The following is a 72,089-nucleotide window of genomic DNA, read 5'->3' on the forward strand; positions in this document are numbered from 1 at the left end:
GTTTCTGTGTGTATTACATTATAACGTTGTGTCGTTTGTTTTCTCTTATTTTTGAGTGTAAATTCACATTGCGATAAGACGTGTCACGGTACTTGTCTATCCCAAATTCATGTATTTGGTTTTGATGTTATATATATATATGTTATATTTGTTATTCTCGTGGGATTTTGTCTATGTGTGTTACATTTTAGTGTTATGTCGTTGTTGTCCTCTTATCTTTAATGCGTTTCCCTCGGTTTTAGTTTGTTATCCCGATTTTGTTTTTTGTCCATGGATTTATGAGTTTTGAACAGCGGTATACTACTGTTGCCTTTATTTAACAGTTTCAAACATTATTTAGAAAGTTACTTTAAAAAAAGTTGACTTTCCAAACAGTTTTCTTTATGTATATTGTTGAATTTTTGTTGTTGTTGTTTGATTCGTCTATATTAAAATGTTTTTCTTCTCTGTTGAGGCATATCATAGAAAGATTTCATATCGAATGTACTAAATTTGGGGTCCAACGTCCGTGAACTTTCAGTCTTTGAACTTCTTTTTTGGAACCACGTTAAAGGATCAATATATGAATTCTAATTTTCTCCATTGTTGAAGCATATGATAAAAAGATCATAACATGTCATTTTTCATTTCGCATGTTTTATCAGCCCTCGATCAACATCAATCCTCAAGCCATGCGGCTCTTGGGCTGATATTGAACCTAGGGCTGATAATACATGCGATATGAAAAATGCCATGTAATAATCTGATAACATGAATTGATTGATACCTGCAGAGAAATTACGTATCTTTAAAAAACAGACAATTTTAAACTTTAAAAATTTTGTTCTCCATTTCTTACTTTGACAATTAAGACAGGATGGTACAATATATAAATGAAACATGTAAAGACATCTGAAGGGTCTCGTTGTTTATGTGAACATCTTCCAAAACATCCATGTTTTCAAAAAAACTCCCAACAGAATTTTCTATGACGGTAACAATATATCATGAAATACTACTAAGCGTTTTTCATCCGGAGAGATTGTAAACGATTTCACTTTTACAAACTAATAAAATTGCAATCACAGACTCTCTGACTTTTTGCAAACTATAAAAACAAGAGCATGCATAGTTTAAAAAGTAAATAGCATGAAAGGGAGGAATTAATTGAATTATTTGAACAAAATTTGTCATTTGTTGCAAGACAGTATTTATTGATTCTCAAACGAGTATATGTGTGTTACAGTTATATATATATATTTATACATATATTTACTGTGTTACATATATATAAAGTGCCTAGAAAATCAACCTAACGATGTTAGAGTAGATTTGATTCGTAACTTCCTCCCCGGCGCCGGGGCTGGAACCTGTACTTTATTTTCTAACTTCTACGACAACACCGCCTAGCATTGCTCAGAGACCTTATCCCCTCCTCTAACTCTAGCTTATAGTTAGAGGAGGGGATTAGGATCTAGTTATATATATAACTATGGGTAATGTATATCCTTGACATTTCTAGGGGCTATGCCTAATCACTGGTAGCTTTAGTAATTATAAAAAACTATAAAAACACTTTAAATCATCTTTAGAAACAGGAATATTTAAAAATGCTAAGTACTTTACTCTGATAGGAACATTTATTTTCACAAACTGATTCATTGAAACACGTGAAGCAAATAAGGTCATCGAAATTAACTTTGAATCTGCAATTTCTTGTTAAAATTTAAGCATTTTTAAAATGTTTCTTTTTACTGTAGATCAAAATGAAATACCAACTTATCACTATAGCAGTTTTGATAGTTTTGGTGGACATAATTATTTGTTCAGGCGGCCATGTAGGAGGAGGAGGGAGAGGGAGCGATGGAGGAGGCGGAGGAGGAAGTGGAGGTGGCGGAGGAGGAGGTGGTGGCGGAGGTCAACAGGACACTTATTATTAATTGAGGAGGAGGCAACAGACGAGGCGGCGGAAGACAGTGGGGCGGCGGAAGACAATGGGGCGGCGAAAAACAATTTAATGGTGGTCGAAAATTTGGCGGCGGTCAACGAAATTTCATAGGTGGCCGACGAAATTTCGGAGGTGGACGAGGTGGAGGAAGTCATAGAAGATGGTAAACACAAAGTTTTGGTCAAACCGTCATTTGTGATGATGGTAAGTTTTTGATAACACTGTTAATTTGATCTGTCATTTAGTGTTTGTTATGGGCGGTGTTTTGCCATCTTAAATCATTTATCATAATGGTAATCATGTATTTCTCTTAATTACAGAAAGAAATTAACGGCTATAAATCATAACCTATTAAACTGAGGAGATGTGGTATGATTGCATAAGAGGCAATTATCCACCAATGTTCAAATTATGGGTAACTTTATGGCCTTCAACAATTTTTAGATTCAATATAATCGACTATAATAGTTATCAAAGGTACCTGGACGCGCCAGACGCGCGTTTCGTCTACATAAGACTCATATAAAACGCCCCTACATAAAAATATAAAACAATTCAATTTACAAATTATATATTATGAATTTAATTTTGATTTTCAATATAAATGTAACCTTATTTAAGGGAAAAAACATCTTTACATATTGTTTTACCAATGAAATCACTAAATAAAGTTTGGAATACATTATTTCGTTTTAGATGGAAACAACATTACCGACTCAGCTGGTAGATCAGCTGGTAGATGAAAACAACCAACTTACCATTAATCATTTTAAGTGTACTTAATAAAGTCAACAATAGTTTACCGCTATGCAAAAGTTATAAATCGATCGATAGAAAACAAATCCTGGTTATAAACTAAAACCGTGAGCAACACATCAACTATAACAGGAAAACAACGAAGCAACATCAAACGACATTGAAACATACATATAGAAACGAACTATAAGATAACAACTGCCATATCCCTGAATTCGTATAGGACATTTTAGATTTTCGCGCTTGATGGTAATGTAATATACCGCTAATATATCAACATTATAGGAATTCAGCACAAACAGATGCATGAACACTCATGACAGAGAAATACATAAATAAATACTATAATAGTTATTACTTTCAGTTCAATATCTATTAACTAAATTCTTATGATAAGTTTTAACTGCTTATCAGGAACTACTCTCCAATATGCTGTCGAAACATTAAACAAATCACTGGAACTTTTTCAGTTGAAGGGATTGTTTTGTGAAACGGCTGCCAAATCTGCAGTTTGTCTGTCAATCGACGAAACACTACATGTGCATTGCACTTTGATAATGTAATAATAAAACACTAAACTGACCTTTATATTTAGGAAACAATATCAATTATGATTTTGCATATATGCCAAGTGCTGAGAGATTTGAATACGTGATAAAACATTGTTTCATCGTTGTCTCCCCTTATATTAGTTCTGGAATAATTACTTTGAATTTAAAAAAAAAAATCTATTGATGATTAAACATTGGTACGATTTGTCTATGTTTGTTCAGTTTGTTTTTAATCGAAATAAATTCTTATTTTCGATTCATGACGTTCTCGTGTTTTGGAGTTAAAAATCTATATTACAGAAACCTCTGATAATGTGTATAAACTTAAAATAAATCCTAATTGTTACGGAAATGTTGTTTACCGAAACAGGAAAGTTGGAAACGATCAGGGTAAACTTATCGATCCTTCAAGTACACTTATTGTAAAAGGTTACCAATTCAGCATTCAGTGTTGAAGGCGGAACGGTGACTTGTAGTTGTTCGTTCTGTGTCACTTGGTCTATTTTGGAGAGTGGTATCATTGGCAATCATACCAAATCTTCTCTTGTTTTTATTAATTAGACAGGAAATTGTTTTATTATAAATTGCAATTCCGCTAAGAAACATATTTGTTAATTAAAAAGGGTCACAGAAAAATGCCACTTGTATGATAGAAAAGAGAAGAAAGTTGGGTTGCGGATAGAATTTAGCCAAGAAAGCACCAAATTAACATGTAAACTCAGAGAGAAAAGATTATTTGGAATAGAATGAAAGAACAACGTTCAGTGTGTGTCCTACGTAAATATTGAACTCTGCAGAAACAAATGGTATCGGAAACATGGCAATAGAGCAGCGGTAGCATTACAATTGTCAGTGGAATCTATAGAGGAAAGCAACATCGGATAGCTATACTTTATTGCAGTTTTAACATGGGTTGACATTTTATTCGTGATTATTTTTGCCCGACCGATAGTGAGTGCTAAAATAACACGAATATAATGCCTACTCATGTTAAAACTACAATAAAATATAGCTTGCATCAATTATTTCTGAAATATTCCATGAAACTCCCTTTTCTGTTTGTAAACAAGCAAACGACTGACAATGCGATTTTTCAGAGGGAGGAGTTTGAACAGCTAGCATGAACGGTTGTCGTATCTATTACAAATATGTCAATTTCGAATTGCAACACATTACAGTCATAATAAATGAACAGCATGTGCATCATTTAAAGTCTTTTAAGTTAATGAAATATATATTAAATGCATGCCAATTTGATAAAATTTATTCTTCTTAGGTTGTTTAAATACACATATGCAAACAAATGTTATTGGATTTAGAGCATTTTTTTCTCACAAAGCGAAAGAAGCACGTCACCTTAGAACTGTTTGTTTTTATAGTAATTCAGATTATAACACAATGTTGACTACTGTACCCCTATTTTTGACATTTTTACCTGTCTTTATAAAAAAGAATATGTATAATCAATATTCTGATCAATACGCTTTTTTAGTATATAATAGATACATGAAGATGTGGTATGATTGTCAATGAGGCAACTCTCTACAAGAGACCGAATGACACAGAAATTATCAACTTAAGGTCACCGTATGACCTTCAACAATAAGCAAAGCCCATACTGCATAGTCAGCTATGAAAGGCCCCGAAATGACAAATGCAAAACAATCAAACGAGAAAACTAACGGCCTTCTTCATGTACAAGAAATGAGCGAACAACAAATATATAACACACGAAACCCACTGAATTACTATCCTTTTGACTTGATATAGGCACACACATACAGAATGTGGCTGGGTTAAGCCTGTTAGCTGGATCCGACCCTCCCTTAACCTGGAACAGTGGTGTAACATTATAACAAACTATAAAAATCATTTGAAATATCTATTTGTTTTGTTCACGCATCGTTGTCAATATAATGGAATTTGATACGACTTTCGTACAAGTGAGAGGTTCAGTTAACGATAAGATCAGGTTCAATATATCGTTTTCTACATAAGTAAATGTCTGCACCAAGTCAGGAATAAAATGCGGTAATTTGTATAAATTCCCTGTTTACAAAACTTTGAATTTTTCGAAAAAAAAAGGATTTTCTTATCCACGGGATTGATTACATAAGCCGTATTTGGCCCAACCTTTTTGAAATTTTGGATCTCAATGCTCTCCAACTTTGTACTTGTTTGGCTTTATAAATATTTTGATATAAGCGTCACTGGTGAGTCTTATGTAGACGAAACGCGCGTCTGGCGTACTAAATTATAATCCTGACTTTGATAACTATTTACACCACTGGGTCGATGCCACTGCTGGTGGACGTTAAGTCCCCGAGGGAATCACAACTCCATTAGTCAACACTTCTGTGTTGACATGACGTGAATATCAATAATGTGGTCATTTTTATAAATTTCATATTTACAAAAAAAATGTAAAAAAAATGTAGACGAAACGCGCGTCTGGCGTACTAAATTATAATCCTGGTACCATTGATAACTATATGACAGTTAATATCCATTCGTTTGCTGAGTTTGACCTTCTAATTTTGCCATTTGATTAGGGACTTTCTGTTTAAATTTTCCTCGAAGTTCGGTAGTTTTGTCATTTTAATTTTGATGGAGAGTTTTCTCATTATCACTCATACCACATCTTCATATCTTTTATACATTAAAAATGCGTATTTGATCAGCATATTGATTTCCTTTAACAGAATGTATAACCTTTTGGCGAAAGCCTCCTATAAATATCCTATGTCTTAAACTTTCCTGGGTTGATTTATTGGAACTTGCAAACATATCTATTCTATTCATAAAGTGTACCGATTGGTTTTGGAACGTTTGGAATATTTATGTGTTAGGGATAACAGCTTAAAATAATCAAACAAACTAAAGCTATGCAAATCTAAGGAAACTGAGGTTACCATGTGAAATGTGGATTTAGATGACAGCATTCTCAAAACAACATCACATCATTATCATTAAATATTTGACATGGTCATTATTATATTTATACAAAACAAAACTATATAGAACCTGTTGAGTCCGGATTCATTTGTTGTTATTATCTGGATTAATGTAATGTGTCCAAAATGACATCCTTTAATATTTGTCATGGTCAAAATTATAGCAAAATGTCGTACGGTGAACTTTATTTGTTAATTTCGGTATTTTTTTGTTGCCTGTGGAGAGTTGTGTCATTGACAATCATTCCACATCTTATTCCTTTATTTATTGTATTTGTTTCGAAGATCAATTATAATATATGATACATAGTTGCATTAGCTATAAATTTAAACATTTTCATTCTTATACTGTTTTATATGAAATAAGAAGGGATTTATACTTGGTGTAGAAAAAAGTTTGAGTATTTAATAATAATCGAATTGTTTGATGGACAGAAGCTTTATTCTCTCAATTTCATATATATCTATTTTTCATTATACCTTTTTTATCAATTATAAGTTGTTTTCTCCCTACAGTTGGAATTATTTGTAAGAAAATCATTTAGCAATGTTCAGTTATTTGATTGAAAGCTTTAAATGTGGTGTCCATGAGGGATAACAAGGAGTTGCTCTCACTGACTGTTTATAACATCAGAAATAATAGATATTGGGTATACGTCAATGTGACAGCAACATAATGACACTAAATACAAAAAGGTATATAATGCTAAAATCGTCTACCATCAAAGACAAATATTAGTACAATATGCAAATCGCTTAATCGCCTCTAAATAAGAAAATAGAAAAAGTTGAACAGAGATTAACCAAGATGCCATGCATTTTCGAAAATTCCCGATGGACAAAAGCATGATGATGTTATTAGAGGAAACTATTGATGAGGTCCTATCAGCACATGCAAATACGTTGGGGCTAGACTACATAGTACTCCTTATATATAATTACCACATTTGCATGTCAAATTTCGAGTTTATATTTCGAATCTGGAATCTAATTCAAAGTTTTAAATCTCTAATGTCAAATTTCAAAGTTTTAATGACAATATTTTGCTTTCATGAACATTCGAGAGTTTTATCCATCAAGAACACATCAATCGATATATTTCGTTTTATTATTGTGTACAAAGCTGTGAATTGATAAAAAAATGTTTAAAAAATCATTACGTCTTATCCACAAAAAATAATTCATTTGGTAATTTTTGGTCTAAAACTTAGACTTCTAATTCACTTTCGGGTTTTGGTGTAAGTTTTTACTTATCCTGACCCTGATAAACAATTATCACACTGTCATAGAGAACGTGTAAAATAATTGGAATTAGTCGTTTATTTGTTTTTTTCAGAATTTGATACTATATTTTACCTCCCAGTTTGTTTTCGTTCACTTCCATCATGCACTGTGCTATTTTCGAATTTCTACCGAAAGTTGCATGGTTAAGGTTACTGCATATGTCAAAGCTGTTTAAAAAAATAGAATACGGGAAGATAATTATTCAATACCAGTATATTTCTGAAAATTGAGATAAAATAAGGAAAGTTTTCTTTCTTAATAAATCCGTGTACATGTGTTTTTTTATAAGTTAAACTTAGCCATTCAAGCATACAAAGCATGTTCATATTTTCTATTAAATTTAAAGGATTATAATGAATTGAATTGGATGACTGTAAAGGCAATTCAAATACCGATAACAGAGTGATGTACTGTTTTGGTAAGCACTGTTTGTGTCTTTTTTTAATTGGCTACAAGTTACTCTAGCTTTAACCATGACAATGTGTTTGAATTGAGTTAAAAAAAATCCACTGACGACACATTTATTTTGTTTAACGAAAATAAAATGATGGCTAGATGTTAGTTGTTGAGCGATGTCCATGAAAATTAAATGTATAAGCAAAACCTTAAATCACTCTCGTTTCTAAGTGGAATTCGTTTAGGTAAAACCCCGACCCGGTTCCAACGAAGGAATCAAACTTTTCATTAATTTCTCTTCCGGTTTTTATGAGAAAAATCACGGATAACTTGGGGATGGTAAAATTATGTGCACCTGTCCTAAGTAAAAACCAGTTGTTCAGTAGTTGTCTTTCGGATATGTGATTCATCAGTGTTTCTCGTTTTTTTATGTTTAAATATGAGACCGTTGGTTTCTTTTTTTTAGTTGTGTTACACTAGCCATTTTGGGACCTTTATAGCCAGCTGGCTATTCAATGTGAGACAAGGCTCCGTGATAAAGTTGTACTTTGACCTATTATAATTTATTGATTTTTATACATTGGGAGATTTGTCTCTTTGACACTCATACCACATATTCTTATTTATAATACTAATTAGTTATCAAAGGTACCAGGATTATAATTTAGTACGCCAGACGCGCGTTTCGTCTACATAAGACTCATCAGTGACGCTCATATCAAAATATTTATAAAGCCAAACAAGTACAAAGTTGGAGAGCATTGAGGATCCAAAATTCCAAAAAGTTGTGCCAAATACGGCTAAGGTAATCTATGCCTGGAAATAAGAAAATCCTTGGTTTTTCGAAAAATTCAAACTTTTGTAAACAGGAAATTTATAAAATGACCACATTATTGATATTCATGTCAACACCGAAGTGTTGACTACTGGGCTGGTGATACCCTCGGGGACTAAACGTCCACTAGCAGTGGCATCGACCCAGTGGTGTAAATAGTTATCAAAGGTACCAGGATTATAATTTAGTACGCCAGACGCGCGTTTCGTCTACATAAGACTCATCAGTGACGCTCATATCAAAATATTTATAAAGCCAAACAAGTACAAAGTTGAAGAGCATTGAGGATCCAAAATTCCAAAAAGTTGTGCCAAATACGGCTAAGGTAATCTATGCCTGGAAATAAGAAAATCCTTAGTTTTTCGAAAAATTCAAACTTTTGTAAACAGGAAATTTATAAAATGACCACATTATTGATATTCATGTCAACACCGAAGTGTTGACTACTGGGCTGGTGATACCCTCGGGGACGAAACGTCCACCAGCATTGGCATCGACCCTGTGGTGTAAATAGTTATCAAAGGTACCAGGATTATAATTTAGTACGCCAGACGCGCGTTTCGTCTACATAAGACTCATCAGTGACGCTCATATCAAAATATTTATAAAGCCAAACAAGTACAAAGTTGAAGAGCATTCCTTTGGGGTAGAATCTGCCTATCCTACTGGAGAACATCAGTTCAACCTTGGTTTTTATAAAGTCTGTGTTGCGAATTCTTCAATTTCTATGTAGTTTTTGTAGAAATGTTCGTTTTATTCCATAACATACCTCTCGATATCTTCCGCATTTATTTACTTATAAAATAGTAAAACTATGTTTTTAAACAGGGAATGCCAACTTCAGTTCTATGAATGATTGAAAAAAGGATGAAATATTGAAAAAACTAGTGCTTGTGTGTTGATTGTTTACATTGATGTCATTCATTTATCATTTCTTTTATAGAAAGTAACATGAGAGTACCAAAAATTGACCTATTTTGCCATGTTTTACACGTTATTTATGATCAAAATAAAACTTCCATTTTGACTTTATTTGAAGATATATAGTTCAGCCAATTTAATTTTGAATCCATTACCAATCATAGAAAATTGATGTTAACCGACCTCCAAACGATCCATGCTTCTGTAATGAGGAGTACCCAAATTGCATCCATGGTTAAATTCACATCTTTAAAAATCGTTTTATTTCTTCAAATGTATAGAATACTTTCACATTAGTTCCTGCTTACTTTTCAAATTTCAAGATGGGTGCTGGTAACATATTTTATTTGCTCTTTAAAAAAAGAAAATGACTTTTGGTGAACGTCGCATGGTGATGTTTCTACCTTTTTCCAGTGGAAAATCATCTGTTTAGATATACTGCAAAAGAGTTTGTGTATATCTACATAAAATCAGCTACGTTAAAAGACGTACAAAATGTAAAATCAAAAGATTAAAATTGTTAAATCTGTGGATAAAAGTGTAATATTTCCGCTGCCTTTTTTGCAATTTGGGTACTTTGACGTTAGAGGACTATATCGATATAACTTCTAAAAATATGGATTATAGTTTTTAATCGGTGTTAAAGAAATCTATGAGAAAATGAATTAACATATCTCTTTATTTTCATCCGCATAATTGTCTTACATATTAATATTCAGTGTTCATCGACAGCATTATATTTATAAATGTATTTCTGTAATTTTTTTTCTTTACGCTTATTCTTTCATCAAAATGGAGGACATGAGATTAAAAAAAGCGTTATTCCTCGTGTATACAGCAATAGTGTATGGGTGTATATATCACAGTTGGTTCACAACTCAACACCAACTGCTCATTCAGAGCTATTTTAAGCATAAACTAGTATCACTAGAACAACATCTTTATGGTCGCCATGGCACAAACACACCGTTTATACACAAAGTATGAAAATTGATATACGAAATCTTCGAGATTCAATTTCCACACAAACTAACTGTACGAAGTTTCCTCTTTTTTCTTTTCAATAGTTATATTGTTTAAACGAAATATTTACCATTTGAGAGATGATAAAAAGTACACCTTTTTAACCATTTCTCAGTTTTGACGATGATTTGTTAGTTTGATATTTATTAAATATTAGGACAGAATAGAATGATGAAATTATTCATTTATGTCAAGTTCACACACCTATTAACTTGTTTTTTTCTTTCAAATCGATTCTTTATATCAATTATTGTAATCTAACATAGACTTTTTAAATTGTTGAATCTTTGAAACATTGAACACGAAGCTTAAGCTAACACCTCAATGCAAGTTTAAAAACAAACAAAACATGTAGACAACCAAGTGATTCTACTGTGGATTCATTTATTTTCGTGGGTACCAATTTTCATGGATTGATTAGAATTTACATGTTCGTAGATCGATATTGAATTTCGTTGTTTTTCCAAAGTACGCATACAAGCCTATGGAAATTTTTGTATTCGTTGAATTTTAATTTCATGGTTCACCTGTTCCCACGAAATCGTCGAAAATTGGTATTCAACGATGAATAATGAATTCACAGTAGTCGATGCCACTTCTAGTGAGCGTTTCGACCTCGAGGGTATCACCAACCGCCAAGTAGTCAGCACTTTGATGTCGATATGAGTATCAATTATATGGTTATTTGTTTTTAAATTTTATGTTTAAAAAAAGTATGAATTATTCGAAATATTAAAGATTTATTGTATCCCAAGCATAGATTAATGCTCTTCAACTTTATATTTATTTGGTTTTATAACTAGTTTGAACTGATGATAGAGTCTAATGTATCTGGCGTATCAAATTGTTAGCCTGGTACCTTTGTGAACTACATCAGCTAGATAACTTAGCAAGAACAAATATATGAAGACTGTACGTATTGGACTGTTTAAACACATTAAACTATAAACAAGACTAGTCGAAGCTGCGAAAATAATATATACACGAGATGTTTTCTGAATAGTTAATAAACCATATGCATTAATGTAAAAATGTAAGAGAAAACATCCAAAGCACTGACATTTTGTTTAACAATCTGAAAGAATATAACCGTTTTGTGAGAAATATCTTCTAAAGTCTAGACACCAGTTGCACTAAAAGTTATGCATTTATACATGCACTTGGAGATTTCATTGCACACGGACGTGTGTACCTATTGATAATGTTTAAATGTGTTTATCAAGTCTAAGTGTCCTCTGGAATGGTCTAGTGTGAATCATTGCTCGTACATTAAAGATTTTGTCAGAAAAGATTGCATAATGTTTGAATAGTATGGATTTGAGAAATTTGAGTACTGTTAGCTTTATTTGTGTATTATGCTGAAAAAGCAAGTAACCATGCATTAATGCTATAGATAAATACTGTTATCAGAATCTTGACAGTTTTGAGTAACGATAATATATCCCTCTTCTATAAATCAATTGACTTTTTTGACTTCTTAATTTTCTCAAACATTTGCACGATAATTATCGCTGCTTTGACATAGTTTATAGTTTACATACCCCAGCGCTAAGATTTTTTCAACCAATCAATTACTGAATTAGAAACAAAAATCAACGTTCTTCCTTGTTACAAAAAGTATATAAAGAAATCGCTGCAAATTCAGTACACCAAGTATAATATTATACAATGACGTATATTTCTCTAACATTTTGGTTTACTTGTATGATACTATACTTCCATGTAGTAGAGAGCAGTCATTTTCGCGGTGGCTTTATATCATGGAAACCAGCTGAAAATAATCAGGTAAATTTCCTATTTGTTTATAAAATCACATGAATAAAACAATATTTTGCATCAGATTAACTCAATCTTTAGAAATCGATAGCTTTTGTTCTAAAATTTTAAAATAAACGTCACAGCTACCTATTTAGCGTTATTTTTTAACAACAAAAACAGGTTATGTGTTAGATAATTGTTTCATTAGCTTTTTTTTAAGTGCTAACTTACTGTGTCATTAAGTTATTCACGTGTTAACTAATTAAGTCATTAAGTTGCAATAAACACAATTTATTATTTTAAAAATAATTATACAAACACGGGTTTATTATCATTTCAATGTATACGAAGTTTAAAATAACAGTTCGATATCTAAACGTTCTATTTATAGTTTTTAATATAAACAAATGTTTTGACACATTGCAGATTGAAATAAACTACAGAGTGGCTTTCCGTAGAAGTGCGGGTTCCCACATGTGCGATGAAAACACAATAGACAACGGCACAATAAACTCTGGCGAAGGGACTCTAACGTGTCTAAAAGGTTGCAGTGGGTCCATTACTACTATGTCGTATTACTGCACTGACTTTAGTGACATCGAAGAATGGACAACGGGTACAAACAGTGTAAAATACAACCCATCTGCCTCTAGTGACAACCTATACCATTTTGGGTAAGTTGTTGTGCTTATCAAAAGAGAAAGAGAAGATCAAAAAGAATTAAAAGCTTTTTGGACAGCTTGGATAAAAAACAGGATATTCATTTGAAAATGCTATTCAAAATATTTAAAATGAGACATTGGCGTTTATCAGCCTTTTTATTTAAATTCTATTTCAAATTCAGATTGTGTTTAATTAATTAGTTAAATAACTTGATATAGTATTTTTATGATTTACTCAGGAAACATTTATGTAGGAATTATCGGGAAGTTATATCGTATGATTTCTGAATGAAGAAGAGTCTAATTAATTGAAAAAAAAAAATAAATTCTGATTTCTACTCCATAGATTTTTCTGTAAAAAAAACTATATGTTGTTGATACATAAATTTCCGTTATAATGATGTAAAATAAAGAAATGGTCACCTACTTCGTTTTTACGGTATACATCATTCAGAGTTGTGTTCTTTTCGAAAAAAAAATCCAACAAAACGTCGAAATAATCGTAACGTCATCGCGTTGCAGGCAGTAAAACGTTGTTTTTTTTTTTTACGTTTTTCACTACCAACAAGGTAACAAATGGATTATTAGACAAAAAAAGAAGTCAGCGACCCATATCATTATTTTATATCATTAAAACAGAAATTTATATGTCAACAATAAGATGGTTTTAAAAAAAAATCTATGGAGTAGAATAAGAGTTTTCACAATTTTAAGACAAATATTAGAAGGTTTTTCGCCAATCTTATGTAATTTCTATACAAATATTCACCCTTATATTAAGAAATCAATCTGCAATATTTCAGACAATAAAAGAGATAAATGCATTTTTTTTTCGATTTTTAGTTGTAAGTCATCGCGCCAGAGTTGTATGAAATTTTTTAGAAAGTCTGCGACATAGCCCTTTAACTGTACCTTGATCTGAAATCAAAAAATAGGTTAATGTGTTTATCAATTAATTTTATTTAGACTCGTGTATTTCAATTTGAATCAGCGTTTATAATGTAACATATCATAACTGTTGAAAATAAAATGGTTAACAAAATGATCACACCACCTGCCAAATGATATTAATTTAACGTTTAAAATATATTGACTATTATTTCATCAATATTTCTCAATTTCTTGTTTAAAAGTTTCACCGGCTGTTGTTGGATAACACTAGTCGAAGGTGGCTCAAGCTGGGTGATGCGAACTACAGCAGATCTGAACAAACGAAAAGACACTGGGAAAATAAACTCCTCTCCAATATCTGCAATGCAACCTATTGTCAGATTCAATTATGGGTGTGACTATACATTGAAAATACCCGGTATGTTTATAAATATATACAATAAGGCACCGGTAGGAAAATCGACAGTTTTATTTTCATAAAACATGGAAAATTCAATACGAAGAAGTTTTGCTTTTTTATCAGTTCCCAATTGTTTTCTTGCATGAGAGAGAAAGCTTTTGTCCTTATATTGTGAGTCCATCAGTCATCGACAAAATTATGAAACAAAATTTACTTTTATAACGGGTCAAACGTTTTGCCTATGTGGACTGATAATATAGTTGTTAAACTGCTTTTGAACTGTTCATAAAATAATTAATTTTGTCTTATTAAGTTTTGATCTAAAATAAGTTTTCATCACTGTTATTTCATTTATAATTTAGAATTAACTGCCAAACCAATAGTTTATAGTATAGAACACCAATTAAAATGAAGTAGATATGTATAATAGAAAAACAAAATATCCAGAAAGGCGACCAGACTCGCCTGAGTCTCTCAGGGGATACCAGTAAAGTAAATTTAATGTACATTTGTTCTTGAATATCTGAAAATCTTTTAATATAATGATACAGATATGTTGTAAGATTGCCGTTGATACAACTATTCATCATTGAGCAAATAACGTAGATAACCGATAGGTCAACGTACAGCATTTGACAATAATCAAAACCCATACCTTAATTTTGAACTATAAATGGCCGGTCATTACTATCGAACAGCCATTCAAACCAGCAATAACGTAAAATTAAAAGGACAGAAATCTGCAAAACGATAACGGCTAAAATACAGGGACTGACTTTACATAGGCACACGCAGAATGTGGCGGGTTGAAACAATTTTGCAAGCGCTTAGCTTTCATTAAACCTGAAACAAACGTGTAACGTCACAACGTGGGAACAAACAGAAAAATCAAGTGGAAAGGGGCTCGAAGAAGACGTAAATAAGATTAAATTTTATTCAAGATAATGAACAACAGCCAAATATAACACCCCAATAAATTTTGTTGATAGTTTCTGACGATGATGGTGATGTTGTACGTTGTCGGTGGTCTATAAAAACTCCATATGATGAATGCGGAGGAGTATGTCAGGCACTCAATGGTTCTTATTTAGATGAGGTAATATATTGCTAAACATGTGCTTTTTATATTTTGCCAAAAAAAGTAGGACCCAGAAAATATAAATTACAAAAACAAAAATTATTTTCAAGACGGAAATCACTTATATTTACAGTTATTAACATTTTGGCAGCTGCAAGTTTGTATGGTGGAAAAAAATAAATTTGACGCTCAAGAATAATGCAATCCATAGGGACACTATAAAGTCGCTCAAATCATAGGCTAACATTTATAATATGGCTTACCAACTAAAATAGTTTATGTGCACGTGTAAAGGTGTTATACCTAGTAAATATGCATTTTCTCCATATGTTTCAAAAATTGAAAAGATCATAACAACCGTACTTAGAAAGTTCAATTTGTATGTTTTTTGTTTTAGAGCTCTTGTGTTTTGAGCTACAACGCAACAAGCTCATTAGGTTGGTACGCAGTTGCATTGCAAATCGAAGACTTTCAAAAGTCTTCCGATACAGTTCCTCTCAGCAGTGTTCCTTTGCAGTTCTTAATTGTCGTTGCCAAATCAAGCGAATCATGTGCCTCGAGACCAGTTCTACCACCGAATATAATAACTGATGGTTCGGTTCACCACATCTCTGTTAACACTATTTTCAATGAGTCAATTGTTGCTAGAAGTGGTGGGGAAACATTAAGGTAAGACTGAAATTTCAAAAGAAGCTAGTTTATCAAAACAGTTTGTCATTTAGCAATTCATAAAGTAATGACTGCTCTCATATTTGTTTTTTTTTTCAACAATAAAAGCAATACTAATAATTGTGACATTTTTATGAGATGATAGATTTACTTAAGGCATGCATGTTTATCTATATGAACAAGCGGACCTTTAGTTTTAAATGATACGCTGATTTTATTTGAGTTTTGTCCGTAGTTTTTTTTTAAATACTTTCAGAAATTTAAATAACAAATAACAAATGAAAGTAGAATTTTAAATTACTTTATGTAAATAATATTCTTAATGTTTCTTTTTATTTTCTACATGTTATTAGAGTTACAGCAATCGACACTGTTTCCCCAATTGGAATGATCAAATCTGAATTATTTACACATGGAACGTCTGGAAGAGAATGGTTTGTGACTGTGACTTGGAAACCAACGAAAAACCAGATTGGCACCCATCTGTTTTGTTTCACAGCGGTTGATAATATGGGGTATGCATTTTTGTTAGTTTGACCAAGTACACGTGCTAAGAAAAAAGGTATATATTCAAAAACACTTTACACGAATGGAAATAACAATGAACATGAAAACAATTGTGAAATATAATCCATTGAGTATTAATTTCAACCGTTCTATTATCTTTTAGTTTCAAAACATTTCTGTTCACTTACTTAATGTTACATATCCATTTACCCAAATCAGTCGTTAATAAGGCAAAACTTCATATCTTATTTCACTTTCTTTTACAGCCAATCATCGGTTCAAACATGCGCTACACTTGTGGTTGACGATCATGTGGTTAGTCAGGTGACTGAAAACCCCGAATCTGACGCTATGGTTGTTCTAAATCCAAGTTGCAGTGCTTTTAAAACACCTGAAAGTAAGATAATTGTTCCAAATAACTTTGTTTTCATTTAAAAAAAACCCCACCTTATTTATACATGTTATATTAAGATGAATTTTAAACATAACACCGTTATTGGCGTTTTCTTTTGTATATTCGACTTTCGCTTAAATAACAATTGCATCTCTTTTAAAAATAATGAAAGTCATTTGTTTATGTCACAGTACACATCGATAAATACAAAACTGATTTTGAAAAACTCAGATTTAAATACATTTTGGATATATGGAATGTTAGAGGCACATTCCAATCAACGCTAATAATGCTGTCAAAAAGTTGATTCCTGTCGCATTGATTATTAGATTAACATTAAAATATTAGATATCCGGTATAAAACATAACACTAAATAATTAAAAAAACGTGCATTCATGAAGTAAATTTTTATTGTCTTGTCTGAGATAAATCACATTTGGCAAACTATTAAACTATGCATGTAATGTTATATAAAAAGTGTTCGTATTGTTAACCTGGATAATGAAGCGCACTTGTTTGTTATGTGTTTGGAATAGACAATTTGAAGTGTAATACATTTGAATTATGTCAAATATTTGAACACCACCGACGAGATATTTAATTCCGAAATGCCAAAATAATACATCAAATTCACCTTTCTATCTTTAAATTATTTAGATATTTAATTTGTTTTTAAAATAATTTTAATCATAGAAGTACGTAATAAATGCATACAAGCAGTAGCAGCCGTCCCACCATTGTTTTACCTGGAGTCTAGTTGCCCTTCACATTTCGTTCAATGTAACGAACTTGGAATTGGATATATTATGCCATGTGCTCCCGGAACTGAGTGGTGCCAGCAAAAATTGACATGTGATCGAGTAGGATCTTGCAAGACTTAATTTGTATACTAGGTATGTAATTTGCTTTGTTGGGTTACATTCGATCTGTTTTGTTTCATATCACGAAAGAATGTCTAAAACAAACTAGAATGCTGTAAGCAAGAAACGATTTCCGTAAAAATAAAAGACGGGCGAAAGATTACAGAGGGACAGTCAAACTCAAAGATAGAAAATAAATTGACAACGCCATGGCTAAAAAAGAAAAAGACAAACAGACAAATAATAGTACACAAGACACAACATAGAAAACTAAAGACTAAGCAGCATGAACACCTCCGAAAACTGGGAGTGATTTCAGGTACTCCGAAAGGATTAACACTGCTCAAATCAAAACAGTAAGAAACCCAATTTGAAAATTCGATTTGTACTAGAAGTCTATAATTCAGAACCATGTTTAAGGCCACAATATGTATATTCAATTTCATATTTGAGCTAATTTTTTTTCTCCAATCATTTTTGAACTCAAAAGTATTCCAGTTCATTTTGTGGAGTTTCAGACAGCAAAACTGTTGGCAAATTTTGAAGGGAAGGGGTCAAAAATTAAATCTACAACTTCAACAATTGTTTGCACATTGTCTGGTAAAATTCAAGAAGTTGATAATTTGATGGCATAAAAGAGAACAGAAGCTTATATATTCAAGCAAAACAAAAAATGAATAAAAAAATCAAATTGGAAAGGATAGCTTATCTACCCTACAAACTTTTGTCATCATGTTCAAGTTTTCATATAGATTCAAATTTACCATCCTTTGAAGCAGGAATAGTTTCAGGATAGTTTAAACAATGTATATAGATATGAGAACTCGAAGTTTGACTCCTATTAATATCCATGGAAGTGTTACAAAACTTGTTTTGAGTAGTATACATGATATGATAATGTTAAAAACCTTGCAATACATTTGCAATTGTATAGTCATTATAAATAGAAATATCAGAAAATTTTAACATGTTTAATATGTTACATTATAACAGCATCAACACAATTATCGATAATTTTCTTAATCATTTTTCAGGTACTTTGAAGACTTCTAAAGTATATTCAGATTTTATTTATCTTCCGATTTTTTTTGTCATATCGTTGACATGTCTAATGAGTATTATTAAATAGAACATCAGATTAGTGTGTGCGTTTTTTTCATATTGTTTCCTAGCATAACAATTAAATTGTTTTCTACCACTTTACCGTGAGGGTTAATTTCTTCTTAATAATATGTTTTTTATTTGATTGTATAAATCCAATGAACATTCATTCATTGTTTAATTTTCCTATCAATTTTTTTTAATGTGATCTTAGTTTTAATTAAATTCATTGTATTTAAACTGCAAGGAATATAATAAATGTATTTTTATATTGAATGCTTATAATCATTTTCTAAATAATTTTATATCAATAAAATAAATAAGAAATTTCATGCTTATTTGGTGACTACTCCATCCTTGAAAAACACTTGCACTTGTGAAGGTCAAATTCTATTCAAAATCCTTCTAATTCTAGAAAAAGACCGCAATGATTATAAATAATTTTTGTTGGATTTTTTTCTCAATTTCCCGTCGGAATTAGATACAATACAACCGCTGCGTATCATTTGTTCAAAACCCGAGATATACGACCACGTACCACTGTATACATGGAGAGGTTGAAAGGAAGTCAGTGTGTTTATAATTCCATTTTCTCCTCTTATTATATTTTTAGGGAGTTATGGAACTTTGTTTTTTTTTAGCATTGTTGACACCTTGAAACGTCACTCTTCTGAGACTGTTCAACATAAAATTCTAAAACTAGATAGCATTGTTTTCCATCATGTGTAGTTGACCATGTTTGACTGCCATTTGCATTCGGCTATTTTTACAAGAGTTATAAGACTTGATATTATTTTGTAAATATTGTGACAATAACACCTCACACTTGGTACTTGTGTTGAAATCGTGTATATTGACAATTTTTAATGAAGTAATAGGACTTTAGATATTAGTTGAAAAATTGTAATACTAACACCTCGTGAACTTTTCTGACCAGGTTAAGCATATTTGGAATTGATGGTTGCCACAATGAGCAATTGTCCATAGAATACCGTAATTTTATTTCAATCATTTTTGTTGGTCTAGTTGTTGAACATGTTGTTGAACTATCTTTTTCCCAGAACAGTTGATTATAGTTTCGATTGTTTCGAATTGTCCATCATTGATGTAAATGATGCTTAACAATTGCAGCAGCATGGGTTTGTCTATAGAATGTTCTTTGATTTGACAAAAAAGTCTTTTATTTTTTATTTTTTTAACATATGTTTTGTTTAATATTTTGAGATGTACACAAGGTAGTAGTTAAAAAAAAATCATAAAACTATGTATTTGATAAATAGCATTTATCTGCAATAGAAAACATTTACAAGTGGATAAATTCTATTTTCGATACAAAAATCTGCTACGCATCGTTCTTGAAGTTTAATGGAACGTTAACATTCACCCAAAAATAACTATGCGTACGCTACATGCTAAAAATAAAATAATTTACGGACGGAAAATCTCAGCTCTTTAAGATGAAAATATTCAGATAAACAATAATACAGGGATTGAACTAGTCATTATCCAATACCAAATTGTTTCCAAAAAAGGTTGCTGTTTTACGTGTCACGGTACTTGTCTATCCCAAATTCATGTATTTGGTTTTGATGTTATATTTGTTATTCTCTTGGGATTTTGTCTGATGCTGTTGTGTCGTTGTTCTCCTCTTATATTTATGCGTTTCCCTCAGTTTTTTGCAGCAACATAAAAACTTTTGATTTTTCTACGCTATATACTACTATTCCCCATGCTCAGTTGAAAGATCGACTACACCATCTCATAAAACAGAGCTTTTTCTATAAAAATGGAAATCGTAGATACAAATTTCTTGTTTTGGCTTACAATAATTCATATTTTGTGAAAAATCACACTGAATCTCCCAGAAAATATACAGAAGATGATATTATCAAAATGCTGGACTTTTTGATCGACAATATATTTGTTGAGTTTGGAGGATTTATATTTCAACAGACAGTCGGTATTCCAATGGGTACTAATTATGCACCCCTGCTGGCTGATTTGTTTTTGTACTCGTATGAAGCAGAATTCATTCAGAACCTTCTAAAAGACAAAAAGAAAAAGCACCTTGCGAAATTCTTTAATTTTACTTTCCGATATATTGATGATGTTCTATCATTGAATAACCCATATTTCAGCCAATACTTACATCTCATATATCCAAGTGAACTTGAAATTAAGGATACCACTGATACTAGAAGGACTGCTTCATACCTTGATCGTTTCCTCAATATTGACGTAGATGGACGACTTCACACGAAAATCTATGATAAACGGGACGATTTCAACTTCCCAATTATCAATTTCCCATTTCTCAGCAGTAACATACCCTCTGCCCCTTCGTATGGTGTTTACATATCACAATTGATACGTTATTCTCGTGCTTGTTCACACTATATGGACTTCATATACAGGAGTGTGCTCCTTACGCAGAAACTGCTCCAACAAAGTTATGAGGAGGACAGATTAAAATTGACACTCCGTAAATTTTATGGACACCATCACGATTTGGTGGATCCATACGATGTTTCGTTGACCAAACTAGCTAAGGACATTTTTACCACATGGTAGATTGTCTTTTGTCATAATGTCGTCTAATCTTTTAATTACCAAACGTGACTTATTCCCGATTGTGACTGTTTTGCCGAGTGTGAACTCGCATTACTATAAGACGTGGTACGGTACTTATCCATCTCAAATTCATGTATTTAGTTTAAATGTTTAATGTTATATTTGTAATTCTCATCGGATTTTGTCAAATGTGTTGACGTCTTTTCTATTATATTTATGTGTTATGGTAAAGAAAATTAATCACCGCCTTCATTTATCAGATTTGATTTCGTTCAAAGTAATCAGTACGATATTTTACGTTTGAAGTTAGATTCATAACAAACCGGACATAGTTTTATAATATAGTTAATTGCTACCTCAGTTTTATATTAATAAGAATTAAAATGTGCTTTGTTATTAAATGCAATATCAGTATTTAGTTCAAATATATAATCTTAAATTAATCCTAATTCTATCTTATTCATTCTTATGTGACGTCATTTTTCATTTTTTGATGCTCTGTTTTACTAATTCAAATGACGTCATTTTTTCGTCATTTTTCAGTTTCAAATAGGACGTCACTTGGCGTAGAGGTTTAAACGTATTCGGATGTGTCTACTTTTGTGTTTCAAATGTCTGGTTATGTAAATGTATTTCAGTTGTTTCCTGTAATTAGTTAATACTTCAGCTTTATCATGTACATCTTTTGAATATTCATTTTATTAAATTTACTGTTTGCAAAAGTATAAATTACTCTAAATTATAGGGATTTTCTGGTAACTTAACAGAAAACCCTTGCCGTTTTTGGCACAACCTTTTTGATCTTTTGGTCCTCGATGCTGTTCAACTTTGTACTCGTTTCGGCTTTCAAACTTTTGTATCTGTGCGTCACACATAGGTCTTGTGTGGACAAAATACACTTCTGGCGTATTAAAATTTTGAACTTGTTGCCTTTTGTTGGCTGTTGTTCGTGTGATTCTTTGTCAATTGTGTTCTCCAATTTATTTATATTGTAGTCCTGTGTTGTCATTTTGATGTTATATTTCACATGGCCATAAAAGTGCGAGGTTAGGCATGCCACAAAACCAGGTTCAACCCACCATTTTTTCCTTTAAAAATGCCCTGTACCAAGTAAGGAATATGGTCATTGTTATATTATAGTTCGTTTCTGTGTGTATTACATTATAACGTTGTGTCGTTTGTTTTCTCTTATTTTTGAGTGTAAGTTCACATTGCGATAAGACGTGTCACGGTACTTGTCTATCCCAAATTCATGTATTTGGTTTTGATGTTATATATATATGTTATATATATATATGTTATATTTGTTATTCTCGTGGAATTTTGTCTATGTGTGTTACATTTTAGTGTTATGTCATTGTTCCCCTCTTATATTTAATGCGTTTCCCTCGGTTTTAGTTTGTTATCCCGATTTTGTTTTTTGTCCATGGATTTATGAGTTTTGAACATCGGTATACTACTGTTGCCTTTATTTAGTTTGTTACCCCGATTTTGTTTTTTGTCCATGGATTTATGAGTTTGAACAGCGGTATACTACTGTTGCTTTTATTTACATCACAACTAGCACACTCTTTAACCTGGGTTTGTTTTCTCACAATCGGGTTATGGCTTTCGAACAGCAGTATACTACTGTTGCCTTTAGTTAATCATTTTAAATTCATACTGTTTGTACAGGTACATACATTTTGGGATTCAATCAGGTTTAGTCAATCTACTGTTGAAAACTTATTAGCTTGAATGTTATAAAAAATATCTTCCATTAATACTTTTATGGGACAATTGAAATTTGGTTCCATGATAGTAGTGCAATCAAAATTTTATCATCATAATTGAAAATCAACAAATGAAAATTTATTGGATCAAAATGTAATACTTCAGATAACGAGTGACAAACTATTCATAATAAATTAAATACCCTAATAAGGAGACTGCTTCGATGAGGACTCTTTACTATCGAACGGACTTATTTGTAAAATACAAAGTTATTGTATTTTATTGGCGCTTAGATTTCTTCAACATTATGCATGTTACTATACATGATATCGGCCGTGTAACAGTGTATAAGCAGTGGTTCTCGTATATGTATTCGATACGATGCGTTATTATTGACATATTTAAGACATCATTTATGAGAATCTATAGAGCAGAGAAATTTTGATTTTTTGTATCGATGTAAGATTTAGATTCAAATAGCTTTCACCTTTAATGATAACGTAATATTTTCTCTAGAATTTATATATAATGTATAGTTCAGTGCCCGCAAAATAGAAGCCAATGTTAAATATTTATCTCTTCTTCACAATTTTCTTCAATTGAATCTCGATATTAATTATGTTTTAATATAGTTAAGGATGTTCGCTACTTTGTTTCAAATAACAAGTTTTTTAAAAGAATGTAAAAAATGATAGAATATATTAGTAAAATCACAAAAAAACTCAGAGGAAAATCTAATCGGAAAGTCCATAATCATATGGCAAAATCAAATGACAAAACACAACAAAAACAAATGGACAAGAACTGTCATATTCCTGACTTGGTACAGGCATTTTCAAATGTAGAAAATGATAGATTTAAACTGGTTTTATAGCGCTAAATCTCTCATTTTGTTGATAGTCTCATCAAATTCCGTTATATTTACAATGATGCGTGAACTAAACAGACATAATAAATAAAATAGTCAAAATATGGGTACAGCAGTCATCATCGTGTATCAATTTTAAAAGGAACAATTTAACAGAACACAAAAAACATCTATCTACAAGCACATTCATTGATTCGCGTGTCTGACGTCAGAAAATTTTATACGTCACAATTAAATTAAGAAACTAAAAAAGAGGAAAAAAAATAGAGTGTCCCTGTGCTTGTTTTCGAGATATAAGCTATTGAAAATTTAGCGGCAAATAATTCTTCGTAGATGTCATACACTTCACATTGGCCATTTTTTCTTTCAGAAAAGATTGGAAGAAAAACAACTATTTTGTAGGATTAACAAAGATGCACTTTTTACTACATGTAGTCAAATCATGGAAAGAAAAGTTGGCAAAATTGTTATTGGCAATAAATGAATAAAACAAGATGATTTCAAATAACTGGCAAACAATCAGAAACAGGAATAGCGGACATTCTTAACGGCGTTTTTCTAACAAGGACGTTCTACCTCCTTAAGCCTTGAAATGTCACGAGGGAAAGAGGGGTTATATATTTGTATATGTGTGAGAGACAAGTGTGTGTGCTTAATTATCAGAAGTGTCAAACTTTTGACGTCAAATGACAGACATTCAAATATGACCAAACCGACAAATCAAATATGCTCCCATCTTAGTTTTTTTCAAAGATAGTATACTTGTTAGTATGACAATTGAGTCACGTTGCGAATACAACTCCTCTGAGAACATTTGATGGAATGATGTTATACTTGTAAGTATTTTTTGTCATCATGTGAAGTTTAAAATATTATATTGCAATCTTGATTTGTCTTTTCGTTGGGTTTCCTTAGACTTTCACTATATTTGTACGTACCAATGTAGCAAAATGACACACATTATCTAACCCCTTCATTTATACAACATGGGAGACATTTCGCTATGGTGAAGCAATCTTGTGTAAACTTTAATGCAATTAGACTCAATTGAAGCTTGAATTTATTTTCTAATCGGTCTTTTGAGTTAAATATTTAGTAATGAAGCTTCAGATCTCTACCATACATCGCATACAAAGTGTTACAGTTTTGAACCATTTAATAAGATGCATTTATTTTAATGATTCGATTTCGATGATTTTATGCATATTCAATTTATGCAGAAAAGCATGATTTTCACTTCAAACTCAAAAAGAGACCAAAATAAATTGTAACTATTATATCTCCTTCACAATTTCTTTACTACGACAATTTAACATTATACAATTAAATATAGAGGGAATCGAGTATCTGAAATTCTAATATGACGTGCTTCTTTAGCTTTGTAAAGAAACCATACTTTATTATCCAATAAAATTAGTTTGCACATGCGTATATTGATTACGGCAGAAAAATGAATTTCGTCAAATTAGTATGCATTTAATGTATTTCCTTAAATTAAAACACTTTCAAACACTAAAATGATACACATTTTGTTACTAATACTTTTACAATGGCAACAATGTGTTACAATTCGTAATTGACATATTTGACCTAGATACCACAACGTTCATGTTGGCTGTTCTAATTTCAAAACCCCTCCCTCTGAAAAACACGTTTCATCTCTCCCGTTAAAAAGGCATGTCATTGTATATTATTATTTCATTGAAACATGTGTTCCGACGATAAAATATAAAATAAAGTATAGGTTATTATTACTGTTGTACTGAAATGACAAAATTGTTTCATATTTCTGATCAAATGGATTGACCCTAGCAGGGAATCGAACCCCATTCTCCTATAAAAAAAAATAGGCGTAATTACCAATATACCACCAAGGTTTCCAATCCATTTTACAAATGCAACAAGATTGTCACCTAGTATTAATTTTAATCATCATGTAATACAGCATTTGAAATCGTCAGATGCACAAAGGCGTGCTCTTTGGCTTTGATCAACTTTGCAAGGTGTAGCCACCGCAAGTATAAATGGATCTCTGTCAAAGGGCCCTACTGCCAAGTCTCGAATGTCAGCACAACTTTATCAAGGAATCCTCTATCAGATATGAACATATTTACCAATGCTACAATATTAACCGGCGGAATATTTACGATTGATTTAGTAAATAGAGACCTACCCGATTCTCCTTGTGCGTCCACCGCCATTGACAACTGACTTGAAAATGTGCGTGTCAGAAATTGACCTCAAAGGAAAAGACTGTTGTAATATAACTTTTCTGTTATATTGTGACACAAACATTGATTTAGTTAATAAATTAATTTGTTAATTTCTGTTTCGATTTTGAATTTTAGAAATACAACTTTGCGAAATTAAACTGGTTTGAACTAGTTGGATAAAAATCGACAGGAAGGTTGATGGAACAGCCTACACAAATACGGTACACCTATGTACACAGCGAACATAGAAATTACCGTAATTGTCCTAATCAGAATCGAAATAATTGATGCCAGCTATACTTTATTGTAGTTTTAACATGGGTAGGCATTATATTCGTGTTATTTTAGCCCTCGCTATCGCTCTGGCAAAAATAATCACAAATATAATGCCTACCCATGTTAAAACTACAATAAAGTATAGCTGGCATCAATTATTTCTTAAACAAATTTAAATTTGTAAATGTTTGTTGACTTTGAAGTTATATATTATTTTTACCAGGCTTCAACTTGTGAAGTAACTAGTATTTATAATTCAAATCAACCATGCAAACATATCTTACAATTTCTTTGGACTTCTCTAATCAATGTGAAATATTGTTTTTGTTCTTTTCTTTTTCCCTATATATGATATTTTAAGGATTTGGACTTCATGAAGTACATAACCTATCTTCGCGTCTATCGACTTATTCAAACCATTGGGTCTAATTCTATAGATACATTATATTTCGTCTTTAGATAAACAGACTGATCCTCTTGAATGCACATGCTTTTTATAGACAATAAACTAAATTACTCAGTATTGAAGGCAAAAGCAATACATAAAGGCAACAGTAGTATACCGCTGTTCGAAATTCATAAATCGATAGACAAAAATAAATCCATGTCACAAACTAAAACTGAGGGAAACGCATTAAATAAGAGAACCACGACACAACAGAAACACAACATTAAAATAAAAATGGAAAGGACGATAAGTTTCAAGTTATTAAAGTTTAAACTGAACGTAGTTTGATTTTATAATTTCTCTACAGATTACATCCAAGTTCCTTTGTTCTAACAGGGGTGATCTGAGCCGGATAACCCCAGTTTGAGTTTCTTTGTTATGCATGCTTTCCTTTGTTCTGTAACATTTTGGCGGGAATGTCAAATCCACTATAAAACTTATAATTAATTATACGAAAAAGACTATCTATCAAAATTCGCGTAGAAAAAATCCAGTGTATATGCTTGGATTCGAACTCAAGACCTTTAGCATATCAAGCCACGACACATACCATTACACCAGGACGAGTGGATCTATTTTGAACTATTATAAACGAACTATTTGCAATTAAACATACTTAAAGAAAGCAACTTGAACATATTTTTTATAAGTGGGGCAAGTTGGCAATCCTTTATTAAGTGGGGTTTAAACCCTTTTCGTTAATTATTGAGTTGTCAGACTGATTGTTCAATTTGATTTTACACTTTTTCAAGTCGGTAAACAAGAGTGGGCGAATTTTTTATGAAGTGGCGATATAGTCTGGGCCGATTGGCCAGTAGGGCGAGTTGACATTGTTTGATATCAACTCATCGTGTTCGGGGGTCATAACGGGTATACACCATATAGTAATAAATAAAGTATATTATAATGGTTGTGTGGCGTTCTAAACTAGATGTTATGAATTTTAAATGGTTTTTCATTTAATAAGAAAACAGCTGGGATGTAAAATAGTTATCCCATTCGGACTTGGTGTGTCAGTGTTAGATCACCCTCTGGCCTCCGGTCATCGGGGTGATTTTACACTGACACACCAAGTCCTCGTGGGATAACTATTAAATATTGTGGTATTCTTTATGATGTTCCTGTATGAAAGTTGAAGAACTATAAAAACCTGCTTAAACTGTAATTAAGTATCGATTTGTCCTTTCCGCATATATATTCAATTAAAGTCATATTTAGCGAGTTTCGTCTGATCATAATGTTTTCGAAATTGTTGATATAATGCATGCATATATACCAAAAAAAGTCCTGCATGTACATTTTTTTTACATTTATTACGAATCTCTAACGTATTATCGAGAATGATATTGTGTTCAGTGATCAGCTGTCAGTGATTGTTGATCACAAGCTAATTCACTTTCGAATATACTGCTGAAGTTTTCCCCAGTTCATGACATTGTAAATCAATCAACACAGAGCACCTGAAACACGTGAAATTTAAGAAAATTGTTACAGCCATTTATTACATTGGTTGCAATGAATTACATTGATTTCCCAGTTAGATTAAAACCGATAATTTCACATGTGAAAGAAACGTGGTTATTTCACTCTCTGACGTCATACAACAATAGGCGTTGTCAAGACGTCGATAACGGCGGATCAAATAAAAAATCGTAGAAATAAGATATAGTTCCTTACATGTTATACATTAACTTCTTACAAAAAAGCCATTTGCCAATGTAATAAAAAGAATAACTAATTAAAGAATTCAAATATCGAAAAATATTCAACTCGTGACCGAACAACACTGATAATTAACTCATGCGCTACGCGCATTCGTGAATTAATGTGTTGTTCGGTCACGCGTTGAATATTTTTCTCTATTTGAATTCTTCGATTAGTTATTCTATAATTAATTTTATTTTTAATGCGTTTCTATGTGTTAATCAAACTTGTTTATGTATCTAATTTATTCTTTAAGAATCAGTGATTACTATTCACCTTCCTGTGGTTCGTTGGTTATTATTCTTACATCACGGGTGTTCCCCTCGCACTAGCTCTGTGTGGTGGTCGAAGTTTTAAGGAGAGGCCCGGTAGTTAAGGTCCCTTCATAAAATATTGGCGAATTAAAATACGGGAAGACGATTATTCAATGGCAGTACATTTATTAAGATTTTGATAAAATCGATACATCGTTTCCTTTGACAATAAAGTGCATTTACACTTGATTTATAGAAAATCTTTCCAATTAAAGTATATAAAACATACTTTTTTCCTTTGAAATTTCATATGACTTTTATTTTAATAAGTTTCCTACTTCATACTTTAACTAGCCCGCGGCTTAAGATAAATTGGGTATCCATTTATTTTTAATTAAACGAGTATTTTGTTTCAATTTAAGGTAACACAACAGTCTTATTCAGTAAAATTTGGGATGAGTATGACTTTTTTTTTTAAAGATATTAGGAAAAGTGAATAAGAGATAATTGAAAGCGTTCTCAAAAGAGATGGATAAAATAAGACACTTGAAAAGAGATTTAATCATTTTCAAAAACAATAACCCTTGAACATCGTTATGTTAGATGCATGAAAGTGTATCGCTGTGTTCGTATCATTGACTGTTCCTATGTAACACATACATTGTATAGTAAATAAATTGAGAGTGAACCATCATTGTCGAGGTTTTGTTGACCAAATAGTTATCAAAGGTACCAGGATTATAATTTTATACGCTACACGCGCGTTTCGTCTACACAAGACTTATCAGTGACGCTCAGATAAAAAATAGTTATAAAGCCAAACAAGTACAAAGTTGAAGAGCATTGAGAACCCAAAATTCTAAAAAAAATTGTGCCAAACAAATTATTTAATTTCAAATATATCTGATTAAATCAAATAGTTGGAAAATGGGATATAAATAAAACGGTGTGTATAACACATATATTTTGAATATTACAGCATAAGGTATTTTATGTTTAAGTAGGTAAAACATGAACTGCAGATCCCGTATTTACTTTTTGAAATAAAAAAAAAAATGCTGTTTGTTCGTTCACAATCATATGTAATTATTTTTAAAATAATTTAGTCAGCGCATAGAAGAGTACTCAAACTTGTCGAAACCAGTAGCCGAATTGGACCCACTTCTTCTATTTTGCGGAAAAGTGTTTAACGCATAAACACCATACAGTTTTACAGTTATGAGTTTTAAATTTGAAAAACTAAATCTGGTTTAATAACGAATTTTAACAACATAGTAAACAGCAGGTTTTTTTTCACAATGACGTTATAAGCTTAACAAAGCTTAACATGGCGGGTCGCATATGAACGTTTTGATTTACACGATCAAATTACCGTTTTTTGTTTTATTGTTCTTTTTATTTTAGTATGCATATGAAGACATGGAATGCATCGTGTATCCTTCTATTGACGGACGGTCCATGGTGTATCCTTTTCACTAAGGTACATCATAAAATATAAATTCCCAATCATAACTGTTCCAATTTAGTTTCGAAAATTGCCCATATTATCATATATGATTGTTGTCAAATAGTCCGTTTCTATGTATTTTGGCGTTTGTTTTTGCTGCAGTTCGGTGATTCGATTGTCTTATTATATAGTTGATGTGTCCCTCGGTTTTGGCTTGTGACCCGAATTTGTTTTAAATTTATACATTTATCGACTATTAAACAGTGTTATACTACTGTTGCCTTTATTTAGTATGTTAGCCTTAAATAAACGGTTTATCGACATCATTCATCAAAATTAACTAGTCAACAGCATATTTCATTGAAAATATAAATTTAGAAGTAAATATTTGTTTTTTTATATACAAATGCCCATATTTTCCTTGTTCTTTATTATTCAAAAGAGCTTGGCCATTTCCCACTGTATTTGTCCATTCACAGGATCAAACCTTAAAACCTGTCAAATCCTACTGGAAAGTGAGTATATGAGATTAGACCGTTGGTTTTCCCGTTTGAATGGTTTTACACTAGTAACTTTGGGGCCCTTTATAACTTGTTGTTCGGTGTGAGCCAAGGCTCCGTGTTGAAGGCCGTACTTTAACCTATAATGGTTTACTTTTTAAATTGTTATTTGTATCTTCCTATATCTATATATGAGAGTCTATGCTATCTATTCAAAAATATGTTCCACAATTTTACATATTTCTATAAAATTGAAAAGCGCTTCATTTAATGAATGGCTATTATCTATTTTGAATTTATTGAACCATAAAACTAATTTTTGACTCTTCACATTGAATAATCCGCGAAGCGGATTATGTAAAATGTGAAGAGTCAAAAATTAGTTTTATGGTTCAATAAAATCAAAATAAATTATTGCCATTCATTATAAATAAATTTCTATCAAAATAAGGCTCAAAGAACTTTTTATAATATTTATATTAACAATAACAACGCACACACATGTTGGCGTATGAATACACAACGTCAGAGTGGGCGTGTCGCCATCAAAATTGACAACATTGAAAATAAAACTAATAATTTTAACCAATCAGTAGACAGTAAAAACACCAAATTTATTTATTACTACATGTGTTTGAACGCATTTTGATATGAATTTACATGATAAGCAAGATTATAAGGTGTAGACTAATATCTATGTTGACATGTAAGATCAGACACTGTACGGTATTATTTTCCTTGATATGCAATGCACATTTGATTTGATCCTAATACGATTCATGTAATATTCTAACTAAAATGTGCACAACTTATAATTACAGTCAAAAGTGCTGTAGAACATTCTGCTTTGTTCTTTGATACACATGTTGTTCTCCTATATTTTAGTAGCAATATAATTGGCATGAATAGATTACCTTATCAGTATTTGGTAAAACGTTATGAATTGTTGGTCCTCTTCATATTCATTCATTCTCTTCAACTTTGTACTTGTTTGGCTTTATAACTATTTGGATATGAGCGTCACTGATGAGTCTTATGTAGACGAAACACGGGTCTGGCGTACTAAGTTATAATCCTGGTACCTTTGATAACTATTTCGAACGTCACTGATGAGTCTTTTGTAGACGAAACGCGCGTCGGACGCAAATATAAAATTCGACCTGGTATCTATAATGAGTTTATTTGCACGTCAAATTCGTCTAAAATATGTGAAATATTAAACTATTTTTTATGGAATAAAGATCTGTATTTTCATATCTATTATACAGAAATCTGCATATCTAACATTTGTTTGCTAATTTTCTGACGACGTGTGTGTAATTTGAGATGTTACAATACAGCCTTATTATGTTATAGGTGTAATACCACCAAATCATGGTACGTCACATCCGGTTGCATACGAAAGTAGGCATAAAAAAATATTCCCTTGAATTTGACAGTTGTAGAAAATTAACCCTGCATTTCAATGCACTTGAATTTTTCTGAGTCGTAAATATGTATGTTGGGTGTTTGAAAGCATCATTCTTTTTTTATTTGATGGTCTTATAAAATATTTTGGAACGTTAAGGTTACATAGTTACCAAAGCAGGTAACCAGTATAACAGTGTAAAAATTGGGTTGTCTACCCTCGGCGGTGGTTACTTTCTTATATGCAATGAAATGTAGTGTGAAATTTTCACTGTATCACTGGAAAGGATTGAACTTTACACATGCAAAGTATTTCTTTGGTTGAAATAAAGGTAAATACTGTACGATTTTTTTAAAAGTGCCAATTTAACAAAGACTAATAGGGAAAAATCAATGGTGGTATTACACCTATACGATGAAGAATGTCAATCGGTAGATATACTAGTAATTTGAAATGTTATAATAGTATATACTTCGTCTGAAATTAGCCAAACGAAGTTAGATTTGCAGATTCAAGTGACAAAATGCAACTTCAGTTGACTTTAATTTCATGAGATTTGTATTTGAAAAACTAAATCTTTTAAATTACGATTTTTAAATTATGAAATAAATCCAATGCAAAAACCCCTGGACATTTGAAAGTAATTATAAATAGACCATTGAAGTTTCAGTTACAATTCATCGGATGAATAATTTTTGTCGTAGATTTGATAACCTTATATTTACATATTTTGTTTGACATTTTGTCCATGACATTTTGTTCACCAATGAGAGCTTAACAGATTTATTAAAAAATCATGTGAAAAGGAAACTACTTCAGAAGACATCAATTTTATTGAGTCTATTTTAAAATTATTGACTATAGAAATGCTGCATCATTGAAATTTTGCAAAAAATAAAATTTAAGTTCCAATTCATGTTACAAGATTTTAATATTATGTTATAGATAATGCATATTTTAAGGTTTTTCTTGTCGTAGAACACACCGAGGGGTGTCAGGATTGATCAAATGAAAGACTGACCGTATTATCTGACTTATATACCGTAAAAAAAATATATATTTTTTTATAAAGATTTGCAAAATTTAGTATTCTATTTTACCGACAACACTAAAGTGGGATATTCTTTTCTAATGCTAAAAGGTTTTAATACACCCTACGGCTCATTTAGAATGTGAAATACAACTCACTAATTAATCTAGATATAAACCTTTTACAAATTATTATCCATACACAATAAAAATATTACTGTAACTGCATGAAGTAAGACACAAATGTATTGCTACCATCCGATAACGGTGTATAACAAATACAAGACACATTGTAAGTAATTTATTGTACCACTTAGTTAACGGAAAAGGGGGAGGGGGTATATTTTTTTTTCTATTTAAATTTTGCAAATCTTTATACAAACATATTTTGTTTTGACGGTATATAAGTCAGATAATGCATATTTTAAGGTTTTTCTTGTCGTAGAACACACCTCGGGATGTCAGGATTGCTCAAAGAAAGACCAATCCTGACACCCCTCGGTGTGTTCTACGACAAGAAAAACCTTAAAATATGCATTATCTATAACATAACGGTGTATGACAAATACAAGACACATTGTAAGTAATTTATTGTACCACTTAGTTTATGGAAAAGGGGGAGGGGGTATGATTTTTCTTATTTGTAATGTCATTTCTATCGTGGAAAAGTGGTTATTTTTTTTAACAATTTTAATTGAATCGAATGAAAAATTCAGAAGATTGTCTTTTGAATAGCAATACATTTTCAAAATCAGGATATAATTATATACCCTCCGCACCCGACCCTTTTGTGAGTTACGTTAATGTTATTCAATAGAATATAAGATTATCTTATTAGTTGATCATTTGATAGAGTAAAAGGTATACATAAACTTCAAAAAGTTTAGAACTGACACGAAGACAAATATAAATACATGTAGGTCACAGTATGATTTCCTATTCAGTGTGTATCATCCTGAACATGCATGAAATATTTGTCACTGGACGTTAAGCAAGCAACCAAAAATCAATCAACCTATTCAGTGTGACTCAATAAGATTTTCAAAATCTTACACACGAATATGTTAAATCTGGCTTTATTATATGAAAGTCTACATTAAAATTCATCTCACATATATGATAATGTTTGATGATGAGGGAAGTTTTAACGACCTTGACTGGCTATACAGCCTTGCACGGTCGATAATTTCATTTGATAGCATATTGAAAATAATATTTGGTTTCAATGCACTACACCTTAAACTTAAACTACCTTGTTGGGGTAATTCAACACCAGTCTTAATCAACGAGGCAACGATACAAGATGTCCAAATTACCAATACTTTGTATTTTGTTGGTAATTATTGTCGTCAGTGTCGAAGTGGAGACCCTTAAAAGGTATAGTTATTGTAATATAACATTTGAACAATTTTTTTAAAGAGCTAATGGCACTTTCTACAATATATGATTTGCTTAGAGATTTTTTTTTGAATTGATGACTTGACTTGAAAAAATGTTTATCTATATTGTTTGTAGAAAAGACTTCTTTAAATCAAATTGCTAGAAGTTTTAAAAATTTCAAAGTGTTAAAAAGCGTTAGGTTTAATTGGCTTTTTTTCAATTATTTGTTGGTCTGGCTGTGGCTTAAGGTAAAAAAAATATAAGGTGATTATGTTCGTTTTTTCTATGTGATTGTCATTTTTTGTGTGTCTCTCAATTATAAAAGAAATTACGGTACTCATCATGGGCACTTCAATTGAAATTTAAAAGATCTTATCTTATCTTATTTATATCAAATTTTTAAAAGTAAATCTGTGCTTCATATCTTTAATGAACTTTTGATAGAGTATTTGCAAATTCCAAGTGCTTTTGTAAACTTTTGTGCTTGATGGCTTCCAAATCCAAAATGAGTGAATTTGTCTTTTGAAGAAGAAAACATCAAATAGAACTCCCCGTTCTTTAAAATTTTGATTTATCAATAGTATCTTCTTTTTGGTCCTTTAATGAATATGATATTCTTGGCATGTTTTTCTTTTTTTTTTTTTTTTTTATCAAAAGGAGATGTCGGATATCCATGCATCAGTTCTTCGGTAGTTCTCGTATAAATTATTCACAAATTATCTATACTCAAAGCGGTTTTCACTACTTAATATCTATTTTGATTTAATAGTGTTAGTCGGTTGCTGTCTTAATTACGCGTACCCCACAGGCTTTTTTCTGGGATTGAAAAAGTATATAAACTCATCATTGATACCTAACTTACAATTTTGTACGTTGAACATAAAGAATGACGTCGAAGAAGAAGGGTCTAAATTATAACGTATGGGACAATTCCACAGCCGCGGATTTATGTTGCCAAAAAAACAAAGAACAGGCTAGGGATACAATTCCAAAATTTTGTCCAAATATTTCACATTAACAAATTCATTTACTTCCTAAGATGGAATTTATAAATATTAAAGTTTTCAAAACATGATAAAACGCCAGCAATTCTATAAAGTCAGAGGATTTATGATGAGCCCGTTCTTGAATTAATTCCATCCGCAGTTTTCTTGTAACTATAACCTCGTCAGTTTGAACTATTATAAATTTCTTGGTCAAAATATGCATGATTGTATATGCGCTAATGCAGAATTAAATTATAAACCGAACACCCACTGCATGTGTACGCTTGATGTATAAAGCGTTACAAACGAGTGTTAACTTTTTGTGCCAAGTATTTTACCCAAGTATTTCAAACAAAGCCAGGTAACAGTGTTAAAAATTAAAAAAATGCACATTAGTTGGACCGACAGTTTATTTTTGGAAAATGAGGACATTACATTTCGAAGATTTCAGTGATTTAAAATAAAAATTAATTGATATACGATATTTAAATATTTTCTAATATTTCCAGTATAATGGAAATGCCTTGATTTATTGCGGAACGATCATTATGTTAATGCAAGTGTAACGTTTCAATTTGACTTTTCATTTTAACTTTTGTCTAGTATACTAGCCTTTACGGGTGGTGTGATTTTTTATAAGATAAAAAAGGAATTTGGTGGTATGATAGTTATAAAATGATAAATGATAATTTTTGTTGACATTTGCATATGTATATAAAAAATTAAAAGACACATCGACACTAGTCCAACGTTTTTTTTTATTGTATTGAATCCGATCGACAATTTGAACATAGTACTTTCATTCTAACTTCTTTAGGTGTCTTGTAAAAAAAGAAAAAAATAATCTTTGGAAAGGAACTTTGGAAATTCAATACTTGTAATTTTTTTTACAGGGAACTGTAAACAGAGTATTAATCAATCCATTGTCTGAACACAAGGAGATGTATATCATGTCACTGTTTCACATCTGAGTTTTAAACAATCCATTTCAAGTACAACTAATCAATTTTCTTCTAAGTTTCTTCTTCGAAACAAACCTTCATGGTGTCAGATCTGACTTGAACTTGGCAGCATTCAAGATGTCACAACTACCATCAATTTGAATTTTGTTGGTGATCACTTTCATCAGTATTGATGTAGACGGTCACAGAAAAAAAACTCGATTAATATTTAGTTGTTAACCTTGACCTCCAAACATTGGTATTTTACAAAATATTAGACTTTCCAAAAAAAAAAAAAAAATTGTCATTATGATTATTGAAGGAATTTTGCCTCCTTGTAATTTTTTTTTAAAATTATTACAAAAACAGTTTAACAACTAAAATAAAGGAAGTTCCTCAAAAAAGATCGTTTACATTTTGTGACATACTACTAGTGATGAGGGTTATCCGGACCCCATTCTAAAGTAAATTAACAATTTCTCTCGTATCTTTGTCAATAGAAGGTAACTGTTTCCAATTTGTTCTTCTCATTTAGTCAGTTGATTTTTATTTAATCAATTTTTACAGACGCAAACGAAACACAAGTAAAGGAAAACAAGCTGGGTAAGTATTTTGAATGTGTCTTAAATTCTTTAATAAACTTCTTCGACCATAAATTTTTATCAGAAGAAAATACCCATAGAAAACATCAGAGTGACTTGATCTGGCTTATGGATAAATAAGTTATCTTTTTCTTGCCCACCTTCCAGATGCAAATATGTTATGCATATTCGGGTTGAGAACAAGTTAACATTATACAAAACTAAGTAAGTGAATAAGATCTTTTTGCCATTTGTAAATTAGGGAATAAATTGTGCCTTGAGGCAAGACACACATGAGCCTTTCATTCATAGAGCTGTTACAACAACAAAAAAAGTAAATACAAAAAAAAAAAAAAATAAAGTCCCTAATCAAATAGCAAAATCGAAAGCTCAAACACATCAAACGAATGGATAACAACTGTCATATTCCTGACTTGTTACAGGCATTTTCATATGAAGAAAATGGTGGATTAAACATGGTTTTGAAAGCTAGTGTAATCACTTGTATGACAGTCGTATCAAATTCCATTATATTGACAACGATTCTTAAACGTACAGAGAGTATGACTAGCTTGAAAATAGTATCAAACGAGTAATTGATATCAATCATTCGGTTAGGCGTTGCTTGTATGATCTTTTGTTACCTATTATGAGCTCAGGACTCTGACTTGTGTGTTAGTTTATTCCTATAATGGCTAGAGGTATAGGGGAGGTTTGACATTTCACAAATCATATTTAACCCCAGCGCATTTTTGTGTCTGTCCCAAGTCAGGAGCTTGTGGCCTTTGTTTGCCCTGTTTAAATTTTGATTTTAGTTCATTCATATGTTTTGGAGTTTAGAATGGCCTCCATTATCACTGAATTAGTACACTTTTTTTAGGGGCCAACTGAAGCAAACTTTAGGTTGCTGCATTTTCTGGCCATGTTGACCAATCGGTGGCCTTCTTTTGATTTTTGCGCTTTGGTCGGTTTGTTTTCTCTTTCACACATTCCCTATATCCGTTCTCAATTTTATCGTTTGCTGTTTAAAGTGCATTCAATTACTTATTACTATCGATTTACTAATGTAGGTGATATATAATGCAGACCAATTTTAAAGTTTAAAGATAGAAATATTTGTAATAAGTAAGATAACTCCAAAATTACTACAGAACATTTTTAGTAACAAAGTTTTATAAAAGTAGCTCAAATCATTCTCTTTCTTCCTATTGCTCTCAACTACAACTGGGGTCAGGTATATCAAAACTGATAAATGCGATTTCTCATCATGAGTTGCTTCTTGTTTTATTTACGTATTATTAAAACAATTGAATATTCGCACGAGTACAGCAAAGTAGCAGAAAAGTGACGTTTTCTACTATGGAACTATGAAACGAACAATCACAAATAGACTTTCCAAAATAGGGTGGTCAAGGTTATCAACTATAAATCAGTATTGATATTTTGAATTTTACTTATAGTGTCAAATATTTTGTTTTTATTTTTCAGGACAGAAGTTAGTGGCAGAAGCGAGTAAGTTGCTTTATATTTTTCTTAATTTCCTTTTTTTGATAGAAACATTTACATACATTTTGTTGAAGCTTTGTTCCTTTACAGATTGTGTCTTTATAACTTGTATATTGCCATATTTGATTTTTTTTTACCTACAACACATCTATATTTACTGTCTACTAGTTTGCTCATATCTGCCCGCTATTGCTATATTTGTTCGTCAAACTATGTTTTGTACTCAATTTGCAAACTTGGCAACTTGGCGATCTCCGCCATTAATTAAGTAAACAGGATTATCATCGGGAACTACATGTATGTTTTTATCTCCACGGAAAGCATACGATCATGTCACAGTTTTACAAGAGCAATATGTAAATGAATAAGTTGAGTGAAGCAGGTAAATCTTTGATATCGTTATTACAGAAGAAAAAAGGTTTAAATAGTTATCAAAGGTACCAGGCATTTAATTTGATACGCCAAACGAGCGTTTCGTCATAGTAGTGAAAAGAGGGATAAACAACAAACCGTGTAAAAACTATTTAACAATGAAAACAGAAGAAAGGTTAGAATCAAGTCTTTAGGACTTATCCACAAAAAGAAAGTAGCGTCAAATATCGACTAAGTAGTATTGCATAGAGCAAAATATTAAGTTGTGCAGTATACACACTAGAAAATTCTTAGACATGACTGTCTCTAACTGTAAATAAATATATGGATATCGAAGACAAACTGATACCAACTACATTATGTATAACAGATAAATCATATCGACTTGAAAGATTGATGCAAGCTTATAAGTCGTTTTGAAGTTTACATGAATTTTTGTTTAATTGTAGAAACAGTCTTAGAAGAGAAAAGAGGGGTACACAACAAACCGGGTAAGTATTTCGTTCAGAGTATATTTATTGAAATTTTATGAAAAAAAATTGTACAATATTTTGTGACACTAGTCTGACAAGATAACACAAAAAAAAACATGAAAGAAGAAAGTGCAGTAAGACCCCTTTTTGGCCCCAAAATATAGCAGTTTTGCAAAATTGTTAAAATGTAAACTTTTAGCTATTTATTGGAAATTAGAATACTTCTGCTACATAAAAATGAACTTTTTTTTGGACAATACAATGCACACATACATTTTAGACGGTTTCCGACTAAAATGGAAGTGGCTGCATTTGTGTTCATTCTTAATATCTAATTGTAAGTTGTATTATAAAATAATACATAACATATATAAAGGTTGAGAGTGAACACGAATGCGGCCACTTTCATTTTTGACAAAAACCATCTGAAACGTTACATATTATGGCATATTTGATACATTTTTAATATTTAATCTTGAATTTGAGCGTCTATAATGACTTAATCAGTTAAAATCTTTCACATAAACTAATTGAATCGACTGAAGTAGACACTAAAGTCTTTAAAAAGGGTCCAAAATCTTTCATTAGATGAACCTGAAATTTGAGTCCAAATTCGGCTCTTTCCGAACCTACTCCTTTTCATTCTTTGATTGCATATCTCACTAGATCATTATTTTTTGGATTATCACAAAGCATTACATTTTGCATATCTCACTAAATCATTATGTGTTTAATTTCAGAGGTTCTGCAGCTAAAAACAGGTAAGGTATACAATATATCATTTAAAATAAAAACAACACTTTATAAGTTTCGTAAATGCTGTTCGGGATTTACCTTAATTGATTTTTAATTGGAATGCCCAAAGCTTAATATTTGAAAGCGAAGAATGTAAAAGAACAATTAAAATAAAAAATGTGTACTATATAATCATGTCAGTACCAAAATGCTGACTACTGGGTTGGTGATACCCTTTGAGACTGATAGTCAACCAGCAGAGGTATCGACACATAGATGTTCAAAATAATTTAATTTTCAAAACAAGACCAGTATTGAATTTTTCAAGAACAAGTATTTCTTAAACTTTCAATGTTTTATGAAATGTTTAAACTTGTTTTATTTCTACGTATAAAACCATTTTTAAATGGACATGATAACAATAGTGAAAAGGATATAATTGATAACTAATAGTTTTTATCTAATATCCACAGATTGTAAAAAGTGGTTAACATCATAGAATTATCCACATCTACATTATACATTTAAAGTTTTCTTCTTTATTTCAACAGTGGACGCCAAGGCAAAAGAAATAAGAAATGGTATATTTATGTAGATCTCTGTCAACTGTTAAGAATTAATGTCTAAAATCTAAGTGAAAAATTATCAAAATTCAAGCTAGTAAAAGAAAGGCTCTAAGAGCAAATGAAAAAAAAAACCATTATACAATAAAAATAAACCCCACCCAACAACCTGTAAATATCATAATAATATGCAACACCTTGGTACTTCATATATATACTAGACATTTCAAATAAAAGGAGTTGAAAATTTTCAAACAATATAGGAGGCTGAAATGAATTCAAATACATCGGAAACACTACATTTAAATTGAAAATAGAAATGGGGAATATGTCAAAGAGACAACAACCCGACAAAAGTGCAGACAACAGCCGAAGGCTAGCAATGGATATTCAACAAAGCCAGAAAAATCTCACACCTAGAGGTGGTCCTCAGCTGGCCCCTAAATAAAATTTTGCACTAGTTCAGTGAAAATGGACATATCAATGAACTAAAATTGAAAAACATACAAGACTCACGAAGGCCAGAGGCTCCTGGCGCAACAATGCGGCGGGGTTAATCATGTCTGAACACTCCCCTATACATCTAGCCAATTAAGAATAAAGAAACACATAGCAATGCGCACAGTAAAACTCGATGTCAGAATAGGTAACAAAAGAAACTAAGCAAAATGACAATGGTACATACATTAATAAAGGACTACTAGCAGTTACACTGACATGTCAGCTCCAGACCTAAATTAAACTGATTGAAAGATTATGTCTTCATCATATGACTATCAAGTACAATCCCTCCCGTTAGGGGTTTAGTATCATGCCATCATAAAATATATATCATTGCTAATGTTTCTCCTTTATTTTTACAGCGGAAGAAAATGCAGAAGAAACAGGAGACGGTAAAACGATGTAGATCTTAGACGCCTGTTATTAATATAATTTCTAAAACACTCATATTGTCATGATCAGTTATAAAAGTTTGAATATTGTCATAAATAAGAATCCTAGAGCAAACTGTAAAAAATAGAGTAATATTTTTGAAAGTTCGCGGACGATATTATGATTTGGTTGACCGTTTTTTGTTAATCTGTGGGACAGTTGACCCACTGACCACATACATGTTTCAGCGTTGTTACCATTAATCTGCTGTTATGTCTTTAATTATGACACTAACGAATGCAACTTATGATTCGATTTTTAATTGACCCTTTTTGTATCCTTTCTCTCCACTGATTTATAATATAAGGAAATATCAATTTATTATGACGAAACTTTATTTATAATCTTCGGATTCCATTTGTTTGTTACAATTGATTAATTTCAAAGCATTGCTCAGTGTGGTAAGGTCTTTAGTTTGTATGCATATTGTTTTAGTTTGTTCATACATCATCACCATACCTGAAAGTAGATCTGAACAAAATGTATGACTACACACAAACAAAAAGACATTTAAGTTATTTTGATTGTTACAATTCTTTTAAAATAACCATTGGAAGTTCCTCTTCTCATTAAACAGCAACCCAACTATAGATTATACGCTAGACCATCACCTCCCACAATTAAAATATATGAGTTTCAATTATCTTTAATATTTGACATTTGTTCCGTCGACCCAAGTTAGATTGTGCTCGATAGACAAACCCATCACAGACAGTAGACATGGTAGACACTTATTAAAAGTCTTAATGTCGGAATGATCTGTAACAACTTTGATGAGGGAGTGACACAGGGGTGCTCATTTTCTAAATCCCGCTTTTGTGTATTGTTTTCCCACTTCTCACTGTTTTCCTTATTTTTACCCCAGATCCCACTTTTTATTCCCTATATCCTGCACCTAAAAAAACGTGTGATTCCTCTCAACTATAACAGCACTAACGTTTTTGTAAACAGAAGTTGAACTTCAAATGGTATCTTTAATCGTTGTGTAATATCAATTTTGAAATATTACAGACGATGTCAGTGTAAACGTGTGACTGTGAAGATAATCACTATGTGCAGGAAAGGAAAAAGAAGAAGGAAGACATGTTCAAAGTAAGTTTTAACTGGTCTTATATACTTGAAGGAACAGTAGAATTATAGTATAACTTTCTACAAATATGAGGTACCTGCTATTTTAAGAGCTTTTCTAATAATCTAAATTATTACTATGATTTAATAGTACAGCTCCGTGCTGGAAACTTTTATATAAAATAAGAAGATGTGTTATGATTGCCAATGAGACAACTATTCACCAAAGTTCAAATAAAGTGGATGAAAGCAACTGTATGTAACCGTATGGCCTTCAACTATGAACCTGCGAACCACTAAACTACATTCTTATGACTTTGGACAGGAAGATAAAGAACATGTTTAAACCCTCTAACTCTGGCACAGACGTGTTACAGCACCACAATACAAGAACAAACTATAAAAATCAGTTGAAAAGGGTTTAGCATATTAAATCGATACAAAGCAAAAAAACATCCAACAGAAACACAGATTAGACGTGGCAGGGTGTTTGTGAATCCATTAAAACAAAATAAACATGAAGTACACTATCAATAAGTTATTTTTATGTCACTGTTAACAATCAGCTTGTTGAAACTTCATATATGTATTTAACTTTCCAGTTTGATAACAATATTTATATTTTGTCGATACAGTTATTTAAATTGCGATAATGATTATCTTTTAATATATCTACAGGGTGGAAAGGTATTTATTCACAAAAACAAGATGCTACTACCCATTTGATGGTACGTAACAATGCAAAATTTTTCTGTTCAAAATTGTAATCAATGCATTTTTATGATTATTTACAGTTTGTTCGAGAATGTTTATCCCTCCTTTCTTTAATATATAAAAAGTTATATTTTACTATTGCTAGAACGTTTAGTATGTTACTTTTTTTATGGTACTATACTGTATGTTTCTAAAGAAGCCAGCACTATTTACTAATTCGGAGAACCTGAGACACTCTCTACCTGTTTTCGAAAGGGGTTAATGTTACTTACCTTTTCTGTGTTGTGTTGTTCTTATTGTTTGCATTGTTTTCATTTGTCTATGGCTTTGGCTCTATCACGAACATTTTGGCACATCATTGTATGTGTTTTTTCTTCTCACTCTCTCCCTTTCGCAATAGAACTATTGATTATATAGTAGTAGTTAATTAGTATTGTCATGAAACCTCATAAGCCTAAACTATTATATAACAGTATTAAAATTATGCACTAAATAACCGAAAATTTAAAAGTTTAAAAGTTTCATATAATAGCCATAATTAGATTAAGCAAAAACAAATCCAGGTAACAAACTAAAACAGAGTGTAACACAAATAAAGAAAACAACGTAAATAAAGGCTACAGTAGTATACCGCTGTAACAACAGAAAAACTGAAAAATTACTAAGTTATACATGTTCCTTTATTTATTTTGTTCCTTTTTTAAAATTTCCTTTAAGTAAAAAACGAGTTTATACGAATCCCTATATTTTTTATTTATTGGGATTTCAGATTCATATGGAAGTGGATCTGACGGAGACGGGACAGGTACAGGTGATGGAGAGAATGGTGGAGATGGTGGAGATGATGGGGGAGAAGATGGTGGAGATGGTGGTGGAGAAGATGGTGGAGATGGTGGTGGAGATGGTGGTGGAGAAGATGGTGAAGATGGTGGTGAAGATGGTGGAGGTGATGGGGATACTGGAGATGGAGAAGATAACGACTTAGTCATGCTCAATGATGACTGCACTGAAGCTGAAAACCCAGAAGGTGAGTTGACAGATAATTAAGAGGAGTTTCAATATATCTGAATAATCTTTGTTTGTCATACTCATTAACTCTTAGTGAGAGATATGTACATATGTGTAACATTTGCATTGCTTAAGATTAAATTTTATAATATTGTTGCCTTATTGTTTACATACATAAGGGTACATAACTTTTAGGTATTTCTTTGGTTTAACACTTTTTATTGCTCTTATTTTTAACTGAGTCACCAACGGCGAAAGCAGGACTAGTAACAATTCGACTTCGTCCTTCACTCCGTCCGTCTGTTTATCCGTAAGACATTCACAAAAAACTTTCGTTAAAGTTGTATTGGCTTCTATGATAGAAATTGGTTTTATTTTGGTATGAAACTTGACAATGTTGAGTTGTAGCGTGTAAGCAATTTTTACATCCGACGTGCAGCCACTTTCTGTTTGCCAATAGTTGGATATTTTACACTCATTGTACAAAAAAAGTTCGTCTATGTGTTTTTATCTGTCATTCACATAACAATATGGCCTAGATGAAAAATAAAGAATGGTCTTCTTGCTAACATTGTAGATCTGAAGGACATATGTGCTAACGGTATAGTAAAAGATCCAGTAGAGTTATACTTCGGAACTAGCTGTCCAACACATTTCCTCCAGTGTGACCTGAATGGAGGTGCATTTATAATGCCATGTGCACCTGGAACTGAATGGTGTCAACAGAAGTTAACATGTGGCTTTGTCGGAAGTTGTAATGCTTAACTATATACTATCAGGTGAGGGAATTATTGGATAAAGCATGAGCTTCGAACGGAGAAAGCGATACCGGATTCAAACAGGATAAGGGTCTCGTGCTATGCATGCAACTCCGACATGCATATGCGTATATAAACTCATACAGTATGTCGCAAAAGTGGAAATTTTTGAAAGTTATATACTTAACAGTAAAATTTTGATAAATGTTGTTTTTTTTAAATTATTTGAAAACTGATGTTTAAATTCCCTCAGAAAACCTTTTCCTTTTTTCCGTTATTCATATATCCCTAGCCTCCGAATTAAAAATCCTGAAAGATGAATCTAGAAAAAGCGGATGCACGAAATTCATAGATTATTGATAAAATCATTTTATTCATTCCTACATATTGCTTGTTTTTGTTTGAATGTTGCAATTATTCCCAAAAAATCTTTGGTTGGAGGTCAAGCATTCATGAAAGAATGAATTCAAAATTTCTATTAAAAAAAATCAATTGATATTTGACCTTCATACTCAAAAACATACACGTGTTATAATGTATTTTTAATTTGTTTTCGGGAAATTGAAAATAACAGCATTAAAAGAGTAAAACAACAAAGATGTTGACAAATACAAATATTAAGAAATGAAGAAATACAGAAGTACAGAAAAGAAAAATAATGTAACCGATTTTGGTTATGAAAAAATATTATTGTTTAATAAGTTATATATTTCAATAAACCAAATGTATGTAATATTACAACTTTGTTTTGCTCTTGTTATAAGTAAACAATGATTTATTTTATTCTTTTCAGAACTTTGAGGACTTCATCAATATATTTTTATCTCTCAGACTGTGCTATAAATGATATGAATAAGTGTATCACCTTATTTGTTTCTGCCTGATTCATTATTGTATAACCTCAGAGCATCGTTTTAATAAATGTTATCTGCAATTCTGCTTCATTTTATATGTATTCTAAACAGATGAGACACAAGTCTAAAAGAAAGGTGAAAGACACCAGATGGAGAGTCAAACTCATAGATTGACAATAAACTGACAACGCCATGGCAAAAAAACCCAAACAAACAGACAAATAATAGTACTCAACGCAACATAGAAAACTAAATACCAAGCAACACGAACCCCACCCAAAACTGGGTTGATCGCAGGTGCTTTGGAAGGGTATAATCAGACTCATATACACCTATCCAACAAATAAACGTATAGTTGTAGATATCACACTTTGAGCATGAACTAGTATCTTTAGTGCAAAACTTGTATGGTCGCCATGATAACCTAGTCGATTACTTGGGAGTGTCGCAAAAGACTGAACAAAGTGAACCTGTCCTATATATATCGCGTTGTTTGAACCATGACAAATTTTGGCTGCTCGAAAGAACGGTTAAGAATATGCACATGTGTTGGGATTATAAGATATTACTTCCGGTTTTATATCAAGATATGAATTGCCTAATCTGTAGGCTTGAAATTACAGTCCTTTATTTCGGTGGTTTAATTTCTGTCGACATTGTTGACACATACATGTTTTAGTTCTAATGTTGACTTACTTTTATAACTTTCTATAGGGCATACGTTTTGTTTATTGCTAAAGGCCGTACGCTATTTCTAAATTCTACACCATTTTGTCTAAAATTGAAAGTCGTCGCATTGGCAATCAGTATATCAAATCTTTTTTATTTTTACATTTATAGCGAAATGTTTTCTATGTTATGGATAATAAAATTACATTTTCAACCATCTGACATTGTTTCTTATTAGTTCGAGGATTTGATTGTTGTACTTACTATTAGATATGTGTTCTGAATAACAGGATTGAATGATACATTAAGGATGAAGTCATGTCAAGTTTAGAAATTTACTTTTTTTCCTACGATTAATTATTTCTGGTCTTAGTAATAAAGCAACAAGAAAAACGTAATAAGAAATAGCCACCGCCTCTAATACAATGTGTTCATTACCTCGTTCCGGGCATGTGGAAATAATAAAAAAGATGTATACTTTTTTGTTTTGCGAGGGGGGATGTTATGTAGTACGGTTGAGTACGGTTTTAGGTCAGGCTGTTTCATGTTATAAGGGCGTATGGTCGGACTCGTATTCTGTTTTAGTTGATGTAAGATGACGAGTAAATAAAGATGCATAGTTGAGAAGTCTCCGTCCAAGGCAAGAACATATCACCGGAACATTTTAAAGTTTTCAACTAAAACAGCTGCTTAAAACATTAACTCATTACAGCTATATTGCTTAGATGTTTCTTATCCTGACAGTATTAGGTGTTATCATATGATCCATAATGTGGAAAGCGTTATTTTATGAGTCCTTTAATTCCCCATTTACGTGCATAATGTTTTATGTGCGTCCGTTTGTCCGTCCGTCCGTCTGTCCGTCCGTTCGTCAGTTCGTTCGTCTCTCTGTCCCGCTTAGGTTAAAGTTTTTGGTCAAGGTAGTTTTTGATGAAGTTGAAGTCTAATCAACTTAACACTTAGTACACATGTTCCCAGTAAACACATCAATCTTTAAAACACATCAAACGATTGGACAACAACTGTCATCATAGGCAGTATTTGAACTGCTCGGTTGCAATTTTAAATAGGGTTTTCATCCAAAATTTTAATTCCTTTTTATTCGTGAAATCATTTACCGATACTGATGATGTATATCTGATACAGTTTTTCTCTAAATTAAATTGACATTTGATGTACACGTATAAAGGTATTTATCAATATATAGAATATTGAGGGTAGAATTCTACAATACATGCACAAATATAATAATAGCCAATTTTACACAGCAAATGATGCATTGGAGCAAAACTTTTTTAGGGAAGAGTAGAAGATGCTAATATAATTTTTTTAAGACAAACAACATATTATGAAAACGAAAACAAAATATTGAACAACACGAACCAAGCAAAACAATGATTTAAATTCGGTGATTGGTGATGTAAGAAATTAGGAGAACGACGGGATTGTGTTTCTTTTTCATCTCACATACGTCTTGACTGAAGAAGAGAGGTGAATGATACCAAGGTGACATTCAAACTCATAGGTTGAAAATAAATTGAAAATGCCGTGGCAAAAAAAAACCGAAAAATGATGAAAAGACAAACATCAGTATGCAAACGTTAACAAATAAGACTAAAGACTGAGCATCACGAACCCAACCCCAAAAAAACCTGCAATGAACTTTTGTGCTCAAGAAAGATAAGCTGATCCTGTTTAGCGTGTAGCACCCGCCGTGTTACTCATGTACAAACCCGAAGATAAATCTAATTCGGTGAGCCACATTTTTGAGAAAAGAGAACGGGGTTTGGTTACACCAATTGAAACATGTCGGTCTCTCTACGTGTATCTCTACTTTTCGGAGACATACGATTGATTGTCAAAATTTCGACTGTCGGTGAGTGTTTTTATAAATTCCACGCAGGAAAACGCACGTCTCTCTTTAAAATAGGTTTTGCTGCCGGATGGGAAAAGCACAGCGATACTGATACCATTCATTCATTGGGGCGACAAGTCTTTGCAATTTTCTTTTCCTTCAATATGATCTAACGTTAACATGTAATTTGTGTTAAAACAAATTTAGAAGATGATCTAACAAGCAAACAGTCAGTTGCTAAATGAAATGCTGTGGTATGAGCACTTTTTCTTCTGTCGAAGCTGTACTTAAATGAGACAAAGTATCAGAATTGTGTGTTGTTTTTACACAACTTTCCCTTTTTATAATAAAGAGATTTTTATATGATATCGGTAGATATCCGCATTTTTCTCCTTATAACGGTAACAGTGATTGTTTTTTCTTTATTCCATTCACTATAGAACATGTAGAACCTCTTACATGTGCAATGAAGCGATAGCAGCCGTCCAACCTTGTGTTTCTTGGAGACCAGCTGCCCATCACATTTAATTCAGTGTTACGATTTTGGAACTGCATATGATATTCTTTTTGCACTGAATGGTGCCATTAAAATGTAACATGTGTACATTAACGATTTTGTAAGACTTGTTAAACATTATGCCAGTAAAGCCTTGCGTATGCCCATTTATCTTTTCTAGTTAGATTTTGTCATTACTTTTATATATATATATTTTTAAAACATAATAGTTTGATCTGAATCAATTTAAATGCACTAACAAGATGTGGTATGAGTGCAATAAAACAACTCTCCTTCCAAGTCAGAATGTATTTAAGTTAACATTTATAGGTCAAATCACAATCACTCGAACCTAAAGGCAAGCAGTTTTAGAATACATTCGGTTACCTCCCATTGTTTTTTTGCAAAATGACAAAAAAACTATAAATCAAACGTTTAAGAATATATAAACAAGATATTTTGTTTGTGTTTATACAATACAGTGATGTCTAACATGGAAGATTATATCTAATATTTAATAAAAAATCTACGCAAAAGCTTTAAAACTATTTTTTAAAACATAACTTCAAAGCTTAAAGGGGCAATAGATGTAAAATTCGTGGTCACCGATTTTACTCAAATTCTCATTGTTTATAACACTGTAAAACATTTATCCAAACTATCCAAAGTATAAAATAAACAATTTACAGGACGTCATCTGGATGATATGTAACTTCGTTTCGTGTGTTTTTAGTCTATACGCCATCTAATTAACTATCGAGTTGACCCCCAATGACCATATAAGCGATGTAAACATAAATATAGATTTAAATAGATTAAGCAACTCGTCGTGCAAATGGATTTTTATAGGTCTGTTTAATTTGATATTATAGATTTGAAATATATGTTTCATGCCGTTTTTACATGTACAAGAATGATTCTTTGGGGATAGAATCAGTCAATCAAATGATTTACCTTTGTTTCACCTTCAATGTTGAAATTCTTTTCCTTTAAATAAACAGTACACGGACAATGCATGCGTTATCCATCTGGAACTAAGGGGTTAAATTGAAGTTCACACGAATACAGATTTAATGAGGTCGATTTATTTACATGCAAGTGAATAAAAAAAAAAGTGAATAATTCATTATCAATATTTCTTAGCTTAATTTGACAAAATTGAACCATTTTGGCTGCTAAAAGCGAATGATTGTTTCACTATTTTACTTCCATTAATGGCTGAAAAAAAATCATACTTTAGATTTTTTATATATCTCGTAGCTAGTGCCCCTTTAAATAAAAAAAAAATATTTCATTGTTTATTGAAATATCAAGTGATCCGTGTTATTTGTTCGGAAACATTACCTTAAACATAAAACAATGAAATTATTTCATTTGTACTAAACTCCGAAACAGCGGTTACCGTCCTCTTTACTATGCTGCGTTGATTATAGTTAAGCGAAGCAACGTCACCACTGCATCGGAGTATGCATTTTCATATATTTCCTTTATTCCATTATAAAATAAAGATCAATTATCACATAACTCAAAAAGGAAAGTCTCTTATCAAATTGCGAAAAAAACATACAACGTAGTGAACAGTGTTTACATGTATACTTTTATACTAGAATGAAGTAAATAATAATTTGAAATACCTTTTAATGATATCTAAACAAAATAATCAACCTGTATCATAAATCTATTTGATAAAATATATCAATGCTATCATAAAATATATCTTTTCTTTTTTTTCAATTTTTTTTCAATTTTTTATTTTCTGAACTCTATACAAAGTGAAATAACTCAAAAAAAAAAACGGAGGTTATTTTTGACACGTTAAATGTTTTGACATTTTATATGATAAATTTTAATATTTTTACAAAACAAAAACTTGTACACTACTGCAATACATTTTATGTCGTATTTTAGTTAAAATAGTTATCACAAGGTACCTGGATTATGATTTATAACATCACAATAACGGATGTTGTTCAGAATCTGACCTTACATTTTAAAATTGAGTAGTCATTGTACCAAACACTATCAGGAAAGGTTATGATATCATGGTAAAATATAACCACAGTAGTTTTTTTTTATATGTTTAGGTTATATGTTGTTGATAGCATTGTTCATCATAACACACCATTCTTGATTACATATTTCGCTTTAATATTGAAAGCAGTTAAAATTCCTGTATTTGTGACCATATTTTTTTCATATTTACCTCATATCAACATAAGTCTACCCATTTTAATTCATCATATATGATAATTTAATAAAAGATAATGATCCGGCTTATAAATGAATACCAAGGAGAACAGATAAAGTTGAAGCTAAAGTCATTGTTATCTCGCTATAAGATGTGAAATATCTAAATCATTACTTATTTCTTCCACAAATTCAAGGGAAAACATAAAAAGACAGGAATCTATTTTACAAATCCATTCTGAATCCCTACCAACCACTGTCTGCAAAACGTTGCATCTCTTAAACGTAATGGCTCTCGTTAAAAGTGTTAATGTTGATGTCTATCAGATGTATTGAAATTAATGTTAGACTTTTTTGACATCCTCGGGGATTAACTTTAACGATTAAAGTAATAATAATGATGAATAAGTTGACATAAAGACGAGTGTTTGGTTTTACACGATTTTTGTAAACACGACAGGTGCCACATGTGGAGCAGATCCTGAGTACCCTAGCTTCTGGAGCACATGATACCATTCCAAATGTTTGGTGGGGTTCGTGTTGTTCAGTCTGCAGCTTTCTATGTTGTGTCTTGTGTACTATGATTTGTCTATATTCTTTTTTTATGCCATGGCGTTGTCAGTTTATTTTCGGTCTATTTGTTTGACTGTCCCTCTGGTATCTTTCGCCTCTCTTTTGTAAATGGTGTTTTGGTGATGTATCAGTTGTTCGTGTATGTCGAATGTTGTTGGTCTGTGAATGTTCAACTAATTTATTGCTCCTGATATTACTGGTTCGGTACGGTTTAAATTGCAACCAGTACAATACCACAGCAACAATGCCGATAGTGGCTCATCTAACACTAGAAAGAAGAATATTTTGAGACACACATTAGGAATTATGTTTCATTTTGTTTTAATCAAATAAACATTATTAGACAGAATAATAAATTTGTGCGTGTGTTTTTCCTACCACAACAATTTGATTGTGTTTCTGAATTGTTTAAGTTTAATATCTTCTGGATATTTTTTTAAATTTCAATCTTAAGCTTATATGTCCAATGAAATGAAATTTGACCGTCACTAAAAATTCAATAGTCGTTAAATATCAACCCATCACTCACTCAATTGTATCTTCCTTTTAGACTAAAGCTTTGTATTAGTTAATGAGAGAGAGAGAGAGAGTTTGCAACTCTCACTCCCCGCACTGCTTCAACACGTATAGTAAAAGAGGGCTCGAAAGGTGTCAGAGGGACGTACAAAGTAAAGGAGATCATATTTTGTTTAAAAAATATTTTAAACAGGTCTGCAATAAAAAAAAATATATGATCATCAGAAGTTTTGCCATTTTCCGCTGAATTACACATCATACAACAGATCTGTATAATTTGTTCCAAAAACAACTGATACGATCACACATTGCTGCATATTTGTTATTTAACCGGAACAGCTATTCCTCGGACAATGTTTTTAAAAAAGCTTTCATACTTAGGTTTTACATCATGTTTTGTTGACTATATTACAGTACTGTCACTTTGATCCAATCATTTCTATTATTTGTTGGAATATTTTAATGTATTGTTATATTGCAACATTGTTAAAACAACTCCCCCGAGACCATTTTTTGTAATCATGTGAGGATGATCATATTATACCATCAAACTTGATTTTGTTGATAATTGTTCTTTGACCTTTACCATATATTGACAAGAATATCAAAATGACACACATTTGATCACATTGACACACATTTAACACACATTCGACACAAATTTGACACACATTTTATCTGATTTTATACTCCGTTAATACAAAGTGGGAGACATTTCGCTACGGCGTAGAAATTTTGTTTATTCTTTTAATGAAATAAGTTTGAAATTTGTCTAATAAAATCCTTTTTTTTGTTGGTCTATTAAGTTTGAAATTCTAGTAATATAAATTACGGCGCGTAAAGGCCATAAAAGTAGTTTGCAAATACAATTTTATAAATATGCGTTTGATCATGTGAATTTGTTAATGATGCAATTTAAGATTTGTATCTATGAAAACTATACAGTAGATAATTTTAAATTAAAAACACACTAACTTCAAACAAAATCGTTGAACTTTATCAGTATTTATTTTTGTGCGTGCAAAAAATTAAACCAGATTAAAATGTTTACCTTCTTCGCACATTTTTTCGATAGGTCAATTAAACATAAGTCAAATAAATATAGGATAAAATAGTTCCTTCAACCTATAGTTATTTGACTTTTGTAAAATTTGAGTATCTGAAAAAAACATTTTTGTTTTCTATAATTCTTGTAGTTCAAATTTACTATGCAAACATATCTGATGACTTCTTATGACTATTAACATTTAACGACTATTGCATTAATCATGTTAGTATGGAAGCTTAACTAGTTTACACATTAATAAAGGCGAACGCGTTTAAAAGTAGGTTGCGCTGTTTAAATTTATTAAGTATTCGTAAGACAATGCACATCATAACTTCCAAATTTCTAATAATTTTGTGTTTTGGTAAAATTGAGAATGGAAAATGGGAATGATATCCTTATGATCCATTTTGTACATGTTAAGTATAAATACTCAAAAGCAAAAAATCTCTTAAATTTCAATTTTCAGGCGTGAAATGAATTTAAGTAATGATATGAAGGACATTTTGAAAATTGCCCTGGTGTGAAATACAATCAGAAATACACCGCCTTTATTAAAAAGAACTGTAAGTTGATTATAATCTCTAGGTACTCCCTCAAACAATGACACATTGTCTTTTCGATATAACCAAGTTATCTAAAATTTTCCTTAACTCTAACAAACAGACTAAACAAATTGTTTTATAAATTATTTCAGTATAAAAAACTAATTCTACTATCTTTTATATTGGTCTACTGATTAATTATATAAAAAACGTTTCATGAGTGTCAATATCAATGGAACATTAGGAATACATTCTTTTAAAATCAGATTTGTAATTGTAACTTTTAACAATACTTCATATGAACAAGGAATATTATATATACACCATATGAGACAACAGTACAAAGCACACACAAAAAGTCTTCAAGTTCTACTAGTAGTTCATTCATTTAGTATTTTCTGTAAAGATTTTAACTGATTTAATAAATATAATTGTAGGATACCGCTGTTCAATAGTCATAAATCAACTAAGCAAAAAAGAATCCGGGTAGCAACATTAAACCGAGGGAAACTACGGTGGCAGAATGCGGCCATGAAAGAAAAAAAATATGTTGTTCCCTCAAGATACTATGTCGTTTCCTCAAGATACTATGTCGTTCCCACAAGATATTTATCTCGTTCCCTCAAGATGATATGTCGTTCCCTCAAGATATCATGTCGTTCCCTCAAGATATTGTGTCGGTCCCTCAAGATATTATGTTTTTCCCTCGTAGGAAATACATCAACTATAAGAGGAATATATTTTCTTCCATATCGTATATTTTGTTATTCTGGATTTGATGTGCTCCAAAATTGTTTGATTACTAAGGGCCCTTCTTCAATGGGGCTGATTCCTTAATTTAGATTGTATTTGCATATCCAATTGCCTTCATCCATTACATGTAGTTTATCAAATACATTTTATTGCATCAAAGGTTTTTGATTAGATATTTTAATCATTGTATTTTTTCTGACGAAATAAGTCTTTGTAAAAAAAAAAAGTAAAGAACATAGGTTTTATTTTCCATTTCATATGCAGTCACTGCATTGGATAAACTTTATAGTAAAATTACCAAACGTTAAAAAATGGCATTCGTGAAGAGAACATATTTGGTATCAACGATATAGAATGGCATGTAGGTATACATACATTTTTATTTACACTTTCAACTAGTGCATTCGCCGTTATTTTCTTTGTTTATAAGTTAATTTCAAACTTTATATTTTATACATATGTATATTGCATACAACATTATTGTTCATTTTTTGTATTAGTTTTTTACTCATCACATATTGTATTTCTTTATAAGTGTACACACATTTTTTTTTCACAATATAAGTAGTTCTTTATCGAAGTGTTAAGTATCTAACTGTCCTGTCGAAGTCAATATCTTAAAGGCATTTAACATAACGCACAATTTATACAAAAGATTTCATAATGACTAATGAGTAGTAATTCATTTGCATGATATAAGATTGTAACTTTAAACAGTGCAAATGGTTGGAAAGAAAAATAAAAGTTAAAGGTATTTATATTTCTATAATTTTATTTTAAAAGGATAATCTTACATAACAATTTTCAAAGAGTGTAAAATATATTTAATATATTATGTCGAGTTTATTGTTTAACAAACTCCGAAACAGCGGTTACGTCCTCGTTACTTTAAAGTCAAGTTTAGCGAAGCAACGTCACCACTGTTTCGGAGTTTGATTGTTTAACCCATTTGTATTTCCTGCGATAAAAGGGACATGCAAAAGAAAATTAAGGACCACGCTGTCAGCTGCCCCGGACTAATGAGGCTTCATGTATCCAGGTGATTTGAAATAAGAGATATTATTCACAAAATTAAAAAAAAAAACAACCGGTGCAATACATGTCCATTCTAGCTAAAATTATAATAACAAGTTATCGTTATCGTATAAATATTATATTTGGAGTAAAACAATAAGTAATCATTAGTAAATCGTTAGTTAACATTAGTAATCGTTAGTAAATCGTTAGTAAACATTAATAATCGTTAGTATTCATTAGTAATCATTTGCACACTGTACAGTAAATTACTTCTGTTATGCATAATGGAACAGAGTATTTCTTTTGACGAACATATAACATACTTTTATTCGCATAGTATCGAAATAAAATAAGTATTCTCATAAAATAAGATACTTTAGAACGGACCACCCCTGCTATTATAAAATTAACATGTGATTGATTTATCAACCAATCAATTTGGCGATATGTCAGTATGTATTGATACAAAAATATATAAAACAACTGACGTGTACCACCGATACATTAATGCAAGTTTGTCACACTAAATGAAATATATAAAAATTTCACCATAATGCATTTTACTACGAAATTTTTGTTTACTTGTTTACTATACTTAGTAGAGAGCAGCCATTTTCGTGGAGGCACTATATCATGGAAGCCGACAAAAAATAATCAGGTAAGAGATTCGACATTACATAGCACTTGTAAACAATGTGTTGTTTTGTAGAAAAAAAACCGAATAATTTTATATTTTTTTTTTATAAATACTTAATATAAATGTAGGACTCGGAACCGCGATTGTACTCCGAACCGCGATGATCACGCTGATGTGGGATGGTTTGACGCGTAAGTGCGTTTTTCATCACGCTGAAGTGCGATGGTGGTATTGTGACGTTACATTGTATCTTGTTGATAGTAACGCTGAGGTGCGATGGTGGTCACGCTGAAGTGCGATGGTCTGTACAAACATTTTTAAATGTTTTTTATTTGTCGATGTAGAGGACAATTTGTATGTAAGAAGCAGTTTTCCATGTTTTTAAGTTGATTGTGGTGGTTTTTTGGGGGGGGGGGTGGAGGTGGGGGCTTACAAAATTTAATAACAGCAGCAAACGGGGAGGATTTGTGGAAACCTTCTGTAGCGATTGTTTTTTTTACATCTACAAAAGTTTCCGTATTGCGTATACGGTTGATCATGAGCATGACATTCTTTAAATTTCTTTAAAAAAAAGTCAAATAGGCAAACTTTGTGCAACGACATGACAGCACTTGTCTCGTTGTAAAATGTTAGTTTTTCACTCATTACTGAAACTAAGTGCAATTTTAAACCTCGTCTCCTAGGCTCCGATGAAAATCAAAAGATATAACTATTATCTGCAGATAATTGTAGATAATTGGTTTTAATTAGGTTAACACGACTGAACTTTCTTTAATACTGTTTCATTTATTGTTTTCTAACATTTACTAGCAAGATATTAAAAAGTATTTGATCCACGGCTAATGTCGATGAGAGATTTTCAAAGTCAGAAGTTTTGTCAGTGATTTTTTTTAATGCATCTTAATGTCATTTGATGGCAGATCTTTGAATGAACCTGTTAAATTTATTCACAACGTTTACAGAATTGTGGCGATTCGATTCAGAGATCGGTACAGCAGAGACAAAAATAGTTGAGCCTTAATTTTGGTCAATTGAAATATTTTGATGCGAGCGACACTGATGAATTTTAAGTGGACTCTGGCGTACACAATTTTAATATTGGTATGTACGGCGAGATTATAGTCTTTTGTTGAAGACAGAATATTGACCTCAATATTTCTCTTGTTTTTTTTATATTGTAGATGGGGTTGCTGTTAATTTACTTTTGTGTTCAATAGACCTGTATTCATATTTCAGATTGAGATTAACTATAGAATTGCCTACCGTGCAAGTTATGGATACAGGTGCGATGCAAACACAGTAAGGAACGGAATATTGCAATATAGTGAGGAAACGATACAGTGCATAGAAGGATGCAGTGATAATTCTAGAATGAATTTTTACTGTACTGATTTTAGCGCCACTGAAGATTGGACATCGGGAGCCAACAGCGTAAAATTTAATCTGCCATCTTCAAGTAACAACCTCTATACTTTTGGGTATGTATTTGCCTTTAACGAAAAAGGAGGGAAATGGGAAAATACAATTGAGAGGACCAATTAAATACTGTTTACTGTTTACTAACTTATTTTCGTAGATATTTTATTTCGCGTTTAGCCATTTCTGGCCCAATTTGCAGCGTCTGGGCTACGCAATTTTTAAAATGAATCTGATGTAGTTCAATAAGGAAATATCCAAGTTAATCGTATTCGCGACAATCTATTGTCTCGTTTTTTTTTCTACTTGAGAAAGTCGGGAAAATTAAAAGATCGTAAACATTTGTTTGATTACAGACATATATAGGGCAAATTCATTAAGATATCAATGCTTGAAATATAAATATTGAGACCAAATATTTTGCGTCATTGATTAAATCCCTTTACAAGCCTATTAATTGAAGATCAGCAGATTTTAACTAGGTAAAGTTTGTGACTATTGGATAAGAAGGCATCAGTCTTAGAAATTATTAATCCAAAATAATGACCATTAAAATATATACTATTTTTACATATATATATTTATGTACTCACACTCACTGAAAAATTAGGAAATATCTGTACAAATGTAACCCCTTGAACTCAATAGGTAATATATAATGTATAAGTCATGAAAATCACATGCTATTATACACTACACTGCTGTCGATTTATATGTATACTTTATCATGTTTTGACCTCTTGTACAGGTTTGTGTCTGAAGAAATAAAATATTTGTCTGGTCTTGTCACTAGTATTTGATTGGAATTTTTGACGACACGTTTAACCATTAAACTTATAAGTTAATTAGACTCTTATACCTTTAATGACTAAGCAACGGTCTGGTCAATAACAGTAAATGATCAAAAAGATAAATTACGCAGTTGCATTTGTGATTACGCAATAACCAATTCAAACTTGAACTTAAAACTTGATTAAAATGGTCTCGAAAGCAATGAGTAACTGATGGTATTCAAAGAGTTTGAATAAATTATGGATGTTCCATTTATATAAATAATGATTCTTTTAAGGAATACATAATTATAAGTACAGTCCTAAAAGAGTGTAATTTATTTTCTGAAGTGTTTCAAGCTGTTGTTGGATATCTCTAGCTGAAGGCGGTTCAGACTGGAGGATGCGGACGACAGCAAATCTGACCGCAAGACAAGACACTGGAAAAATAAATTCTTCTCCAATCTCTGCCATGCAACCTGTCGTAAGATTCAGTTATGGATGTGACTATACACTTAAAATACCCGGTAAGTTACAATTAATATATTCTGAGGTATTTCATTTGTATTTAAAAAGTGTATACTCAACTCGATATAACATATACAAATTTCAAACGACACGACCAACTTACCTGTGAAAGTTCTGAAATAGAGGTATAAGTGCAATGACTATACTTCAAAAATCGCCACAAAACGGATAAAACAATAGGAAGACACCAGCTAGAGATATCTAAACAAATTACAAAATGTAAAAAAAAAGTGTGTGAGTGCTGCATCAAAAATCATGAAAACCAAATTTAACAGCGTGACGCCGTCAAGACTCATAGATGTATGTTGTTCGTTTTTTGTTGAGTCCAACTGAAATTTACCTGAATATGAGTCGTTATAAATTTTGTATCGTACAACAACAGAAACATGTGTTCATAGCAATAACATGTGTTCAAAGTAATTACATGTCCTAATCTATAACATTTGTTTGAGGCAGTAATAAAATGTGTTCAAACTCATTTTGAGGATAATGATTCAAGAAGTCGCACTTTGAAGTGACCAAATTATCTTACTATGACTTTTACGTTTGTTGATTTTGTAGGTGATTATCTCGTTGTAGGAAAAATTGCGAAATTCATAAATGTTTTCTTTATTCAAATGAAGTTCTTACAAGGCTAACTACAACATTTCATGATGTAAAGAAAAATACCGTAATAATGTATATGTTAGCCTCTTCTTATATTTTAGGAATAACAAAACTTATAAAATGATTCCGTATTGCGTAGTGAAAATTGAACATAAACATTTAGTTAATGCACAAGAACGTTTTGTTAAAGTTTTAATACTCCAATCTTGTACTTAAAATTGAGAATGGAAATGGGGAATGTGCCAAAAAGACAACAACCCGACTATAGAAAAAAACAACAGCAGAAGGTCACCAACAGGTCTTCAATGTAGCGAGAAATTTCCGCACCCGGAGGCGTCCTTCAGCTGGCCCCTAAACAAATATATACTAGTTCAGTGATAATGAACGCCATACTAATTTCCAAATTGTACACAAGAAACTAAAATTAAAATAATACAATACTAACAAAGGCCAGAGGCTCCTGACTTGGGACAGGCGCAAAAATGCGGCAGTGTTAAATATGTTTGTGAGATCTCAACCCTCCCCCTATACCTCTAGCCAATTTAGAAAAGTAAACGCATAACAATACGCACATTAAAATTCAGTCCAAGAGATGTCCGAGTCTAATGTCAGAAGATGTAGCCAAAGAAAATAAACAAAATGACAATAATACATAAATAACAACAGACTACTAGCAGTTAACTGACATGCCAGCTCCAGACTTCAATTAAACTGACTGAAAGATTATGATTTCATCATATGAACATCAGGCACAATCCTTCCCGTTAGGGGTTTAGTATCATACCATCATAACATATATGAGAAGAACATAACCCGTGTCATGCCAACAACTGGTTTTTAAATAAATGTGTTTAGTTCCGATGCAAAGACCTTATCAGTGAATCAATATTTACGCCAAAATATGCAATCTGTAATGACCTTACAACAGTATCGTAACTATATCCCTTCTTAATAAGTCTATTCAAAGGTTTTGTTAGTTTTTGAGGTGAATACTGACACCTTTGTGCTTTATAAAGAATATTTCCATAAAAAATTGGATGTGAAATACCTGAACGTATAAGAAGTCTGCATGTTGAGCTATATTTACGAATGATGTCCTTATACCGATGATAAAATTTAGTAAATGTTTTGACTAGTTTGTGATATCGAAAACCCTGGTGTAATAATTTTTCAGTAATACATAAATTTCTCTCGTTAAAATTTAAAACATTTTACATACACGAGCGAATCGTACAAGTTGAGATATATAAACAACGTAAGATGGTGACAAGGGAACGTCACCATCTAAAAATGGATAATTAATGATAGGAAATGAAAAATCATCTCTTTTATCATAAATTTTAGTATTCAGCTTTCCGTTAGTGATATAGATATCAAGATCAAGGAAAGGACAGTGGTCATTAGTATTAGCTTTATTTAAAGTAAGTTCAGCAGGATAAATTTTAATCTATTTTGCTCTTATTAGATAAAACCGAAATGTATAGAACACTCCTCATTGGATTTTAATAAAATAAAATATACGAGGGCTAGATACACTTTTGACATTAAGCAAAGTATCATTAACCTGTAAGCAAATAACCCGAACGATGTTTTAAAAAAACCATGAGATACATGATATTAGTAAATGAATTTTACAGTGTTTGATGATGATGGTGATATTGTAAAGTGTCGGTGGTCTACACGAACTCTAAACGACGAATGCGGTGGTGTTTGTGAGACACTAAGTGGTTCCTATTTAAATGAGGTAAGATATGATCACACTTACAAATGAAATTCAATTTTATTCTAAATGAGGTAGAAATATACACGAAAACGCTTCAATGGCGAAGTCATTTTACATTGGCTTTGAATACAACTTTTGTTCATTTTCAGTATGATAGCATCTAGATAAATATCAAACTAAGATACAAAACTGAAAAAAATTGAAGCCATATGATCAACAAAAAACAAACCTATTATTTAATGTCGAAAAGTCCAGGTGCCTGCTTTTCCTGTTTCACACATCAATTACGACTATTATTCAGTTTTGTTGAATTGATGGGATCACCAGAACATTTTCCTTAAGCTTCATCTAAAAGTCATTTATGAATTGCAATAATACAGACACCTGTTATTTAATAAATTTTACATCAGATATAAAAATAAGAAAAGCAAACGAAGTATATATTTAAAGCAAATATGTGAATGTTTTTTTAAGAGTTCATGTGTTTTGAGCTACAATGCAACAAAATCCACTGGTTGGTATGCTGTGGCCTTGCAAATCGAAGACTTTCAGATGTCTTCTGATACAGCTCCTTTCAGCAGTGTTTCGTTGCAGTTTTTGATTTACGTTGCTAGTTTAAACGCACCATGTGCTTCGAGACCAGTTGTTATAACAGATGGTTCGCTTCATTATATTTCTGTTAATAAGATCTTTAACGAGTCGATTATTGCTAGGAGTGGTGCGGAAAAGTTGAGGTAGGAAAGTATTTTAAACTGTAGGAACTTAAGTTTATATTCTAAAATGCGCACCGTGCGTTTGCGTTAAATATTTTTATTGTGGAAATTTAGTGATCTTAAGAAGATGAAAACTGGAAATTTAAGGTTTACTTTTAATTATAAGTTCGCTTTATTCAACCATTGAAAAAAACTATACTATATTGTCTGCTCTATGGTCGGGTTGCTGTCTCTTTGACACATTCCCCATTTCCATTCTCAATTATATCAATACTACTACTCTTTCTACAAACACTTATCTGAAATTAAATCAAAATGAGACATCCGAATCATCAGTGTTACCACATATTGATAAGGAAGCGTATATATAAATAACACAGAAATTAACAATAATAGGTCACCGTACGGCCTTCAACAATGAGCAAAGCCAATACAATATTGTCAGCTATAAGAGGCCCCGAAATGACAATGAAAAACAATTCAAACGAGAAAACTAACGGCATAATTTATGTACAAAAAAATAATGAAAAACAGTTATGTAACACATAAACAAACGACAGTCACTGAATTACAGGCTCCTGAATTGGGACAGGCACAAACATACAGAATGTGGCGACGTTAAACATGTTAGCGGGACCCCAACCTCCCCCTTACCTTGGACAGTTGTGTAACAGTACAACATTAGAACATATACCGTGTAGTGGTTTTTTTTCGCGGGGTGTAAATTTTCGCATATTTTCGCGGATAGCCCAAAGACAATAACAATCAAAACCAAGGAGTAAACAAAGACTCACAAAATCAAAGGACATTTACATCAACAGTTTTAAATAATAAATAAGAAACAAAACGAACTCGACTAAAAACCCGGAGTGAAATCAGATGCTCCGGAAGCTTAAGGGTAGGCATTTTCTGCACCGTATACGGCACCCGTCGTGTTATTTCTTTGTTCAGTTCGGTATACGTTATGATGGAAGGTTATTAGGACTGAGGAAAAATATCAGATATGATTTTTGACACATTTTGGTCATAATGGCCAATCAGCGTTAAATGATGACTAATTTGATTGATTCATAGGCCTGTCTTAGCAACTTTTGAGAAAGCTGTATTCCTCGTTCAACAAAATCAACGTACTTTGAGCTAGCTCTAGCGTAACGTAACAATTGAGACACATATACTCCATATGCTGGTGCCGCTGTGATGTTGCTACACAGATATGGAGAAAGTTGACTATAGGAAAATTAAAATCATCGCGTTTGTCATAAATTTTGGTATTTAACCTACCATCAGTAGTCTTTTCGAGGAAAAAGGTCTAAATATGAAGCAGATTTATCTGTGTCGGTAGTATCTTTTTCAAGTTCACTTGGATATATCAAATGTAAGTAATCACTGAATCTATTATTATTAAGAGAAAGTACATCATCAATATACCGAAAGGTGAAATTAAAAGACTGGGCTAATTTCTTTTCTCCTTTCTGTATAAGCCCTTGGATACATTCGGCTTCATATGAATACAAAACCAAATCTGCAAGTAGAGGAGCACAATTGGTACCCATTGGGATTCCAATAGTCTCTTAGAAGACGAAACCTCCAAATTCAACAAATATGTTGTCAATTAAATAATCCAGCATGGCAGTGATATCCTTTGGTGTATTTTTTCCTTGACTCTGTATGATGTCAATTCAACCCCTTTTCGTAGCACCCTGCTACGAGATGAAGCATCGCTTCATCCCCTTTTGCGTTCCAGTTGATTGGTGGATTGTCCATGTCCACGGGGCTTGGATACCCACTATACCAAGTGTCGTCGACAGGGCCTGGATCAAAATTTTTCCAGCTGAGATACTGACTCCCAAAGGGAAAACTTATATTATATAATAAAAGTGAAAGTATATCAAGCCTTTGTTATCAACAGCCTTATCAATTTGTCGAAGTACTTGCGTCAGGTTAAGTCATTTGTCTGGTTCTGGTTTTTATATGGTCAGTAATTGTGGTTCTTCATCTTAAAGACAAGTTGAGAGACTGTAGCATTTGGTTCCATGTTGTATATACATGTACATGTTTATGTTGAGTATAAATTGGCACCAGCCATTCCAGGGTTAAAGAGCAACACTTGAAGAACTATCATATAAGAGGATCTCCAAATTTAAGCGGTCATATTCCTCCAGGACGAAAGTATAAATACGGTTTTTGCAAATAATAAAAATAACGAGGAACGTGATCACAACCATAAATTTAGTTTTGATTTAGTTTATATACACAGGTATGAGATTCCGACGATTGTATATTTAAATTAAGAAATAATTCATGGAAGCCATAGATTGTTGGAAATTTACACATGGCCTAGGTCGTGATATTCAAATTAATGACAAATTAATGACGTTTTAACAAGGGTAGGCATTATATTCGTGTTATTTAAGCCCTCACTATCGCTCGGGCAAAAATAATCACGAATATAATGCCTACCCATGTTAAAACTACAATAAAGTATAGCTTGCATCAATTATTTCTTAAATAAAGGTAACAGTAGTAAACCGATGTTCAAAAGTCATAAATCGATAGAAAAAAACCCAAATCCGGATTACAAACTAAAACTGAGGGAAACGCGTTAAATATAAGAGGAGAACGACGACACAACATTAAAAAATCTATTTAACACAGAAATTTCTTAAAATTGTGTTTATTGAGCATGCGACGAAAAACTGCATATCAATCAAAACAAACGTAAATAGAAAGCTTATGATACTTAATTAAATAGTTTCTCATTTAAAAAAAATATGTTTGTAGCGTTACAGCAATTAACACTGTTTCCCCCATAGGAATGATTAAATCAGAATTATTTCCATCTGGAACGTCAGAAAGAGAATGGTTTGTAAACGTGACTTGGACACCAACGAAAAACCACATTGGCATCCATTTGTTTTGTTTTACTGCAGTTGATAATCTAGGGTATGTATATCATTATTCTAGTCAGCTTTCAATCCATCCAGTAATGTAAGACATCCCTATATATACCACAGTGAAATTGAATTTGTAAACACGTGTTGAAATTAAGTGAATATACCAAAAAGGAAACGAAAGTACATGTATAGCCAAATCCAAGCGAGGAATCAGAGCTTTGCACAATGCAGATATATTCTCAATTAAGAATAATTTAGTATTCATTTCCCAAAACAAGTTCCATTAAAATTCCTGCATTTGCCATCTTTTTCTCTCTTAAGATCTTTAATTTTATTTAATAGCTTACTGTCTTGAAATTAGACTTGAACTCCGCCCGTGTACTCAAGGTACATGGATGATATGTATTTTTTTCAATTTGATATTAATGAAATGATTAAAAACATCGATACATATTCTAAAGATGTGGTGACTGGAATGATTAATTCCCATGATATTTTTTGCGAATGAAGCCCACGATATGCACTATTTTCGACAAGCGCCGAAGTGATTCTGATACTTCGCTCCTCTTGTTTTTGGATTGTTGTCAGATATTTAGAATGCACTGGTTTTATCCATCTAGTGGCCAGTATCAATATGTCCCGCTAAGCCCTACTTTTCTTTTCATAATTTTATTTCATATAGTTTTAAAAGCCATTTTATATATGCACGAAAAATCTAAAGAGAACTATTTCCCGCCTAATTTTCAATGGCATGTATCTCGAAAACAAGCACTCGGATACGTCATTTATTTCTGTTTTTATAGATCCTTTATTTATATACTATCAGTTTATTACAGTAATTTTAAATGCTTGTTATTTTGAAACAGAGGAGCAAAAATCCTTAAAACTCGAATAACATGGATTTGTTCTCTTCGAGTTTGATATTTTTAATTTCAGTCAAACCTCCGATCAGACATGCGCTAAACTCGTGGTAGACGATTTGATTGTTCTAAATCAGGATGGAAATGCGTTCAAAACACCGGAAAGTAAGTGTATTTTGGTTATGTAAATATTAGTTCATGGAATATATTAAACATCATTTATTTCTGTGAATTGGTTTGTTCTTTATCCAACTTTTTCCAGAACTGAAAAATCTAATTTTATTAATCACAACTAACATTGATGATTGCTAAATGTACCAAATAAATGCTTAACTTGAGGAAAATTAGATAATGCGATTCTGTGATCGTAACTAAATATAAATTCAGACACAGATTGCCGTGAGCTGTCATTTTAACACCCGTTTGTAAACAATGAATCAACATTATTTACGCGTTTAAAGAGTTCCAAAAAAACAAATATAAAAAAGGAAACAAAACATATAAGTTTAATATTTCGGATAAACCAAATTTACTTTTATATTTTGGAATTGTATATTGCTTTCGAAATATGAACTTTTGCTCAGTTCATAATTTTATTTTTAGGAGCTCAGAATAAGTGCAGTGAAGCGACAACAGGCGACCCGCCATTATTTTACCTGGCAACCAGTATCCCCACAAAATATGTTCAGTGCGACAATTTCGGAAATGCGTATATTAGACCCTGTGCTCCCGGAACTGAATGGTGCCAACATGTTTTAACATGTGTACACGTCGGATCTTGTACGACTTAAATATTCTACAAGGTGGGTATTTTTTTCTTCCTTGTAACTGTTCTCTGAACGATTGTAATTCAAATCTGGAGAATGAAATAAATTGTGTATGTATGACAAAAATAAGACTAAACCGACTGGACTAATATTTTGACTGTCACTGGAAAATGAGATATTGTTGGATATGACTGTGCATACCTTTTTCTTTGAATTACTGACACCCCGAGGAGTTTGTTACTAGAGTCGCTTAAAGTGATATAAGCTAGACATTCTTTCTACACGATGCATAGGACGGAGCTTGTTCATTCCCACCGGAACTAAAAGTGCGTATTTATCCATCCCGCACAGCTAATGGACACCCCTCCAGCTTTGATTTTACAGCCGTCGGAACTTTCATTGTTTTCATTACATACAAGATCGATGCAAAGAATAACATCAAACTAAAAACACGTTAAAGACGCGGCAGGTTATTATCGAATGATGAGATCTGACATGATAGCAGGATGTCGATGTAACAGATTTAATTGACAAGCATGTGCACCATTTGTGACAATGTTCTTTCAGTCTAATAATAAAGAGAACGAGGGCCATGATTCCCAGATACGTCGGGTCATATTCGCATCACCTCCTAGTTTCACTTCAAGGGAGTGAATATTAACATTTTTTAAATCATAAAACAGTTAAGCACGAACTGGTACCAATTCAGAACCGGACACTCATGGTAGCTAAATATAAAATTGAGGAGGTCACCAACAGGTCTTCAATGTAACGAGAAATTCCCGCACCCGGAGGCGTCCTTCAGCTGGCCCCTAAACAAATATATACTAGTTCAGTGATAATGAACGCCATACCAATTTCTAAATTGTACACAAGAAACTAAACTTAAAATAATACAAGACTAACAAAGACCTGAGGCTCCTGACTTGGGACAGGCGCAAAAATGCGGCGGGGTTAAACATGTTTATGAGATCTCAACCCTCCCCTGATAACTCTAGCCAATGTAGAAAAGTAAACGCATAACAATACGTACATTTAAAATTCAATTCAAGAGAAGTCCGAGTCTGATGTCAGAAGATGTAACCAAAGAAAATAAACAAAATGACAATTATAAATAAATAACAACAGACTACTAGCAGTTAACTGACATGCCAGCTCCAGACTTCAATTAAACTGATTGAAAGATTATGATTTCATCATATGAATATCAGGCACAATCCTTCCCGTTAGGGGTTTAGTATCATATCATCATAACATATATGAGAAGAACATAACCGGTGTCATGCCAACAACTGGTTTTTGAATAAATGTGTTTAGTTCCGATGCAAAGACCCTATAAGTGAATCAATATTAACGCCAAATTATGCAATCTTTAATGACCTGACAACAGTATCGTAACTATATCCCTTCTTAATAAGTCTTTTTAAAGGTTTTGTTAGTTTCTGCGGTGAATACTGACATTTTTGTGCTTTATAAAGAATATTTCCATAAAAAAATGGATGTGAACCTAAACGTATAAGAAGTCTACATGTTGAGTTATATTTACGAATGATGTCCTTATACCGATGATAAAATTTAGTAAATGTTTTGACTAGTTTGTGATATCGAAAACCCTGGTGTAATAATTTTTTCAGTAATACATAAATTTCTCTCGTTAAAATCTAAAACATTGTTACATACACGAGCGAATCGTACAAGTGGAGATATATAAACACCGTAAGATGGTGACAAGGGAACGTCACCATCTAAAAATGGATAACTAACGATAGGAAATGAAAAATCATCTCTTTTATCATAAATTTTAGTATTAAGCTTTCCGTTAATGATATAGATATCAAGATCGAGGAAAGGGCAGTGGTCATTGTTAGTATTAGCTTTATTTAAAGTAAGTTCAACAGGATAAATTTCTTTAGTATACATACTGAAGTCGTCATTATTGAGAGCCAAAATGTCATCCAAATATCTAAAAGTATTATTAAATTTGTTTATCAGATGTTGTTTCGATGGGTCTTTGCTGATTTTTGTCATAAATTGTAACTCATAGCAATACAAAAACAGGTCCGCAATAAGTGGTGCACAGTTAGTCCCCATTGGAATTACGATAACCTGACGATATACGGAATCTCCAAAGCGAACAAAAATGTTATCTAGTAAAAATTCAAGGGCATATATAGTATCAAAGCATGTCCAATTGACATACTTTTTTTGTTTATTACTATTAAAAAATGACCTAAAAGAGTTTGAAAATATATATTCACATTCTGACTTTTTAAATGCCCATTTAATTAGGTGGGTGAATTTTTTCTTAATGAGAATGTGAGGCAATGTGGTATACAGGGTAGAACAATCTCAACTTTGAACAGATTCAAAATCACCAATATAAGCATACAATTTATCAAGTACTTCCAACGAGTTCTTGACACTCCAAAAGTAATTAATTCCACTATTGTCGAAAGCCTTATTTGAACAATTTATTATCAGGTTTTTTATTGTACCAAGTGTACTGGTAAGAAGAATAGACAATTTAGTTGTGGAACAATGGCTTGAAGACGAAATAAATCTATATTTGTAAGGTGTTTTGTGGAGCTTCGGAAGCCAATACATAGTTGGGACTTTCATTGTATTTGGTTCTGCTTGTAAAGCGGAAGCTAAAAGTTTATGTTTGTTACAGATGTCGTTTCTGAAAATGGAGTCAGTTGGAATGTTGGTGAATTGGTAATTTCTTTTTTCAGAACCTCAATGTAAAATTTACGCCAAACAATAATAATATTATTACCAGCTTTATCGGCCGGGACAAAAACAAATTCCTTGACTAGTTCTTTAAGTTTATGTTTGATACGAGAAATAGGTTTATTGTGGTTATTGTTAATAATAAAATGTTCTTTAAAATGTTGAATATGTATATCAACTATGTTCATTACTGAATTGAAAAAAGAGTCCAAAGATTTTTTGTCAGCTTTTTCCCGTTTTATCCATTTCAAACAGTAAGTACGGAGTGAGTCGTGGATGATATTACGACACTCATTCCAATTAATAACTGAAGGAGGACGATATTTAGGTCCTTTACTGAGGAATGATTTTAACTCTCGGTCTTGAACGATGTTAAGATCTCCTGTTATAACATGGGAAATGGGTCCATAAATGTATGCGGAATTAATATAATTACATGAAGAAGGTGTATTTTCACTGATATTAACATCTTTATACAATTGGTTATAATTGAACACAAATAAATTTTCGAGTAGATTTCTTGTAAATATAACAAATAAGAAGGAGCTCAGTATTGTCAAAATATCCAGGAATTTGTTCTTTAACAGAATGGTCGTTAAATATACCGGCAATATTTACAAAATCAGATGGTATAAACAGAACTGCAGGGAAAACGGTAGTATTACATTTTCCCAGCATTAGGTTGGCCTTTTGTGTACCAAAGACAGGTGAAGGAAGTCAACTTAGGAGCGCTGTGATTGGATGTAAGGGAACAATATATTTTTATTTATTTATCTATGAATAACTGCAGTGTGTAAATTTACAATATAAATTTTAAAACCTATTGAAATATTTTCTAGAGAATTATTCGAAAAGGCTTCCAAAATTTCATAAATTTGGTGCAAAATGACGGTGGGCATGGATAACATAAACAATCTCAATTTTTAGAATACAGTAATAAAGTACTAACACCACACATAGCTGTTTTATCCAGGTTTTTATTATAAAAACTGGTAAATTTAGAAAATGTTAGTATTGTCGCCTAAGGCAGAATAAATAGTACCGTTTTCCCTGCATGCAGTACCGCAATATTCCAATAGCATGAGTTCGAATCCCGGTGAAGGAAGAGCAAAAATTTGCGGAATCAGAATTAACATTGTCGTCTGATATTCAGAGTAGTTATGAATATACAATGTGTTTTCACCCGTGTATCACCTTCACTGTTGATCTAATGTATGGATATGTCGTAGAGTTGTCACGCCGTACCTTGTTTAAACGTTCTTTACAAAATACATAATACATAAAATAACACTGGAATATTTTAATTCTTTTTCAGATATACAAAGAGGACTTCATCTACATTTCTGGATTTCATTAATTTTTGTTTTAATTTCTATGAGCTTTGTCTTGGACGTTTCTAATGAATATTATTAATAATTTTTCAAGTGTGTAATTTTTTTATACACAAATCTTCAACATCACATGAATCTAACAGAAAAATTTAACACATTTAAACTGCATCTTATCAATTTCCTTTTTTTATTTCTTTTTGAATTTCTTTAATTATTTTGATAAATATTCATTTTTTAGCTCACCTGGCCCACAGGGCCAAGTGAGCTTTTCTCATCACTTGGCGTCCGGCGTCCGTCGTCCGTCGTCCGTCGTCTGTCGTCGTCCGTCGTCCGGCGTCGTTAACTTTTACAAAAATCTTCTCCTCTGAAACTACTGGGCCAAATTTAACCAAACTTGACCACAATCATCATTAGGGTATCTAGTTTAAAAAATGTGTTCGGTGACCCGGCCAACCAACCAAGATGGCCGCCATGGCTAAAAATAGAACATAGGGGTAAAATGAAGATTTTGGCTTATAACTCTGAAACCAAAGCATTTAGAGGAAATCTGAGAGGGGTAAAAATGTTTATCAGGTCAAGATCTATCTGCCCTGAAATTTACAGATGAATCGGTCAACCCGTTGTTGGGTTGCTGCCCCTGAATTGGTAATTTTGAGGAAATTTTGCTGTTTCTGGTTATTATCTTGAATATTATTATAGATAGAGATAAACTGTAAACAGCAATAATGTTCAGCAAAGTTAGATTTACAAATAAGTCAACATGACCGAAATGGTCAGTTGACCCCTTTAGGAGTTATTGCCCTTTATAGTCAATTTTTAACCATTTTTCATAAATCTAAGTAATCTTTTACAAAAATCTTCTGCTCTGAAACTAATGGGACACATTAATCCAAACTTGCCCTTTATAGTCAATTTTTAACAATTTTCATTAATTTGGTAAATTTATGTAAATTTTTACCAAATATTTTTCTCTGTTACTAATGGGCAAAGTTCATTATAGATATAATTGTAAGAAGCAAGAACGTTCAGTAAAGTAAGAACTTCAAACACATCACCATCACCAAAATACAATTTTGTCATGAATCCATTTGTGTCCTTTGTTTAATATGCACATAGACCAGGGTGAGCGACACAGGCTCTTTAGAGCCAAAAGTTTATTTTTAAGGATGTTCGGACTCTTTATGTTT

General features: G+C 31.9%; 2 protein-coding genes and 2 long non-coding RNA genes across 4 annotated transcripts; all 4 read left to right on the forward strand.

Annotated features, from left to right (window-relative positions):
• The first annotated feature begins 12,298 nt into the window (after positions 1-12,298).
• On the forward strand, positions 12,299-17,898 carry LOC139484670 (integrin beta-like protein C). The gene is made up of 8 exons (XM_071268529.1): positions 12,299-12,432; positions 12,832-13,079; positions 14,201-14,376; positions 15,348-15,454; positions 15,834-16,105; positions 16,459-16,620; positions 16,879-17,009; positions 17,701-17,898. Exons 1-8 carry the CDS (start codon positions 12,316-12,318, stop codon positions 17,886-17,888), a joined length of 1,401 nt encoding a protein of 466 aa, XP_071124630.1. The 5' UTR covers positions 12,299-12,315; the 3' UTR covers positions 17,889-17,898.
• A 17,767-nt stretch (positions 17,899-35,665) lies between these two features.
• LOC139521082 (aspartate, glycine, lysine and serine-rich protein-like) lies at positions 35,666-46,238 on the forward strand. The gene is made up of 12 exons (XM_071314384.1): positions 35,666-35,698; positions 37,242-37,309; positions 38,776-38,799; positions 39,615-39,656; positions 40,379-40,399; positions 40,925-40,954; positions 41,800-41,829; positions 42,881-42,961; positions 43,616-43,665; positions 44,421-44,678; positions 45,237-45,438; positions 46,211-46,238. The coding sequence occupies exons 1-11, from the start codon at positions 35,666-35,668 to the stop codon at positions 45,422-45,424; spliced, it is 825 nt and encodes a 274-aa protein (XP_071170485.1). The 3' UTR covers positions 45,425-45,438; positions 46,211-46,238.
• A 10,286-nt stretch (positions 46,239-56,524) lies between these two features.
• LOC139484659 (uncharacterized) lies at positions 56,525-59,271 on the forward strand. Its single transcript, XR_011655132.1, has 3 exons — positions 56,525-56,585; positions 57,801-58,042; positions 59,102-59,271. It is a non-coding gene; the product is annotated as an uncharacterized lncRNA (long non-coding RNA).
• A 5,834-nt stretch (positions 59,272-65,105) lies between these two features.
• LOC139484667 (uncharacterized) lies at positions 65,106-71,796 on the forward strand. The gene is made up of 4 exons (XR_011655135.1): positions 65,106-65,263; positions 66,151-66,239; positions 66,678-66,877; positions 70,887-71,796. It is a non-coding gene; the product is annotated as an uncharacterized lncRNA (long non-coding RNA).
• The last annotated feature ends 293 nt before the right edge of the window (positions 71,797-72,089 follow it).

This window comes from Mytilus edulis, chromosome 1, assembly GCF_963676685.1.
Source record: "Mytilus edulis chromosome 1, xbMytEdul2.2, whole genome shotgun sequence".
NCBI classification, from domain to species: domain Eukaryota; kingdom Metazoa; phylum Mollusca; class Bivalvia; order Mytilida; family Mytilidae; genus Mytilus; species Mytilus edulis.

What these genes read in the sequence shown, in the direction of transcription:
- LOC139484670 (XM_071268529.1), top strand. Translation starts at nt 12,316, where the DNA reads ATGACGTATATTTCTCTAACATTTTGGTTTACTTGTATGATACTATAC. An exon ending in AACCAGCTGAAAATAATCAG is followed by an intron (nt 12,433 to 12,831) that starts GTAAATTTCCTA and finishes GACACATTGCAG; the next exon opens with ATTGAAATAAACTACAGAGT. An exon ending in ACAGCGGTTGATAATATGGG is followed by an intron (nt 16,621 to 16,878) that starts GTATGCATTTTT and finishes TTTCTTTTACAG; the next exon opens with CCAATCATCGGTTCAAACAT.
- LOC139521082 (XM_071314384.1), top strand. Translation starts at nt 35,666, where the DNA reads ATGACGTCGAAGAAGAAGGGTCTAAATTATAAC. An exon ending in AGAAGGGTCTAAATTATAAC is followed by an intron (nt 35,699 to 37,241) that starts GTATGGGACAAT and finishes CTTCTCATTTAG; the next exon opens with TCAGTTGATTTTTATTTAAT. An exon ending in GGTTCTGCAGCTAAAAACAG is followed by an intron (nt 40,400 to 40,924) that starts GTAAGGTATACA and finishes TTATTTCAACAG; the next exon opens with TGGACGCCAAGGCAAAAGAA.